The sequence below is a fragment of the Sinohyriopsis cumingii genome, chromosome 14 (assembly GCF_028554795.1).
Source record: "Sinohyriopsis cumingii isolate HCF-2022 chromosome 14, ASM2855479v2, whole genome shotgun sequence".
In the NCBI taxonomy this organism is placed as follows: Eukaryota; Metazoa; Mollusca; class Bivalvia; order Unionida; family Unionidae; genus Sinohyriopsis; species Sinohyriopsis cumingii.
Genome location: NC_142974.1, coordinates 125,781,274 through 125,853,362, shown reverse-complemented (window position 1 = coordinate 125,853,362; position 72,089 = coordinate 125,781,274). Strand labels below are relative to the sequence as shown.

Here is a 72,089-nt window from a genome sequence, read left to right as displayed (position 1 = left end):
TTGCGCGGGAAACTCCGCATTAAATTGGAATCTCTTGGTTCAGATTGGCTACGGCCTGGTCTTTTTGAAAACTGCCCTAGAATAATTTCTCACTTACCTGTCGCTCTGAATTCCGGGTTGGGACATCGCTGGCTGAGTGCAAAGCAAACAAAGGCGCCTCGACTGGAACGTAGAATTCCTTTTAAACATAGCTGCTAACAGGCCGTTGCGTAACGGTTACACAACAGAGAGGCAATTTCTTTGTCCAGAACCGGGTCTCTAGTCGAAAAATTACGCAATACGAATTAACATATACAGGTCCTCTCACTACGAACCAGCACATTTTCCCCATAATATGACAATCACTGATACAGCGTACATACTATACATACATTTTAATTGATGTTCGTCCATCGGTGTCGATGAGGACCATTTAATGTCATCGATTCACTGGGGGTGGGTCCGGAGGTGGCTCATCATTCCGATCTGGGCCCGGAAGAGTCTGTTGCAGTAGGGACATGGATGTACAGGTTGCTGATCGGGAGTTGCGGAACTGATGTTCCTGGATTATTTCAAATAACGTTTTCAGCTGTGTCCACCAGTCTTTTCTGCTCAAAGGTTGCCGCACCAGCATTGACTTGACTGCACCAAGCAGATCGGTTAGCAGCGACACTCTCCCAACTGTCAGGATTAATGCCTAGTTTCTTCAGCGAAGCCTTGAGGGTGTCCTTGTACCTCTATTTTTGACCACCGTGAGATCTCTTGCCTTGGTGTAGCTCTCCATAGAAGACCTTCTTAGGTATGCGTTCTACCGCCATGCGGGAAGCATGGCCAGCTCATTGGATTTGTGCCTTGCAAAGCAAGGTGTGAATATTTGTCATGCCGGCCTTAGTGAGCACTTCTGTGTTCGGTACCTTGTCCTGCCATCTGATTTTCAGTAGTTTTCTCAGGGAGCTCATATGGAAGTGGTTCAGTATTTTAACATGGTGGCTATACACAGTCCATTTCTCGCAAGCATAGAGGAGGATGGGGAGAACAACCGCTGAGTAGACTTTGCTTTTGGTGGCAATCTTGATTCCTCTCTTATCCCAGACATTTGAGTGGAGTCTGCCAAATGATATACTGGCTTTGGCAATCCTGGTGTTGACCTCATCGTCTATATAGACTGCTTATGAGAGGGTGCTGCCGAGGTATATGAACCTGTCTACATGTTTGAGCTTTTGGCCATTGACAGTGATGGATGGTTCCAGGTAATCTTTTCCAGGAGCTGGCTGATGCAGAACCTCGGTCTTGCTGGTAGAAATAGTGAGTTCGAAGCTGGTGCACGCTGTGGAAAAAGTCCATGCTCTTTTGCATGCCTGCCTCCGTGCTGGAGTTGAAGGTACATTCATCTGCAAACGAATGTTCTCAACTTGGACTTTGGTTTTGGCTTGAAGCCTCCTCAGGTTGAACAACTCCCCATTTACACAATATTGGAGGCATGCATGAGGCTTAAGATAGTGCGGGATAAGACGTATCCTTGTTTCACACCATTCGTAACTGCAAAGGGTTTGAAATAGTTACCCTGGTCCTGGACTCTGGCAAGCATGCCATCATGAAACTGTCTCACCATTCCAATGAAGACTTCTGGACATCCAAATTTGGCCATGATCTTCCAAAGGCCTTCCCGGCTGACAGCGTCGAATGCCTTCGTCAGGTCCACGAAGGTGGTGTATAGCTGGATATTTTGTTCAAGACACTTTTGTTGCATCTGCCTGGCAGCAAAGATCATGTCGATGGTGCCTCTTTCCTTTCTGAAGCTACACTGACTTTCTGGCAGTAGGCATGATCAAGGTGTTATGTGGGTCTGTTCTGCAGTAGCCTGGTGAGGACCTTGCCAGCGATGCAGAGTAGAGAGATTCCTCTATGGTTGTCGCAGGATTGGCGATTGCCTTTGCGTTTGTAAATGTAGATGATGGATGCATCTTTGAATTCCTGGGGTATGCGTTTCATCTTCCACATCCCACAGAACATCTATGTTAGTCTTCCCACTAGTTTAGGCCCACCAGACTTGTAGATCTCAGCTGTGATGGAGTCTGCTCCTTGAGCTTTCCCACTAGACAGGAGCTCAATGGCCTTATGAGTTTTCAGCACTGTTGGAAGGTCAGACAATCTATTTTTGATCTCCGCCTGAGGTAGACGGTTGATCGCTTCATCGTTGACGGAAGAGGGTCTGTTGAGGATACCGTCAAAGTGTTCCGCCTAGCGAACCATTACATTCTCCTTCTCGGTTATGAGAGTTCTGCCATCGGAGTTCTAGAGTGGAGCTGTGCCTGATGTTACTGGGCCATAAACATCACAAAGAGCACTATATAAATTCTTCATGTCGTGTCTGTCGGCAAAGGACTGGATATCATCAGCCTTTCGCAGTTTCTTATGCACAGCTTGGCAGACTCTGTTGAAGGCATCTTTCTTTGCAGCGGTCTTGGGGTTGATGTTGTATGTAGGATGGAGAATATGCTTCTCCCCTAGCAAGGACTTTATTTCTTCGTCGAACCAGTCTTGAATGCCTTCGCGCAGTGATGCCAAGGGTTTCAGATGCAGTAGAGTACCATGTTTGAAGGCCGTCCAGCATTTCTCTAGGTCCTTGGTATCAGAGCCTGTGGTTTCTAGCATGATTGTCAGAGCTTCAGACAGAGCTTGCTCAGTGTTGCAGGCTTTCATCCTGGAGATGTTGAGTCGTTTTCGGACTTTAATTCCCTGTGGACGTCTGGGAGGTTGAATTCTTAGTATCATCTTGGAAATCAGTAGCCTGTGGTCTGTCCAGCATTCAGCACCACACATGGCCTTGGTCACACGGACATCCTGCTTGTCATTCCTATGGACTAAGATGTAGTCGATCTGATGCTAATGTTTAGACCGTCTGTGCATCCAAGTTGTTTTACTACGGTTAGGCAGACGGAAGATGGTGTTGTGATCAGGATATCATAGGTTGCGCACAATCTCAAGAGCAGATGTCCATTGCTATTGCAATTGTCAATTGCATGTCTACCAATAACACCCTTCCACGAGATGTGGTCCGCGCCAACTCTGGTGTTAAAATCACCAAGAATGATCAGCTTGTCCGACTTTGGTACCGAAGCAATCAGAGCTTCCAGATCCTGGTAGAACTTGTCTTTGGCTTCCTCCGAGTAGGTCATGGTTTGTGCATAAGCAATAATGAGTGTGGTTTGCTTTGTTCCATTTAATGGTAGCTTCAGCATTATAAGCCCGTCATTTATTCCCTTTGATAAGATGGAGAGGTTATTTCCCAAACTCGACTTGACAGCTAATCCAACTCCAGACTCACGACGTTCATCGTCCACGTTTCACTCAGGGCTGCTATCGCTATCTTGTAGCGAGCAAGTTCTCTTGCAATCAGGAAAGTTCTTCTCTCTGGTCTGTCAGCCTATGCTCGATCCAATAGAGTGTGTATGTTCCACGCACCAAGAGTGAGTGGAACCTTTCGGGTTTTCATTGTGTTTCGATCGCAAGAATGATATTCCCTCCAGCCGTGGTAAGGTGGTCGGGGTAGATGAAGTAGGATTTTTTTAGGGCACCTTTTCTAGCGCCTTTCTCAGGCTATGGAGGAAAGCAGCCCTATCTCTACGTAGTCGCTCAGAAGGCTGCCGACATTCATTTCTGCTTCAGATCAACGGGAGACGGCCATATGGCCTGAGCCGCCTTCGTGCAGGTGCGCCACTATGGCTGCCAGTGCAAACACACCTGCCGCGTCGCAGCGCACCCATCTCCGCAGGACTTGGGCACGGGTGATGACATAAATGACTTGCGCGTGAGTTGGAATAAAGTGAGGAAGAGTTGCGCAGCGTCAGCCTTATTCTCTCGTCCAGGCTCCACTTTGTCCAGTTGCAAGACCTGCTCTTAGCGCTCCACGTCGCTTTGCTGATTCCGCCTTCCAGCCCGTTGACCAGCTGGTGGTTTCTCCGCGCAGTCCGCCGGATCCAGTCTTCACATGCAATGGGTGACAATACCTGACTCTTCCGGGGTTTGAGACCCGTCGGTTACCCTCAACCTGGTTTGGTCGGCCAGTCGAAGCTGTTGCCCGTGGTGTGGCCGCAGCGCATGCTACAGCTTCTTGGATCCACATGTGAGAGCTGAGCGCCAAGTGGAGGCCAAAAGTGTACTAGCTACCCCCAAGGGAATACGACTGCTACCCCCACCAGAGGTACTACTCCTCCATGAGCACCCCTTACATTACAACATGTTTTTTATATCACGTACAAATACACTTAGTTACTCTTTGAATGGAGTTCAGATTGAATACAGACAATTGTGTATTGACCGAGTAAACGAAATCACATTCCTGGCGAGTGTGTCCGCTACAGAATGTGGTTCTGTGCCTTTTGGGGCTATTCACAATCACCTTTGCATAGTGATAAGCTTATTGTTTTCGTCTTCGAGTTTCTAGTTTTGTTCACACTTATTAAACGAATGTAAGTCACACTTATGTTTTAAACATGAAAGAATGTTTTAATGAAGAAAGTAGAGCACTACAAACACATGGCTAGCTGCTTGAACACTGAACGCTCTGCCATTCACGTAGCGGCGCATATAAAATTAGTATGGAATAAAAACTAAGCGAAATGACGAAACAAGAGGGAATTAAAATCGTTTATTGTATATACCGTTCATCTAAGTCATTATTCTGCCTTAATTAACATTACTACCGACCATAACATTCTCTCTCTCTCTCTCTCTCTCTCTCTCTCTCTCTCTGGTCGGTTTGACATCTCTAACCATCTTTAATAAGGTCAAGACACATCGTCGTATGACACATTTGAATGTCGTCTATGCTCGTCTTTTCATGGATTTTCGCTCGTATCTTGCTACAATAGGAGAGAGAGAGAGAGAGAGAGAGAGAGAGAGAGAGAGAGAGAAGGGGGCATTGAATATACTTTCACATTTCATTAATAATAATCAAATGTTAAAACATTATTCATAATATGTTTAAGAAGCAACAACAACAAATCATTAAAATTACAGCATATGTGCCTCGCAACCAGAAATGTACTTTATAGTGTCCACCGGTTAATGGTACTTTGTTTCATTGGTTATACATGTATAGTGTGTGTGATTTGGATTAGCCAGTTTATTGTGACGTCATGCCGCAGACATGAAGCATGATGTCCCACCCAGTCACATTATCCTGACACCAGGCCGACCAGTCCTAACACTACGCTCTTAATGCTGAGCGCCACGCGAAGCAGCTGTTAATACCGCTGTTATAAGTCTTTGGTATAACTCGGCCGGATATCGAACACATGACCTACCCCATCCCACTGTACATAAATCCCACGGAAAGTGTACATATACCATTACGACGAATCACATTCTTGTAGGTTAGTTGGTGTAAGTTGTTTTTCAAGGTTTTCATCCAGCCCAGATTATTTTCTTTCACTCCAGATTTATATGTATTTTGTCCCTTATGCATGAGAGGGGATGGGAAAATGGAAAACAGAAAAGATTGCAATAAAAATGTGTACCATGTTACATTCATTGTTTAGAAGATGGTGATTATTAATACCTTTTATCGTTATTTTCATATGTCACTAGTGATCAAAGAGTAGAAAATCATACTTGTTCTATAGGTTTAGAATCGACAGCACACAGTTGCGAGAAGGTTTATATATGTGTATTATTGCACCATGGGCGGATCACAATCCAGTAGTATTGGTATATCAAATTGTTTTATACCAAAACAGTGGTCCCCTCTTATATGGCCACCCATCCTGCACCGTGAAAGTTTCCTGATAAGTCGGGTGGCTTTTCCAGAAGGGGGGGAGGGTGCTTTATTTGCGAGATGTGTATGTATATATGTATATAGTAGTAAATCTGCATATAGCTTAAAGCAGTTAATATCTTCATTTAAAAGTAGCATCAATTATTAAAATGTTCTTCTTGTCTTAAGAACAGAGTTATTTCAGGGTAACATAAATTAATAAACATAACAAGAACGCCGTGTGACGGCCAAAGCTCTATTAAAACATTGCTGACCCCATTTCCTGCAAACGTCGGCGTTAATGTTATAATAACCTTAGTAGTACATGTACTTTAACCAACACTTCTTTCAGTAATGAAAACAGTCATCGGGAAAGATAATTGGATTACTTACCTTACTGTAAATAACTCTACACCCCAGGTACGCTTTTCAACGCCTTTACCTTTCCCCCATGTCTACGCATAACTACGCTTTTATCTTTGACCTCCCCACATCTACGCATTGCACAGTATCTACTATGAATATGTTGCACCTTCCAGTTAGATGTTGATTCGCCGCGAGATGACCAATTGCTGGTCAAAACTAATAACTCATTTTTACTAACATTCAAATTTAATGACGTATTTCCTAATATTCGAACATATAAATCTAAATTTAACTGACCAATGATATGTGGGGTGTCCACAGCCTCATCCAAAATTGCGTCGTTAGCCGATTGTAATACCTCAGTTCGATGTAAATAGTATGGCCCTTTCAACACACGTAAGTTATTTATAATTGTAATTTTTTCCAAATATGATGCTGAAGTTTACATTAATAGTATAAAATTATTATGTCATCATGTTCTTTATGTGAAAAATCACATTCTTAGAATGCGCGGCAAATTACGACATACAGTGTAGTGTATAATGTAGCTTTAAAGTGTTTAAAGTACGCAATTGGCCATAATTGCGAGGCATATGAAATAAATTAACAAAATTATTAATGTTGGAATATTAGTTTCTTCCATTCATTTTAATATGCAACGTTTCAATCAAATCGTATAACAGACGATACCGGAAGTGAAATTTTGTATTTTCCAAGGGAATTCCCTGATTTTGTCGTGGCGATGTCGTCCTTGTCTGTTCATTACAATGATTTGTCTGGAAGTAAAAACGATTTTTTCTGGATTCAGTTCCGACGAAATACCAGATTTTATAAACAATGATGCCTTTAATGACGAATGATATGAAATTCCGTCGTCAAATATCGACATTGAAAAGGCATCAGACTCGAGTGATACTGATGATCATCAGCCAAATTGGTTTGCAGACGTGCAAGATACTCACAGTTAAACATAACTCAAATGACAAGTTTCTATCCGATGAAGGAATAACAAATTTAATGCCATGCAGAAGGTTTGAAAAACTCCTCCAGTACCTACTCCTCAATGATGACAACACATATTTTCCTGCAGATCACCATGGCAAACTTCACAGAATGCGTCCAGTACTAGATGAAGCTCTGGCCAAGATAGAGAAGACATTCAAGCCTCGCCAACATTAAACCATTGATGAAGGCTTTTATACATTTCTACATTCATTGCAAATAATGTATTTCGTTCCAACAGTAAATTGCACATCAGACACTCTCACATATAGAGATCATAAATGAAATACACATACATGCATGCATGCATACATATTTTATTTTCTTTTATCTTTACATTAATGCGATAATTCTAAAAAGAAAAAGAAAAAAAAGCAAGCCCATAATATATTCATGATTTAAATTGTATGTCTAATAGGAACCACTCATGTGTGCATATCATATACACAAACAACATACATTAGATATACACTACCACGCAGCTCTAATCTATCACATCTCCATACATACATATAAATATTAGACTCATGAATATTTGAAATTTATTGCATACCTTTTCATAATAATAAAAAAAATAATAACTTTCATTCCCTGATCCTATTTTAAGTTTTAATTATAATTTCATACAATACTACATTAAATGATCTATCAAGAAGATAATGCACTTCACAGGTATGATTGCATTCAAGGGATGGCACAAGGCCAAGCAGCATATTCCTTCAAAGCCAATCAAGTGGGCCTAAAAGTATGGATGCGCTGTGATAGATTGTCTGGTTTCTGTCACCAGTTTGAGTTTTACCAGGGGAAGGAAGGTACAGATGAAGTGAATGAGAGCATGAAGGATCTTGGCTATCGATTGTCCAAAAGCTTACTATGCCTTTGTGAGGAAAATTGTATCATGTATATTTTGATAACTTTTATACATCCATTCGACTGGTACAAAGTTTATTGAGACATGGTACATATGCCTGTGGCACAATGAGGAAAAGCCATAAAGGCTTTCCAGAGGAATTTAAATATCCACCATATATAGAGCAAGGAGACCATTCAATCAGATAGGATGGAAACCTGACAGCCACAATGTGGAAGGACAAGAAACCAATGACATTCCTATCCACAGCAGCAGATCCAGCCATCATTGATATTGCTAACCTTAAATAGAAAGATGGGACAGTGCGACTGGTCAACCGTCCAAGGACAGTCACAAATTACCAACAGTACTACCGAGGAGTTGACATATGTGACCAACTGAGGGCCAAATATCCGGTTGGACGATCATCAAACAAATGGTGGCGATATATGTTTCATTTCATTATAAATATATGCATACTCAGTGGTTTTATAACAATGGTGGAGAGTCATCCTGAGAGTCAGGAAATAAGAAAAACAATTCAGACAGTTAGATTTTCGAATTAATTTGGTGAAGCAGCTCATAGGAAGTTTCAAGTGTAGCAAGGCTGCCATGCATCGAAAATATGTAACCCCAGTGACACAGGACAATATTGAGACACACAAACTGTAGACACTTAAAGGAAAAAATCCACCTGCAAATACTGTACAAAGCATGGAGAAAAAAGGACATAAAGAAACCATATTTGGCTGTGTTATTTGCATCGTCCATCTATGCTGCATAGAATGTCACAGCTTGTTTCATCAAAGCATGTTCATTGTAGAGGAGTAGCTGTGGTGTGCTTCAATACAATTATAGATAGTTTTGTATTGTCATGTTTGTTCTGTTCTTCAACAAGAAAGTCTGAGAACAAGTGATTTGCTAAGTAGTTGATATTTATATTCGAGATCAGCTCTTCAATGAAATGAAACCATTAGGTAAGATCATTTGTTCTCTCTTATACACACATGTATAGGCCTACTAGACAGATTTACATATCCTTAAGCATATCCCTAATGACAAATAACAAGAAATCACTATGAAATATTTTTAATAACCTTTAATAAGCCCATGCATGGAAAGCAAGCCAAGCAAAGTGAATGAATAACTTGATAAAATATGTTTTTGTGAAGGTGACTGATTTGCGCTTGAAAAATCTAGAATATTAGTAATACGTAAAGCACGAATAATTTCAAGCTCCAAAGATATATTAACCTCAAAACTTTGATGATTAATCTCATTGTTGCCAATGAAACAGTACCTGAGTTTTTCATCGACGAAGAAATGAATCATTCAAGTCCATCCTTGCATGAAATAGAGTCATATTTCCAACTGAATCTCACAAGAGTAAAATGGCGCCACGCATGCCATGTGGGTGCATCTATTTTTAAAAACAGGGATTTTCTTAATATGATCACACACGTTTTAATTATGTTTACACAATATTGATAATTATAGGTTTAATAATTAGTATGTACTGATAATATTGTTTTCTACTTGTTGGTTATGATTTACTTGGCTATGTTATGTCATTATCACAGAATAAGTGACATAACAAATCAACCATGATCTTATAACCACTGATTTATCCAACATCGCACTGTGTAATATATTTATATCATTTATGCAAATAGCTGTATATTTAATCATAGAATGTTTATGTCGTGTTTCTTATATATTTTATATACTCCTTAATGTATGTGCGAAACGAATTACAATTACGGCCTGTCTAATGAACAGATACTGTCCGCTGATGTCCGCTATTATTACGTTTCTGCCTCTTGTCAGGTTCACTTGTGACTTCTAACTGACATTACGAAGAATATAACACGAACACGGCAGTGAAAAGTTTTAGTTAAATATTTTCAAAAATAATGTCACCCAGTATGCTGATTAAATACATACTGGTATTCACATAATGATGTTTAATGTTTCGAAGAACAAATTGCTGTGTTTAAAACAAAGCAACTTGTGCATCGTTAGTTGATTGTTTCATGAAATGATGACAAATAATAACTTACGGTAATCCGGCATTTATAACTAGTGCTAAGTTGCGGTATAAAAGATTAGGTTATTTTGAAGCTATTCCAGTAAAGCGATAATATAATTTTTTGAAGATGACGTTGCCTTACAGTTTATGTGGGTTTTTATGGAACGCAAGAGTATGACGTTGTGAACATCATATGGGAGGCACAGGTAAGAATGTTCTATTTTTATATAGAAGCAAAGGGTTACATATTGGTTCTGGACACATATTAATTATAAAATTTGGTCGCTTGTGAGGGGTAAATTTTACATTTGTACACTAATATGTTGGCCGCTTGTTGCGTTAGAGGGATGGCCTTTTTTGAGGGGTACTTTTGAACACAAACTCGTCAGTGCCAAGGGATTCTGGCCGCAAAGAGTGGGTGATCGCTGGTCAGGGTGTCTGTTCATGAGGGGGACCACTGTACTTGAATTTTGCATTACAATATTTTCAGCATGGCTTGTGATATTTTAATTCTTCAAATTCTGAACTAACCGTCATTCAGATTTCTGTCTGACAGGATTTTCGTGAACATTCAAAATCATTAACCCAAATGAACCACGTTACACACGAATCACTAAATAATTGATCTTTCTTACACGAAGCAAGGATTACCAGTAATATACTTTTCAACCTGCAATAAAGTATCAATCCGAATATATAGCACTAACAAGTAATACATATTTAGAAAGATAATTTTATTGGCTTTTATTTCATATATACTTTACAGCAAGAGGGGTTCTAATGTATCCCTACACTATGCAGTGCTCAAAAGATCCGATAGCCTGATGCCCGGGCCCCTCTAATTTCAGACAGGGCCAGTTCTGTATTATAAAAGAGGAGCCCATTGGGTTTGCTAAAAGAAAAACCAAATTTGCCAGAGAAAACATTGATTGCACTGATAAAATGAAGAAATATATTTTCAAGATTTTCACATACCTGCCAGAACACAGCACAGTCTGATTAACATCTGATCACCACTGTCCTACTTGATGTGAGGTCTGATATTAATCAAACTGTAACACGGTATGTTATGCTAAATACATGATTTTGTACTCTAGAACCCCTTGACATGGTTGTACTTCAAGAAAACAATTTTCAATAATCTTCGAAAATAGAAAACAAAAACACCACTATCAATGTGTGCCTCTTACATGTAACATATATAAACAAATAAACAGCCATGACTGGAGCTGAAGTAAAGTTATATGGAGAACTCGCCCCATGGAAAACTCACCGTGGGGGAAGTCGCCTCATGGAACACTCGCCCCAACGTATCTGGATAACTCGCCTTAGAGTGGTTGGAGAAGTCGCCCAAAATGGTTGGAAAATTCACCCCAAAACTTGTCACCCAGAAAACATATTTAATATTTAGCTTTGAAATAAATAAGTTATTTAAAAGATAGAAATGTGTACCTTAGAACAATGCTGTTAGCAACAAAGATGTTGCCGCGTTGTGGTAACCACATTATTTGAGCGAATTTCGAATTGTTCAATTACCGAATTGAGATTATAATTCATCGTGATTAACGTTCGCACTGAAAGTCAAATATACCACCCCACACATGTCGTTTTCCATTGCAAGTGTTTACTTAAGCCCTGTATATGTCGGACTAGTATTACCGATCACTGCATAATCGCTGTTTTCTGTCGTTGATGCTGTTCAGTACTGTCACCATTGTCAGGCGTTATAGCAGACTTGTTTCTCTAAAAGTTACCAAACACTAGATCACATAGTCATCTATGTGGTGTCCAAGATGGTAAGTAATTCATGCAGCCCCGATTGTTACATCATATAACAGATTAATTTATAGTTTCCTAATTTCCATCAAAAGTTTTGTCTTCATCCATCAAAGAGCAGACCGTTCATTGTAACTGTTTATTTAACTATTTTCAATGGAATTTAATCTTGGCCTCTTATTTAAGTAATATCTAAATTATATCAGCGAGTACCCTTTATAATAGAAGAAAAAAAACCTGATTTAGAATAATTAAAATACGTCTTGATTATCTGATGGCTTCACTCGGTCTGTTCACGTGCATCAGCACCCCGCCCAATGAGTTATGTCAAATACTTATTCAGGTGTAAAACTTGGAGAAAGTTCTATTTAATTTTTGTTCAGAATTGCGCCCGTTAAATTATATTACATTTAATTTTTTTATGTAACTGCATCGGATGAATATGCATTTTTCTTCCACTCTTACATTCACAACTGTTTTCCACTCGTATATTAAACTCTTCTTTCCCATTCCGCAATCATCTTTTTTGTGTAATGTCGATAATATAAAAATTAATCACTTATAATTGAAAGTCTGTGTGTTCATAAAAACTCATTAGATTTCTTATAACAACACATACCGAAACACCATGAGAGTTTTTTTAAAACAAATGTTACTGTTAACTTTCTTGATTTATATATCTTTTATACTAACATTATTCATTAATGGGACCGCTCCAGTGGCCTAGTGGTTAGAGCGTCCGCCCCGGAAGCGGGAGGTTGTGGGTTCGAATTCCTACAGAGTCATATAAAAGACTTATAAAAATGGTACTAACAGCTGACTTGCTAGGGGCTCAGCATTAAGAGGTTAATGTTAGGACTTGTCAGCCTGGTGTCAGGATAATGTGACTGGGTGCAGCATGATGCCCATTGCTAGACATCACTTTAAACAGCCACACTGCAGACATCGTAGCGATATGACTGAAATTTTTTTAAAGCTACGTTAAAAATCTAAATCACACATTATTCATTAATGTGGCAATTACTCTCAAACTCGGACCAGGCTGATTCGGTACAAATTATTGACTGATTCGGCCCAGAATTCTTGCTGATTCGTCTCAACTTCCATGCTGATCGGACCATGTGAAATATTATTGAGGTTTTTTTTCAGGATTTAAATGTGACATTTAAAGCTATTTTTAAATTTGTTGTTAATGCAACGACGTAATCCTGTTTATTTTGCACTGACAATTTTGTAGTGAAATATTTTTTAAACTTCTCGTTCAACTTTAAATAGTTTGTTTTATTCAGAAATAATAAAATTATGAACACTGACAAAAAAGAAGTAATAAAATAAATGATGGGCGTAGTGCAAGTGAGCTTTCAGAAACCAACCGAATTCTGCGTATTAGCCATGACGTTGAACTCAGTAGTGACAGCTTTTCCTGAGTAGGCATCAGTTATGCTTTTTATCGAGTTCAAGTAACATTCATCAAAGATTAGCAAATCTCAATGCAAAATCAGATTAAATTGTTCAGTTAGAGAGATGATACTATAACTCTTTTGCTTACTGACGGTCAGCATCAATTCAGTCCATTTCAGATTATAGAGATCCATGCCATAAAATCATCTCAGGATGACTTTGGTTATTAGGTTGAAACCTTTCATATTAAAAACTGCAAAAGTCACATCATGCTTACACCCGCTCTATTTTTCCAAATAAAATGTACCTAATGATTTGAAGATCAGAGCAAAAAGGGACAGAGAACATTTCTTTTTCGTTAAATACAGAAGCAGAGTTGATCAAATGGAAAAGTTGCAAAATTGAAAGTTTTATAGATTTAATAAGTTAGTAAGCTGAAGAAAAACAACAATAAATAAGGCGTAACAACCATGTGGCGGCATCTCAGAATTAGTATCTATGATCCTTAGGGGTGCGCGATAACACCGAATATCGGTATAGTGTGGTATTAAACCGACGACACAATAATCGCGATATAACTTTCTTATATCGATTTAGTGCGATATTGACGTATATTTTGATAACAAGTAGCAAACGAACTCTGGTATTATTATAAATTAATATTAGCCATATTTCACTACTTATAATAGTTACTGATTGACAATGACCTATTTAATTCCATACCTTTACCTCCGGTAATCAGCTTCAGTAACATTTAAATTTCGTTTCCTGAGCAGTTGCAGCATGGGTAATTGGAAGTTACACGTCTGTGAATCTTAATCCGTTTGAAGCTTTAACTTCTCTTTGTCAACAAATAGGCACCTTGCTGACATTGATGACTAAATAACATTGACCTTAAGCTACATTTCAAGCATGGCTGAAATGGTTCAAAATTAAAAAACGCGGTCTGCCATATTGATTCATTTTGCATTAGGTGGCGCTCTAGAGTTTCGTATTTTGCATAGGTTAGGATTCTAAAGAAAAAGAATTTCCCCGGCTTTCCTCACTGATTATACTGGCTATTTAAAAAAGACCTTGTATATCTTAGGTATAATTCAAAGAACCTTTAATTCCCTTTATTTTGGTGTATGATTGATGGGTTTACTATGGGTTATAGAGTATACAGCTTGGCCTTACTTCAAATGTGCACCTTTCAAAAAAGAGCCGATAACTTTTTTTACATTTTATATATTTGGTAATTCATTCATTGTACTTTCAGAAGCTGGTCTTGTCTAGTCTGGCAAAATTCATTTTCCCTATTTAAATAGCTGCTTTGTAAAGTGTACTTTAGACTAATTCAGTCTGATTTTGGGAGCAGTCATTTTAGTTAGCAGTGTGCTCAAATCATGTAAAATTTCCAAAAGTACAATATCCAAAGAAATATCATCCACATTACATTACTGTAGCATATAGGTATGCCAACATTCTCTCCACTGTGCATGTTTTAAATGCGAACTACTTCACCTTACATACATCACTCTCTCTAAAGTACATATTAATTGGTGAGCGCCGCCTTAAGAAAGAGTAAAAGGGAAAGGAAAATTGATGAGGCAATTGATGCCGACTATGTGACGCGCATGTTAAGTTTTCTGGCGGAACCACTAATCTAGCGTACCACATTAACAAGCACCATCCCGGGAAATGTGGTAATTACAAGATGACAGACAAAAGATCACCGATTCCTGCTAATGTGAGTTTGTCATGCGAAGATACTTCCGATCTTAAGCTAAAACGACGCAGCCAATCCAGAGAACATTGTCAGGGCTCATTTGTGTGAAATACCCTCGCATTCTTCTCGTGCTTTACATATAACTGACAAGGTGTGCAAATTTATAATAAAGAACATGCGTCCATACCGAATAATGGATTCGCCAAAGTTTAAAGACCCTTTATATACACTTGACCCCCGATATAGTGTTCCATGTAGAAAGCAGTTTGCAGCAGTGATCATTCCTCAAAAATATGCTCAAGTCAAGGCACTAGTAACAGAAGGCCTACAAAATGCTGAGAAAGTTGCATTGACAACAGATAGTTGGACGTCGAGGTCAACTGAATCATATCTGACAGTCACTTCAACTCACATTGATAAAAACTGGAAGCTGATAATCTATGTTCTTCAAACTCGGCCCATGTATGAAGGGCACACAGGTGAGAATATAGCTGCTGTAATTCATGAGGCCCTCAAAGAATGGGAAATACAGTCTATCCCCATACCACCTATTGTATCAGATAATGCAAACATGGACAAGGCAGGGTCTCTTTTAGGATGCAACTTTCACATCAAGTGTTATGCACATGCAATTAATTTAGCTGCACAACAGTGTCTCAGGATGAGACGCACTGAAATTCTCCTCAGCTGGATTCATCGAATAGTTGGGTTCTTCCACCAAAGTACAACTGCAGCAGCTAAACTGAGAAGCCAGGCTGAATTGCTGGATCTACTGTATCATAGGCTTATAGCTGATGTACCCACTAAAAGGAACATTACTTATGACATGATTTTAAGGTTTCTTAAAGTGCATTGTGCAGTAATTTCCGTCTTGAGATCCCAAGATCTAGCTAAAATAAAAGAGAAAGATTTGAACACATTGTCAGATGATGACATTTGCCTGGCAGATGAGGTAATGGTTTGTCTGAAACCTATTAAAGTAGTGACAACAACTCTTTGTACTGAGTCAATTCCAACCATTTCTGTTATCATGTCTCTTCATTGCAAACTTATTGACAGCATTTTCCAACACATCAATGATGACTCTCTAGTAATAGCTCAGACGAAAAGGACTGTGGCTGATGATCTTCAGGAAAGATAAACTCATCAAGAAGAAACTATCACCATTGCTGCTGCCTTGGATCCACACTTTAAAGCCTTACCTTTCCTTAGCGATAATGAAGGAATGAAATCTTTACCAAACTGTTTGCAGAATGCATTAGAAATCATTGTTAGAGTTAAGGCTGAACATGACAATGATCACTCACCTATGGGTGATAGTGAGCAGTCAGAACTGCCACCTTTACCACAGCTAACCGAACAGTTATGTGTGTCTGCCAATTCTGCTGCTAATGATGCTCAACCAGTTTGCAAGAAGCTCAAGTCAGCCTTTGGTCAGAGTGATATGATAGATAAAGGTACATGTTGTTCTGGCATGCAAGAACTTCTTGGTCATGTCTACATAACTGTGGTTGAGACTTCAAAAACAAAAATGGAAGAACCAGAAGAAGAGCTTAAGAACTATAGAGTGTTTCCGTCGATTCCCTTGGAGTCAAATCCTCTTCAATGGTGGAAAATTCAAGAGCAGAGATTTCCTAGATTAGCCAAGCTTGCTAAATCATTTATTATGCATCCCAGCAAAAAGCGTCCCTTCTGAGAGGGAGCTCTCCACTGCTGGAGATATATTAACTGCACAACATTCAGTCCTAAAACCAAATCATGTTGATGCGCTCATCTTCTTTATAAAAAAATACGAAGTACCATCATGTGATTTTCAAGGCCGTTCAGTTTGAACTACATGGGGTAAAGTGACAACAAAGAGACCAATCTGCAATTTCACATAAAAAAGTAGACCACAAACTGTGAACTGTTCAAACAAAAGACTTAAATTGTAACTCTTTATTTCTGTGTTACATTGCAACTACTGTACTGCATTTTATTCATTTTCTCTACTGTATTTTAATTATGTAATTAAATAATTTGAAGTAATTTTTTGCAGTTTGCATTCATTTTATTTCAATAAATTAAAATTAATCTGTAATACTTTATTAAATCAATGTTGCAATAATATTGCAATATATCACTTAATATTGCAATATGACTTTTAATTCAATACCCACCCATATTGATCCTTGGGGCGACTTATCTGACCACCATGGGGCGACTTCTCTGACAACCATGGGACAATTTCACCTGACACCTGGGATGAGTTTTCCCATAATTTGAAGTCAAGCTATCCGTTGGGCAATTTAAACTGCTGTGATTAAAAGGAAAGAGATCAGGTACAAACCACCAATTTATATATTATTTAACTGGCTGACAATAGCTAGTGAGATGTGTTTGAATACTGCCGTTGGCGAGCCCATTGTGCTAATTTACACAGGTTCGCTCAGGGGATTGAACAAACCAATAGGTAAATCAAAGAGATGCTAGATGCATGGCATGTAGGAGAACATACGCATCACTGCTTTGAATGAAAATATTTAAGCCATATGTATCATAGGTTTTTGACAAGTTTGTGAATATTAGCCAATTTAGGAAGCAATTAGCTATCAATAGTATCAACAAATCCCAACAAACATAAATTCAGAACTGATCAACAGAATTTTACTTTGTGAAACGCGCCAGCAAAATAAAAATAATAATCATAATAACAATAATACTATAGTGGGGGAGGCAATTAATTATTCGCACATACTGCAAACAAAGTGCTGATGTATGTCAACTTCGTTCTGACCAAGACTGGCTCAGAGAATCCAGCAGAGATGTTTGAACACTAGGACAATCCAGTTTCAAATAAGTGATGAACACAAATGCAAATAACACTTGTATTATCTTCAAAACCCTACTCAATTTATAATTGCAATGTTGTTTGACAATAATAAAGGGGACATTTAGGGCATATGGAAATTATGGAATATCAGTCAGAGCTGGGACAGTGTCTAAAAACAAGTTTTCTTTGAGCACTGATATGCTTCTTCAAATCTCTACTATCCCTATACACTACAAGCTTCAAATCAATAATATCCCTAAACAATTTTTTATTGCCAAACCACCAAGATCCTGAAACACCATGCATCTTCCAATCAATACTATCCCATAACATTATACAGCTTCAAATCAATACTATCCCTTAACAAATCTGTATTGCCAAACCACCAAGATCCCCAAACACCATGCATCTTCAAATCACTACTATCCCTAAACAATAAATAACAAATATCCTATTTAAGTGGGACAAGTCAAGTTTGCGTCATGCTGTTCTTCATATGATTACTCTGCCTAAACACAATCTTCATATTTGTATGGTTTCACATCTGAATATGCTTTGCCATGTGCATTTTAAACCTATTTCTCTGAACAAATGCTTTATCACAAACCGCACATTTGTATGGTTTATCTCCAGTATGTGCCATCATGTGTGTCCTCAAAGAACTCCTCTGTCCAAACATTTTAGCACAAACTTCACATTGAAATGGTTTATCTCCTGTATGTATTCTCATGTGCTCCATCAAATCACTACTTCGCCTAAACATTTTTTCACAAACTTCACATTTAAATGGTTTATTTCCAGAATGTATCAGCATGTGTGACTTCAAATGACTACTGGACGTAAATATTTTATCACAAGATTCACATTTGAATAGTTTATTTCTGGTATGCATGGCCATGTGCATATTCAAATTGCCCTGATACATATACATTTTATTACAAACGTCGCATTTGAATGGTTTATCTCCAGTATGTATCATCATGTGTATCTTCAACTGGCTACCAGACTTCAACATTTTATCACAAACATCACATTTGAATGGTTCGTCTCCATTATGCATCTTGCTGTGCCTCCTCAAAGAACTGCTCTGCCTGAACACTGTATCACACACTTCACATTGGAAAGGTTTCTCTCCAGTATGTATCATCATGTGACTCCTCAAATTATTACTATTGCTAAAGACTGCTTCACAAACTCCACATTTGAATGATTTATCTCCATTATGAAGCACCATGTGCCTCTTCAAATCACTACTTTGCCTAAACGTTTTTCTACAAGCTTCACATTTGAACGGTTTCTCTTCAGTGTGGGTTCTCACGTGAATCTTCAAATGTGACATGTACCTAAACGTTTTATGACAATGTTCACATTTAAATGGTTTATCTCCCGTATGGATTCTCACGTGAATATTCAAATGTGATGTATACCTAAAAGTTTTATCACAATATTCACATTTGAATGGTTTATCTCCAGTATCATCTCCAGTGTGTTCTATCACGTGTCTTTTCAAACGACCGCTATCCCTAAACATTTCATTACAAAAATCACATTTAAGCAATTTCTCTTCTGTGTGCACCTTCAGGTGCCTTTTCAAATGAGTACTGGACCTAAACATTTTCTCACAAATTTTACATTTGAATGGTTTATCTCCAGTATGTATTCTCACGTGAATCTCCAATTGAGACAGCCGTCTAAACATTTTATGGCAGTCTTCACATTTGTACAGTTTATCTTCATAATTCCTGCATATCATGAACTCACTATTTTGCCCAAACATTGTATTAATTGCTTACACGAAACTACGTGGAGGAAATAAGTAACGTACCAACGGTAAGATTACTATCTTTGCAATGGATGTCGGGAAATTGCGGGTTAATGATGAGGACAAATGTGACAGGTCACTAGATTAACCGGAATAAATGTATTTACCTGATTAAATACCGGAATAAATTTTAAAGTATGAAGAAAAGAAGAAGAAAAAAATAAGAAAAAAGAGAGAAAAAACACAGTTTGAATTCTTAACCTCACTTGAATATTTTACTGTGCTGCATACTTCAAGCCTGCCGTGGACAAGGACTGCAATATAAATAGTTCATTCTCTAAATAAGTGGTACAGCAGTCCATGTAAAGACCGGAAAATGCCGGAAATCGGAGAGCCTGACGTATGTAAAGTGAAGCTGTTTGCATTTGAACTATGCACAGCGAAGAGAATGTTGGAATACCTCTATGCTACTTTGATGTAATGTGACTGATATTTCTTTGAAAAGTGTACTTGCCAAGCTGCTTACTCTATATCCCATATTACACCGAAATAAAGGAATTAAAGGTTCTTGGAACTATACCTAAGGTATAAAAGGTCTTCTTTTTACAACCAGCGAAGAAACACGGAAAAATCCTTTTCTTTAAAGTTCTTACCCTATGCAAAATACGAATCTGTATGCAACAACTGTTCTTAGTTTCATATCATTGTGTATGATGTTCTGAACAAAATAGTACATTATAATTCAATTTATCCGTGAAAATAAGTTAATTATGCTTATTTTGCTCTTGTTTGCATAGAATGCTTTGAGGCAGTATTGTATGAATAGTGACCTTAATTATGGGGATATCAGAAGTCTTTGAATATAGAAATGAAGTCAACATAAAATTGAAACTGGTACTTCAAGGAAAAAGAAATATATAGTGAAAATGTTTCTTTTCATTTATTTGCAACGAAATAAAAACAATAAACGATGGCCACGCAAATTCGCTTTCTTGCATATTAAACAATAATCAAATGTTTTAAACTTTGACCTTTGACCTTGATAAACCAAATCTGTTCCATCCTTTTCCAACCGTAAAATGTAATGGTGACATCTCCGGAATAATTCTGGCAAAGGTTCACGTTCCTGTCTTTCAGCATAACACTGGTTACTACATTGACAAAATGCATTGTACATTTTGAAAATACCTCACTTTTCACCAGAAGGGGGTGGATGGGCTGGGCTTGTGTGAGACTTTGACACTAATAAATATTGTTCCGTGGGCTGAAATACATGAGAAATATTCAAAGAACTGTTTTGATGCTTGCGACTTAAATTTTTAAACCACACACTCAATATTAAATCTTACAATAATAATACCTATGCGCTCCTTAAGGGGGCGGTCACCTATATACTGTACATTTGAGAGTGTGACGTTTGTAAGGTGAAGTTTGTTTACAAATGAAACATGCACAGTGGAGATAATGATCTAAGCACACTGTAAACTAAATTGACTAGTTCCTTGTGCTACAAAGATTCAGCCCGAATTAATCTAATGTACACTATCGTTAGCACCAATTAAAATAGGGAAAATGAATTTTGCCCAACCAGACAATACCAACTTCTGAATGTTCAATGGATAAATTACAAAATATCTAAAATGTAAAATTTAATTGGCTCTCTTTGTTATAATTTACCTCTGAAAGCAAGGAAGGAAAAATGACCAAGTGGAGATAGCAGTTTTTTGAAAGGTGCACATCTGGAGTCAGACCAAGCTGTATAATCTTTAACCCATATTACACCCATCAATCACAAACCAAAATAAAGGAATTAAAGGTTCTTTGAACAATACCTAAGGTTTCAATCCCTATGCAAAATACGAAACAGCAGAGCATCACCAAAATTTGCCGGAAAACTACTTAAACGCGCCGGAAAACGCTCAAAAAGCGCCGAAAACGGGGTAAAAACGTTCTAAAATAAACAGTATTGCTATTTTATGACCTTATTTTATTCATGATTTTGTAAATATTTCTTGTTTCTAGGACTATTGATTTTAACTTGATTTGCGTAACGTTGTAATACATTTTGGAGAAATACGGCCGAAAACGCTACCTATTTATAAAAAAGAGTTTATGAGTTTTAATTAGAGTTATTGTTTTAAAAATATAGAGCAAGCATCAGAGAGGCTGGACAGACCTTTTGCTGAAACGTCATTTTTGAAAACTAAAGCTTCCTACGAAAATGAAAATAACGCTAAACCAAAGCATCTAACTTTACCGAGTTTGTCTAATTGGGTTAGCTTTTTTTTGTCCCTTTATTTTTTTCGTTAGTGTTTTTCTAAATTTGTATGCTCGTTTCGTTTTCCCACCGGACGTCTCATTGAGGCCCCACCCTCTCGGCTGCTATAATTAGATCATTATTATGCAATATGGCAAATTTATTTGCCATCACTGAAAATAATTCAGCATGCACCTTTTTAGTGTCAGCATTCCTAATGAAGTTCATCAAGTTATTTTATTTTTACCACATGATACTATTAAAATTGGAAGACGACACTTAACATACAAATACTCGTTCACTGTCGTTGACGTTGCAAGTAGATATAAGGAAGCGCAACCATTATCAAATAAAACAGCAACTTAAGTTTTTTTCTGCTTTTGAACGAATTTATCAACGAAGACCCTAACAATGGCCACAACTATTACATGCTGATCATCGTAAAGAATATATTGGTGCAGTATCTTCGTTAATGAAAAATCATAACGTCAAAATCAGACGAGGACATACTGTAATTCATCCTGAACAGACAACTGTTGAACGATTTAATCGAACACTTGCTGAGCGGTTATTTGGATATCAGTATGCAAAAGAAATAATTCAGAAAGACACGAGATCTCGCGAACGGGTTGCAAGATTACCAAGTGTGACAGCTGAGTTAAATAATGAAATTACTCGATAAAACTGCCCTGAAACACGTTAATGCGATTACAACCTAACATATACCAATACAACAATAAGACTTTTCAAAACAACCAGTATTTCATAAAGTGACTGTAAGATATGTATATGAACCCGCTGAACTTGTAGGAGGTAAAAAAGAGCGACTGATCCTATTTTGGAGTATGACGACACATACAATTTCTAGCGTGGTAAGATCCACGGGTAGACATGCAATCTATAGATTAGATTCAACTGGTCCTCAACGTGGATTCGTACGCGAGTAATTACAAGTAATTCCTGAAGACACACAATTACCACGCGTTCACTTTTGTAAATTAGCACCTCGACGTCGATTACATTCAAGACAGATCAGCTTAACTTTTTCTCGTATATAACCAAACTTACTATTAATTCTGTCTCCGGTAAATTGTCTTAGGTTATTAAGAATATTGTTCCACAACATTACTGTGTTACAGCTCGCACAATGATTATTTTGCTGTTTTTTCAATGTCATGATAAATTCAGCATCGAGATCAAATTCGTGTTTATTTTTTGGGTCAAACTGTTATAAATAACTAATTTCTTTCTACCATATCATTGTCAATAACATCGCCAACAACAATGTTGTTGTTGTCGCCAGTGGTTTCTGTAAAGACTATGACAATTCTCAGCAGATGAGATATTCTTCTGACTCGAGACACTGCGAGATAAATTATGTTTGGCCATTCGATACGATCATCGACGATCCAAACATTTGTATCAGAGATGGTTAATCCTTGTGATGAATGAATTGTCATTGATTATCCTAGCGTTCATGGACTTTTGTTCCTGACTCGGTCAGGAGTTAACGCGCTCTCAACAACACTGACAGGAACTAAGACAATATCATTTTATACAAGGTTTTGTTTCTCTGATGATCCTGGTATATCAACGTCGATATTTTGCCGTCGCTTATCAACCGGTCGATAACACAATGATATGTTTAGATTTGAATTTTTTTCTTTATGTCACTGAAATAACCGCCGTTGAAGTGTATAACGAATTATCCTTCTACTTGCAACTATCAAATCATTTGGTCTCCACACTTGCAGAAAATCGTGCATAGAAGTTTCTGAAATTATCTTACGCGATATTTCACATTGAATTTTATTTGTTGTAGTCTGATTAATTAATTAAACTTTCTTAATTCTGGATCAAGCGCTCTGTGATCATTATTTATTTCTTCATAATAATCTACAAAATTCTTCAGCCATTCATGTGGAGACAACCCAAGAAAGGGCGGTGGTTGACCATGATCGCCACACATTACTACAGCAGTATTCTTCAATAACAGCCAATCAAGAAATATTTTTAACATTTCTAATGAAACGGTGCATATTTCATCACAAACGATAATCTTTAGAATATATTTCTTGCCCATTCGCTCAGAACTCCATTTATCTCCCTTCCATCGAAAGAATTTATGATAATTGCATGATTTAATATTTCTTTCTCTCAGTTCTCTTGCGAGTCTGTATGAAGGTGTTAATATAACTATTTCTGAACAACTGTTCTAAATAATTCAATCACACGAGTTGTTTTACCACAACCTGCAGGACCATTGAGGTAAACTGTTTTATGTGTAGCTTTGATATTTGAATGTTTTGGCAATATATACCCTTAATTTCAGCGTCGGCGGAATCAGAATAATTAAGTATATTTTCTTGTTTTATTCTCCATTCACCCCATGATGTATAAGTGCAGATATGTAGTTGTTCTAGTAATCCTGTATTATTGCTGCCATAAAACGAATCCGTAGCGACTCTGACAGCAAACTCAGGACTTCTATTTATCATTGATACTAGATTTATCGAATCGTACACGAGCATTGAAGATCTTAGATGAGTAAACTGCGGTGACTCACTATCAATATAACTCAAAATTGTACACAATTTAGATCCGTCTGATAAATTAACATTACTTCGACTTATAAACGTGTTTCTATTCGTTGTATCACCAGTTATCAAATCTAACTCGGCATCGTCTATAATTAATTTTGTACAATGTCGTTTATGATCATATCATCCTCCCTGAGTAAATTTACCGATTACTTTTCTGCCAAGATCTTTTGTGATTTTATTTTCAAAATCAGTTATATCAGGATTTTCATCATCAGAATATTTCTTTTGTTGTGGTAACCAAAACCCCTTCCGCGTACGATATGAGATAATTGCTTCTCTTACTGTTAACAATAATGGTACTTTTACATCCAGCATATAGCGTCGTAAAACTATTGGTGCCCACATTTATTCTGAAAAATGTTTGCCAAAATAGACATAGAAAATCAGATGAAGACCTTTAGCAAACTTGAATGACTCGATACAGGCGAATCCAGTCAAATCAAAATCGCGTAATGATCCATTTACCGATACTCTGGTCATCTCGTGTGTGGGATGACCAAATCACTCAAAATACTTAGAACACTCTCCAATTCCAACAAAACTTCCGGGATAACATGCAGCCATATCAACCAAGATAGCATCTTTATGATCGTATTTACAATCCCATAATCCACCGTGTCCGAATTCTGAGCAGCTTAGCTGCACATCTACAAAAAATTCAGCGCGTCTTGGTTTCCACAAATTTCTATCTCTAGCAAAATCAGCAGCAACTGACGGAGCAGTAAAACAATTAATTGTTCATCCTTGATATCGCCAAGGTCAAGGGTATATTTCGATCAAGATGTTTCATTTCTTAATGGAGACATTCTGTGCCGTAAATAACGTCATAAGGCCGTTCAAACTGATCATAATTCCATTATATGAACATTGAAATAACCAGATTGATACAGGATCGATTTTCCTTATTTCATTAATAAAATCGAATACATCTCCTTGGTAAAATTTATCAGATTGATTTCATGGAAATATTGTTACTGCATCAGTACACACATGTGCATTATGATCAATAATTTCAATCGAAGCTCCTTTTGATTTGTATTTTGTTTCGTACAAAATCTCTCCGGTTATCGTTTTTATTGTTATTGGAACTTTCAGTTTCTTTCCTAGCTCAAAAACGTCTTTGAAAAACGCTCCATTCTCTTTAACTAGTTCACCCCATTTGTTTATTATTTTCTGTCTTTTATCCGTTAAACTGTTTTCAAACTTCGCGTTTGTAAAATGTTCCGTTACTCGATCGGCTACACAAGTTACTTTTGGAACTTTCATCGGTTTTAGATTAGTAACGCTGGGTTTATCATGTATCGGATATAACGCGTAGATAACCGTGGTGACAGGATACGCAACGTTCATAATATTTTTTGTCAATACCAGTCAGCATTCCTGGTTTGGAATTATTACTCAGTATGGTAATTTGTTCATTATGAAGGACAGGGTCATATTTGTCACGGACAATCCAGGTATTATTGTCGTCTGCTAATGCAATACATTTTACTTTAAAAAGATATTCGATTGCCGAGATAATTAATGATCGTGACCGCTCGTTGGTCGTTCATCGTAGCACCGACACTTTTGGAGTTGCGTGTGATCTTAAACGTTGACCATACACGAGATGCGCCATCTCTCCGAAATTATGTCTTGTCGTAATGAATACTATTAATCAAAGTTTTATTCGTCGGATCAACCTTAGCTCGTATCGGTAAATCAAGGGATATTCTGTCAATATTAATGTATCTTTAGAAGGCTTAATCTTATATAATCTTTCAATTCATCCATAAAGACAAGCCATGTTCCAATCTTTGCTCCTGTAAAAGATACGGAAGTTAAAATTATTCATATCCCTCTCAAAAATAGATCAGAATTAGCTCACGAATACGAAACGAAAACAATTATTAACATGCGCGTGAGGTAGTTAAAAAAGTTTACGTCAGATCGTGAAAGCGAAAGTGCTCTTACTAGGGAAAGTGAATATTATGATGATAAAAAAAAGGATTTTGAAAGTATTGACAACGTCACTGATGAAAATGAAAGTTACGGCAATTAATTATCCTCTGACTTTTATTCTACCTGATAAATACAAAATTCTTTTATAATATATTTATTTTGTTTTTTTGTCAAAGTCAAGGATGCAATTATTATTATGTAATTCTTTATTTTCTTCTGTTTTTGTTGAGATTTTCACTATTTTATTACTATTACTAATCTGATTTAATTTGGGTAAAATTAATTTCATGAAATCAGATTTTCTATTCAAAATCAGACAAAATGTTTTAAAACTGATCAAATGTAATATAGGAATGTATATAACTCATAATTTGATCTCTATCACATGTGATCATAATAATATGTTCTCGCCACCGTTCATTTAATTGTTCCTGCTTCATCAAAAAGTCTTTGTTGCCGTGTTCATCAATAAATATATTAACGCCAAATTGTCTTATATTTACTGGGGTCTGTGTCATTATTGTTCTGATGGCGTTTTCAAATACCTCCTCTTTGTCATGTATGAAAATTCTCATGTGTTGGTACATTATATAATAATACCTCTTGATTAAATAATTAATTGTAAAACACTCTACAAAAATATCTCCTTAAGATTTTACGTAAAGATTAATATTTAAAAACTCTTCACGTTAGTCAATTAAACATCCGGATTGGTCTGTGAGTTTGAAATGCATTCTTGATAATAAATTATTATGACATCGTAGATAAACAGGATCTATAGCTTCTTGTACACTCAAATATCCAGGAGGAATTTGAGGTCTGGGGTCCCGAGTGGCCGAGTGGTCTAAAGCGCTCTCCGTTACGGATCACTGCCATCTTACCTCTGTCTGCGTGGGTTCGAGTCTAGGATTCGGCTAACGTGGGTATGTGAGAAAGCTTGCCAGTAGCTTCTCGTGGGTGGGTGGTTCTCCCCGGGGTTTTCCCGGGTTCTTCCTCCACCATTAATACTGGCCGCCATGCATAGCCTATCGTGTGCTGAAATATATGGCGTTAAAGGCCACAACAAAACAAACAACAATTTGAGGTGTAAATGTATATAAAATATATCCTTGTTGAACCTGAGTAGAGTTTTCAAGATCTTTTTGCCGTCATTTGCATCACATAGAGGTTGACTGCGATTGTTGATGTGATATTTACAATTCCTGGTGATATATGTCTGTCGCCACCGTATGGATCATTGTTATGTCTAAGAAGAGATGCTGGTGGGGCTGTTTTTCTCCATGACTCAACAATTTTTGGAAAGTTTTCATTAATAATTTTTTTTAGTTCCTCTTTATTAAATTTTGGTACTACAAATGTAAAATCACCTGGTCCTTTATACTCTTCTTCTGTTATTTTATAATGATTGATAAATAAAGAAGTAGAAAAGAAATAACATGTTTCAATACTTCTTCAATAAAAGTTTTATTGACATAATCATAATCTGATTCTACTTGAGTTAGATGTTGTATTGACTCAATGATCTATTGTTTTATATTATCATTATAGTATCGTGATAACGATGAAAACATATTTCGTATTTTGTTGATTGATTGATCTCGGAATTAATGGGATCGGAATACATTTTATAAACGTTCATGCATCTTATCTGATCACAAAAAGCATAAATGTTATATACACCATCAGTTCCAATCCACGGGAAAATATTTCGATATTTTGGAGTTATATATTTTTTTATAATATGTTAGGAATTCCTCTGACTTTGGTTCTAGTGGTCCGTGATACCCTGGTGCTATTTCAGGCCAACCTAATCAGATCGAATTGATGATTGATAAATATATACAACGTAATCTGGAAAATATATCTCAACTGTAGCTGATAAAGTTGGTTCGTGAACTTTTATAGCTATTCTCCGCTGGAATTCATCGTTGATTTGTTCGATTTCATATCTCCCCGTTGGAATAGCGACAACATTCCAGTCTGGTGTTCCATCATCCTGATTTTGATTTGAAAATAGAAGCGAATTCTTCGCCTGCAATCCACCGAATGATGTTGATCTGATATTTGGCCAACTGTAATATCCTCGTTATTTAGCTAGCGCTATTTCTTTCGCTTGAATTGTAGTTGGAAAATTAACATTAATTTGAGGAATAGTTGAGCTCACTGATATCATCGTAGTTTTTGATCGAGTTGTGTTCCTTTTCAAAGTGTTGAAGTAGCTCGCCTGACGACGTCAGTGGAATTGACATTCTTGTTTAAATCGTGAATTTCCAAATCAATTACAGTCATTGCTTCTCATAAATTTTAAATATATCCATGAACTCACAATTTGATATTGTTCCATCACTAAGGCTTGGTGATAATAACGATGATAATTTGGAGTATGCTACAGTCGATGCGTGTAATTTTGTTATATAAACATGCAATTTTGCATTTGTGCGCGTAGATATTGTTTTGAATGATATTAAGAATACCGGCATTCGTTGTTGCCACTGAAACACAAATTGTTACAACTGCTGGTGCCATCACTAGCAATGGTGTTATTGTTGGTATTAATACGCCGATTCTAACAATAACATCAGACGCTAAATAAACACTTATGTCAAAGATAACTATACGTCTGCGATACGTTTTTTACTTTTACTGTATACCCGTCAACGATAATTATTAATTTTGTTTGCCATTCACGTACATGATTATGTCTATAATGTTGAACGTTGATCGGAATACTTATTATATTTTAATTAGGTGAGAATCTAGCTATTAATTCAAGGCACCAAAATAAATCAAACCGAGGTTTTTTTCTTCGGGTTCCACAATAAAGGTTTCCTCGTCGTTTTAATCAAACATAACTAACATGGATCCAGGAGACTGACTTGACGGACTCAGTGGATAACGTGTTGAAATCGTGGTGGATATTATAAATGTTACAACACTGAGTATGAGAGCCTGTATATACCGGTAACCTCAACGAGATGTTTAATGGTTTTATTGAGTGGTGACCATAATGCTTGGTCAGACGCTACTGTGTATACTATATTTTTAAATTGCTTGTGGGGAATTTTAATCAGATCAATTCTTTTAACGATGTCAGGAATTCTACTTATAAAATCTTCTAGTCTTTTTCTAATATCATCGAAATTACTCTGCGCTATCGTGATCAACTCTGAAAATGATTTAGGATCTCTGATAACACCTAATTGTTTGTTCATCATTTCAATATTTGACATAGCTGTTTTAATATCGCCGAGTTTTGTGTTAACATCAACGAGTTTTACGTCAACAGTCAACGGATTTCCAAAGATTTCCTCTGCGCTGTCATTAATTTTTCTAAAATTTCTACGAGAATTTGTAAACATATTTACGTGAACGTCGTACTCATCTCGCAGCTTGGTTAATTTAGTATCTATTGCGTCTACATTTTTGTTGTTGCAGCATCTTCATTAAATGTTGGATCTCTTAAAACAACTATTTTATTTCCATTCATGCTGATTTCTCCTGTCATTATATCACCGGTAGCTCGCAAAAGAAAAACAACGCTTTTTTTGCAATTTCATTTCTAATAATTGCGATTGATATACTTGAGTCTCAAATTATACCGCCATTGGTAAATATTGGAATATTATCCGTAGTAGCACCGAGTACTCTACGAAATATGTCATTCCATTTGATATTACTCGTCTTTAAAACACCGTGTCTAACCTGAAGAAAAAACACAGCTTCATCTTTGTCAACTCCAGTGGGGTTCATAATATCAACGAGTTCATCTTTAGTCGCGTAATTTGACAAACCAATATCATCTTTTTTTCTTGCCTCCAGTGATAGCACTGGTAGAAGATCTCTCATTCGTCCACCAACACCTTGAAGCAACATTGATTTTTGTCGCTAAGTATAACTGCAATTACTCTATAACTAACACCAGTGCCTGGATTTACACGAGCTCGAAAATTAATATCAACAACAGATGGTCTAGATAAATCAAGATGTTCCAGTGAAAAGTAAAAATTGGATACAGAGTTTTAAAATCTAACTGTGATATTTGTAAATTGGTATCTATATGATCACGTACCAAAAATGTCATTCAACGATTATATGCACGTGCTATGTAATTGTTTTCAAAATTTAAAGTTATATCTTCGGATGGTTCTTGATGTCCATTTATCCGTAAAGAAACTTCACTAACTTCAAAGTTGTCAAATATCGTATGACTACGTTCTTGACCATCTGATCCAGCACCATTTTGTAAAGCGATAAATATATGCCTTGGCGCAGAAAGTCCTTGTTGTGATGCAATATGCCATGTAAGTAACCCAGCAATATTACTCTGAATACTATCTGGGGTCATTGTTAACCATAATAACAACGATTTACCACTTGAATCCATAAAAAAGTACATTTTTTTCTTCAGCAATTGATGGAGTCATTGCTGGAATCCACAGTGAAAGTTTAAATAATATTACTTAACAGCAACAACGTCTGGTCACCAAATATTATTATCGTTACCCTTTCTTACTAGTAAAACTATATGTTTAGCTCCAAATATAACCTTTCTGGCATTTCTACAAAATCCAAAGATGTGTGATAATGGAATAGTGCATGAAAACTTCTACGACCATCTTTCTACATTGATTTACGTATAGCAAATGCTACGATATAATTTTGTCTGGTATTAATAATCATGTTTTCAGTATCAATGTAAGCAGAGCCTGCATTTTTTCTTGGTCATCTCATATCATACTGGTTGCTTTCAGGATAGTGTGTACTTCTCCTTGTGGGTTTCGGTATTAGTAGCCGTAACATTTAGGACCGACTCTAGCAAATCTTAGAATCTTGTGGTCAGCGTGCTTGTCCGTCCAGGCTCTTAAACGGTCTCCTTCGATGTCAGGGTGGTGTTGACCCAAGCGATCGATGTCCACATCAAAGAGCAGGACGCGATCTCCTAACAGTTCTTAAACTTCGTACAATTTTAAGCGAACATGGGCTGTCACATAAACCGCAATGATAACATTTACAAATTCTTCAGCTTTTATAAAGTCCAGTTGTTCTTAATTGACTAAGATCAATCCCTCACAAAGGACATCCACGTGTCATGAAACGTTTTTGTTTTGTCGTGAATCTTCTGGAAGTAGCTGGAAGGTTCTGTCAAATACTCCGTCTTGGGTAAACACGGTCGTTGTGCCATTTAGCCCCACAAGCAATTTAACATCACTTTGGCAAACAGTCGCCTTCCTTCGTTTTCTCCACGTGGCCTAGAGTGACGCCTTCTTGCTTCCAGTATTTCTCTTTGAATTTCTTTTGGTCTTCAAGAGTGTGGCACTAGGAAGGATAGCCAGTCGTTTCTTGTTTCAAAACTGTATCCTTGCTGTTTTAACTTCAAGCATCACTGACAAGTGGCCTAGTACAAGTCTTCCATGGTCCGCTGTAAAAACTGATTTTTAGTGTCTAGTTGAGGGTAGCAGAGGGGACATCTGTGAAATAAGCACCTGTTGAACTCGTACACCAAAACGATTTGCTTCTTGCCTAATTTTTTAAAAGTCAATTTTATAGTTAAGGTATGATAGATTGATGTTCATTAATCTAGGCATATGTGTTGCATGTGTTATATATGTCTCTGCCTATACCTTTCTCGTATTATTCTCTCACTAGTGTAGCGGATATTCAGGAAAAATCCTTGCTAAATTGTTACCAAATTTTCAGTACCGTGACGTCACCTCACCTGTTCCATTCCTATTATAACTATACTTCCCCACTTTTCCTTGACACTATACATGCCCAATATTCCCCGTATTCAATTCCCCTTGACGCTTTATCGTCCCAGGGTGATCTGAAAAGTCTTGACGCTATATCGTCCGGGTGGTGGTCTGTAATGTATTTTCCATAGAAGCTATATTGTCCCCATTCACTACTATTGATTGTCATTATATATTTTCTTATGTTTGATTTGTAGGTGTTTCATATACCATGTGTACCTAAGATATTGTATTCCCACTACTTAATGCATTGCCTGTGCAGGAGCAGGAAAAGCTTTTCCAGCTGACGTGTGACTTGTCTTATGCTGATAAGCATTACCAATCCTATGCGAGTGATCTTTTTCTGGTCTCATATTCGCCATTCTAACACTCTAGCCCTTCTCGCAGGGCCTTCCATGATTGCATTCATTGACAAAGTAAGTAATACAAGGCTTGGGATTAGTCTGAGGTGGAATCAATTGAAATAATAATGAAATTTGACTTAATGAATAAAGATAGATATTTAAACAATATTATGTTATATTTACCTATATTTTTTAATAAATTCTTCATTATTATACGTCAAGTGCATGTTGATATTTTTGCATAACTGAATGATATCTGGAAAAAGCCATGGGGAATTTAGCAGTTTTTGATTTCTTTGAAGTTCTATTCTCAGCTTTTGGTAATTTGGACAACGAATGAAAATATTTCCTAGGTCTTCTATGGATGGACAATGTGGACATTTAAAGTCTTTTGTTATATACTTTCCAAAGCTACTTGTTAACAAAGTTTTTCTAGTTTTGATTCGGCTAATTATTTTTTGGTATACATTATTAGTCAGCTTGGGTGTTTTAATATTCCTAGTTACTTTATTTTATAAGTTGAATAGTAAGATACCTTTATTGCTTAGTTCCCAATTAGTTTGCCATTTATTGTTAATTACTTTCCTAATCATACTGTATAGTCCCTGTTCGCAATATTTTACTTCAGTTTGTGTATCATTATCTAGCAATTCCTTAGCTTTTCTATCCGCTCTATTGTTCCCAAATAAGTTAATATGAGATGGAACCCACATCAGTTTAACAGTATTTCCTTTGTCCTCTATGTTTCAGATTAGCTGTAGAGCTTCCTGAAGAAAATTATCTCTGCCCCTAGAGTTGTTTGTTTTAAGTGTGTTGAGGACGCTTAGTGAGTTTTTATTATGAGATTGTTTGAGGGTGTGTTGTTAATCCATTTTAGTGCTTCAAGGATAGCCCAAAATTAAGCTGTGTAGAACGATCTTCCATCAGGAAGTCTATTTTCTAATTAGATGTTGTTGCTAGGTACTATTATTGCAACGGCTGTTCTGTTAGTTTCTGTTGATTTTGATCCATCAGTATAAAGTTTGTTAAATTTTTGGTACTTCTCTTCTATTATCGTATTGATTCCTTTTAGTATTCCTATAGAATTTTTCTGTTTCTGTCCTAATTTTAGAGCCTTTAAAGTGATCTTGGGTGGTTGATTTCTCCAGGGGGTCCAATCTAGGTATTTAATTGGGTCTGCCTGTAAAATGTTGATACCATAACCTTTTCATTTTTCATGTACGATTTTACCTGTCGGTGGGTTGGGAATTAGTTTTTTTGCTAAATGCTTTGTTACAATTTAGTAATGTTTCTGTCCCTGGCTGATTGTTTTGATGTGCCAATATCCATGATGCATACTTTAATAATTGTTCCTCTATTCTTAGTTGCAGAGAAATCGCACCTGTCAATATTTGTAGTTCTTGTAATGAGATGTTTTTCAGAGTTCATGTGGGATCCTTAGGTCTTGATAGTGGATGTTATCGAGTTTATTTAGCATGGTTGGTTTAGCCGAGTTGTATACTTGGCATCCATAATCCAATGTTGATCTTATTAGTGATTTATATCGCATCAGTAGAGTTTCTTGATCTGCTCTCCAGGTGCTGCCATAGATCTTTTTAACGAGATTTGCATCTTCTGATTAAGTCTTTATTGTGTGATTTCCAACTCAGTATTTCGTCTAATAAAATTCCTAAGAAGCTGGGTTCTTTAACAGATTCTATGGGTGTATTTTGAAGAACGAGGATTGGGTATTTTGAGGTTTTCTTCACGAAAGTCGAAAATAACATTCCAACAGTTTTCTTCGTCACAATTTTAAATCCCCATTTGTCTGCCCACTTCCCAATTTCATCTAGATTGGTTTGTATGTTGCTTGTGATGTAATGGTTTTCTAGATTGCCGGGTCTCCAGATTCCACTATCATCTGCAAAATAGGATAAGTCTAGTTCATTCTGATTCAACGTTTTGCCCAAATCATTTATGGTAATGTATGTTTCTAAGTATATATTTCCTATTCTTGTTTTGCTTTGTCTCCCTGTAAGAAAATTTTCTATCCACTGATGCAATTGACCTGCTATTCCGTACTGATTTAGTTTTGCAATTAATCCTTTTGTCCAGACTAGGTCAAATGCTTTTTCCAAGTCAAGACATATTGCATTTAGATAGATGCCTGTCTCTTTTACGTCTGGCGTTAAAGTCTAGTTTGATGCTGGAGTCTAGGTGGAGTAGTTGGTCAATGGTTCATCTGTTGTTTTAGAATCCACATTGGTTTGGCATGATAAAACTGTTCGTTTTCAGATGGTGCTCGAGTCTTCTCTTTATCATTATTTCTAGATTTTACTGGTCATAGAGTAAGTTCCTGAGTGAAGAGAACTTAGACATTCGGGAAAATTGGATTTCGATTATGTGTTTCTCGTGTTGTTCTCATAATGAATCGAGATTTGACTATGACAGTGCACTGCAATGTCTCAAGACAGTGAGTAAATGACAAAACTTAGGTAACTATCTTAAAGGGTTAAAATTTATAACAGCAATATATACATATATATATATATATATATATATATATATATATATATATATATATATATATATATATATATATAAAGACATTGGTTTGGTAGTCATTCAAACCTAACTGTCACGTTTACCCCGACCCAGAGTAGCCCCAGTTTGAAACATGCATAATCAAGGTAATTCTGACAAGCCATTGTTTGATGTTAAACATTGCCGCAGGCTAGCACTAATCCCTCACGTAAGATTGCCGTGGCTAGAAGTGGAGAGCCAGACCTAGGAGCTGCGAGGCCGCCAGATATTCAATTATCACCTAGATGTGGAAACGTTTGTCCAGATCAAAATAAGTTGAACGAAGAAGTGGGAGTGTCTTAATTTCTTTTCCCTGCAGACAGACAGCCAAGTTGAACTGGCCGCTAAGACGACTGGACAGGGTCACAGCGCCACCCAATCAGAATCGAGATAGGGGAGAGACCCTGATTTGGCTAGAATGATATCTCCATGTCTTCCGGCAAGAATTAGTTCACTAGAGAGGTTGCCCAGAGGACTAAAGCGTAACTCCGAACAGCCATTCGTTATTGGCGGGAATATCTTAGAACAGGAAATTATAAGTACAGACAGCTTCAAATAAGGTCAGTGAGCTAGTTGTTCGGTCTTTGCGGAATGCGACTGCATTTTTAATTGTAGGTCGTATGTATACTTTATTATTACTAGAATCGTAGTACGAAGAATTACTTTGTGGTGTTAATATGTTTGTATATTTTGAAGAAATGAGTTGATATTTGTAAAGAATTATATAGCTTGCTAGCCATTGTTAAGAGCTAATATTGTAATTCGCTATGTGGGTATTTTATAGTAGACTAGCACATGTGTTGATAGATTATGCCATTGTTGAATATTTGTGTACGCTTGTGGGAGTGTAATGTATAGACATGCGTCTGATTGTTGTCAGATTGTAGTACAATGAGATTAAATATATGTGTATATACTGATGTGACGCAATGTATTGATGTCTGTATGACAATTCACTGATTCCGTGTTATTACGCCATTGTTTACCCTGCAAGAAGTGTGTGGGAATTTCGATGTGTACGCATGCGTGCCAGAAACCGTAATAGCCTTATCTGATGATTAATTGTTGATCTAGTGTGAGGTGAGATTCGATAAAGCATATGTTAATGCCTTGTGTTTTTTCACAGGAAGCTTTGAGGGACAGACCAGTTACAGTTTGGTCCCGTAGTCTCAGATAGAGAGATGGAGGAAAGGAGAAGAAAGGAGAGAAGTCAGGAGAAGTTGAAGTCTAGGAGGAAAAGGGGAGAGAAGGGAGGAAGAGGAAATTGGGAGCGAAATTGGAGGAGGAGATAGTCGAGAGGAAAACGGAGTCAAAGGAGGTGTTGGAGGAACAGAAGGAAGGAAAGAATTAGCGGGAAAGGAGGAGATGAGTAGATACAAGGACAGGCAGAAAATCGAACTCACACTGTAAATCACGGGATGAATTAGGCTGTCACTTGGTTCAGGGAAAGATGGGTGATTGAGAGTTTATCGTTTTAAATTATCGAATTTATTAAATTGTTGTTAATTGAATTTCATCTTTGTGTTCTCTATAATTTAGCCATTGGCATTGCTGACTGGGGGCTCAGAGCTGTAAATCTACCTCGTCACTAATTTAACTTTCTAACCCCATGAGGCCGGGTGGAACTTTCATCATAATTTAATTAATATATACTGGAAAAACCCCACCCCAATGCGTGCAACCATCACACTAACACTATCTGGATGTATTGTATTTTTCCTTTACAATAGATGTTAACACTCATAAATATTCCTGACCAAGACACAACGATAATATGAAGATTTATTACCTTATAAAGCACAAGACTAAAGATACAAGGCTTAAAGCATCACGATTTGTAACAATTCTATTAATCTGACATATACCAATAATGAAGTAATGGTTAACCTTTACTTCAACAGAAACATTTGTTTCTTCATAAAATGTTCCATAACAAATTAACAATACAAAATAAGTGTTAAGATGGCATATATGTCCATATTGTCAATGCATCTGGCTCAAAAGTATATCAAAGGAAAACTTTACTTTTAATACTTCAATGAACTCAAATCTGTCGCTAACTTCTTGACACCATCATTCTACTGTTGGGTTCAGTGTAGGTTTATTGTTTTAGTTGCCACATAGCTACCAATTTTAAAGTCTCCATTAGCAAAAGTGTCGTCCTTAAGAATGAAAAAGGTGACAGACATAGAACAGAACACAGTGATTAAAACATATATGCATCTTAATGACAGATATTTACAACTCTATGTGTCCTCCATTTATAGGAATAGTAATTTTACTTATAGAATATTATTCCGTTTATAGTCTGCAATATCAAAGACCTAGCAAAATTTATTGCTGCTCTTAACAGAAAACTGTTGTTCAAGCCCATGCCATCTATTCCTGTGAATCAACATACAGACTTCCCCAGTGTTGATTCCATCAATGTGAATATCATTGACTATACATGTATATGTACGATGTATCTTGTAATCCCATCACAAACACAGGTGATGGGAATTGCTTGTTTAATGCTATTTTTGTACTACTGATCAGCAATAAAGCCCTTGCAACTCAAATGTATATCCAACATGTATACATTTAGTGAAAAACATGAATACATATATAAATCATCCAATTAGAAAAAAATTATACTTAGTATCCTGTGACATCGATAAAGCATGTTTGTTTTAACACTGGTGTAAGTGAAGATTTTTTAAAAGTGTTGTCATTATGTGCCCAATAAGAAGCAGAGGTCTTGCTCGGATTTTAAAACTAGGAGTCCAGGACTCCCATTTTGGTAAAAATAGAAGTCCCACCATCAAAAGATGTCATCATGCGCCCAATAACAAGCATACATCTGAATGTTAATGATGGTACCCAAACATACCTCTACAAAACATTCAGATGGTAACAATTATGATGAAGATGCAAAGCCATGCAATTAACTACAATTAAAAGTTAACAAACTATCGTGCAATGGATTGAATGATGTAGACGGTACACCATACTAATTGTTATAATGCTGATGCCAGAGATGCTGATGTCAAAGAATATGGTGATATAGAAGAGAATAATTACAGAGATACAATAGACGATGATATTTCTCAAGATAATTCTCTTATGGAGAAAGAAAATGATGAAGATGGTAATGAAATGGAAAATAATAATTGTGAAAATACTGAATTTTACAATTTTACATGAAACGATCAAAGCAAAAAGACAGATTTGAAAGCAATAAAGACATTTCATCTAATTCTCACTAACACAAATTGCTCAACTTCTATACAAATAAGATGAAATACAATGTTTATGTCACACTAAACATAGCTGGCAATCACCATAATGGACAAAATTAATTACTGATGATTGTGGTGTATTGTCGTGTATGGGACACATATGAGGGAACTATATTTAACCAGAATGTTGCGCTTACAATGTAAAGCATAAACCAACTGCTAATGAAGCCCTGAAAAATCACATGTAAAAATATTTATAATGTCATGCATGTTATTTTTATCATCTCTACTGATATGCATAGCACTGATTGTCCATTATTTACTTAACAATGAGTCCGTTTTCACTTGCAATGTATTGGTCCATTTTGCCTTGATAACCAGCAATGGTGATGAATCCAGTAAGATTTGTCGCCTTGTTTCATTTCCATCTGATGTAAATACTAAATGCAGCATAATTTTCTTGTGGTTTTCCATGCGTTTTGTTTGATTTACATTATGATTCTAGTGGAGCCCTGTTGAATGGTGTATTTCTGGTATGTTTGGCTCTGTGCACCTTCAATGTACCACTATGCCTAAACATTTTATCACAAACTTCACATCTGAATGGTTTATCTCCTGTATGTATCCTCATGTGTACCTTTAAATCACTACTTTGCCGAAACATTTTATCGCAAACTTCACACTTGAACGATCTTTCTTCAATATGAATCTGCATATGCCGTTTCAAACAACTATTGGATATAAACATTTTATAACAAACGTCACATTTGAACAGTTTATCTCCTGTATGTATTCTCATATGCACCTTGAGATCACGTCCATGCATAAACATTTCATCACATATTTCACATTTGAATGATTTGTTTTTGGTATGCACTTTCATGTGGCTATTGAAACGACTTCTGTCTATTAATATTTTATCACAAATTTTGCATTTAAACTTATTATGGCCACTGTTCGTCATCATGTGCTGCTTCAAATGACTACTGCTGTTAAACACTTTATAACAAACTTCACATTTGAATTGTTTAGTTCCAGTATGTATAGCCATGTGCACCTTCAAAGTACCACTATGCCTAAACATTTTATTACAAACTTCACATTTGAATGGTTTAACTCCTGTATGAATCCTCATGTGCACTTTTAACTCATTACTTTGCCTAAATAATTTATCACATACTTCACATTTGAATGTTTTATCTTCTGTATGTATCAGCATGTGGTGCTTCAAACTACCACTGGAAGTAAACATTTTACTACAAACTTCACATTTGAATAGTTTATCTCCTGTATGTATCCTCATATGTATCTTTAGATCACCAGTGTGCATAAAGACTTTATCACAAATTTCACATTTAAATGGTTTATTTCTGGTATGCACCATCATGTGGCTATTGAAACGTCTTCTGTCCATTAATGTTTTATCACAAATGTCACATTTGAATGGATTATGTCCATTGTTCATCAGAATGTGCTGCTTCAAATGCCTACTGCAGGTAAACATTTTATAACAAATTTCACATTTGAACGGTCTATTTCCGGTATGTATGGCCATGTGCATCTTCATATTACCATTATGAGCAAACATTTTATCACAAATCTCACATTTGAATGGCTTGTCACCAGCATGTATCCTCATGTGTACCTTTAACTCATAACTACGCAAAAACATCTTATCACAAACTCCACATCTGAACGGTTTATCTTCGGTATGTATCAGCATATGCCGCTTCAAAGAACTATTGGACATTAACATTTTATAACAAACTTCACATTTGAATGGCTTATCTCCTGTATGTGTCATCGTGTGACCCTTCAAATTACTGCTGGACCTAAACATTTTGCCACAGGCGTCACATTGGAATGGTCTCTCTCCAGTATGTATCATTATGTGTTTCTTCAAAGAACTACTATCCACGAACACTGCATCACAAAAATCACATTTAAATGGTTTATCCCCAATATGCATCTTCCTGTGCCTTCTCAATGCACTACTCTGCCTAAATATTTTACCACACGCCTCACATTGGAATGGTTTTTCTGCAGTATGTATCATTATATGTTTCTTCAAACAACTGCTTTCTATGAACGCTGCTTCGCAAACTTCACATTTGAATGGCTTATTTCCGGTATGTACCATCATGTGCCTCTTCAGCTGACTACTAGACCATAATATTTTACTACAATGTTCACATTTAAATGATTTATCTACATTATGTGTCATCATGTGCATTTTGAAATCACTACTTTGTTTAAACAGCTTTTGACAAGCTTCACATTTGAATGGTTTCTCTCCAGTATGGATTCTCTCGTGAATCTTCAAATGCGATATATGCCTAAATGTTTTATGGCAGTCATCACATTTGTACGGTTTATCTTCATTAGGTCTACATATCATTAAATCACTAGTCTCCTCAGACATTGTATTAATTGCTTACAAGAATCTCAGTGGCGGGCCAACAAGTAACGTCCCAACGGCAAGATTACAATCTTCCTAGGCCTAATGCAGGATGGGAAGTGGGCTGCCGATGATGATGACCAATGGAAGCAAACGTTGTGTCCTCAAGGCTCAAATGTAGGACGTCTACTCAGACGTTTAAGACATTTTTGTTTGTCTTATTGCTAAATTAAATAACGGCGTTCTGTAGCGTGTACCAACGTCAACCGACAGGGTAACGGAGGCCAAATTTTTAGAAATATTTATAAAAAAAAAAAAAAAAAATTGGCAGACCATATTGACCCTTGGCCACAATATAAAGTAATATTACTGAAGTCAGGCTTTATTTACTTTGAGATTTGTTTCTCTAATAAATTAACATTTTGACAAGCAAATAGACGTATTTTCAAGTTCCGTTGGTCTACATTTCAGTTGGCTGGAATGCGACGGAAGCCGGAATATCGGTGTAATATTAAATTTTGACCTTCGTTGAATTCTGACCCGGTCGGGTCTTTTTTCAACGGACGTGATAACAAATTTCACGTTAAATTCTGGCCCTTTTTAAATATCCTGTTAAATAAAGACACAGGTGTAGTATTTCATTTTGACCCTCTTTGAATTCTAACCCGGAAGGGCCATTTTCAATGGCTTCGATCGCATCAAAATCAGTACTGAGGAAGAAAGTGACTGCGAAATTCTGCCCCTTCACAAGGACCTTTGATATTACGATGCTCTCATTCTCAAGTCGGCATCGTTTAGTATAAAACAGACTATTTAGAGGGGTGTTTATTGTGTCAGAACACCCAATGGATAGTTCCGATATCAAACTTATCTCCGCCCACTTAGTTCCTGTTGCTGCTGTTCACAAGCTATCGTGCAAATGGCGGATTCAGTAGCATCAGCTACAGATTCAATGGGCAATATTCTCGACAATATTTCTGATACTTTCCATCTTGATTGCAAGATTCTTTCAGATCATGCGTGAAAGAAAGGCTTGAACTACTACACACATGTGTATATTAATGAAATTATGATTTTCGATGGCGAAAGTCGGGTGAAAGTGGCAGCACCTTGCTTGCGATCTATGAGGAAGAACGATCATCATGACAAACTTGAAGACATTTTGCTAGAAGAGGACCAAACAGCAAAATCTTTCTGTTCTTGCAAAGTTATGCATACGTATTAGTTATCAAACTTTTTAGTATGGTTTCATTTTTTTTAAAAAATTAAAAATAAATAAAGCTTTAGTTATGTGCTTGAACCAGATAAATTTATATCGTACACGTATAATTATCTTATAAGAATAAAACAAGTACGTTTTAAATCTAGAATTAATAATTTAATTATGTTTAGGAAAACAAGTATTAAAATTACAATAAATAAATAAACGACTTGTATAAAGTTGTCTGAGTGATTGAAGGAAATATTGTACGTTTTTTACTTCGCGTGAACGTGTATCATCAGTTTGACGGATCAAACATTTTCTAAGGAAAGCATTGATAAACCGGTAAATTGAAATTGTATCAGATCCCTGTGAAACGATTATTTTTGTTAGCCCCTTAAAAAAGAAGGAAATAATAATGACACATCGAAATAAGCCACTACAGGCACGTTGACGGGGGATATGTTTGCATCTGCTTTTACCTTCGTTCCCAAATTAGCGTGACTGGTTTCATCCATCGATGTCATCACATTTTGCAGGTGTTATAAAATCAGTAGTTTGCAAAAGATCAGTTTTACTCCCGTCAGCACGATAAACATTTAAATAAATGTATGGACATAATTTATAAGTAGTGAATGGGGTGAGATTAGCGACAATGGGAATTAGCATTAAAAACACCCCTGGGTAAGATTAGCGACAATGGAAATTTAACATTAACCACCCTGGGTCACTCTAGGGACAAGGGAAATTTAACATGGGCAAAAAACCCTGGGCCACTTTAGCCTCAAGGGAATTAAACATTGGAGAAAGGAAACATCCATGCTAGGGACAAAGGCATTCGAACAATGTAAATTTAACATTACGGAAACCCCTGGGGGATATAGCCTCAAGGGAATTTAACATATGGAAATTGAACATGGTGAGTCTGTATAGCGTCAAGGGGAATTGAACATGGTGGGACTGTCTAGGGACAATGATGGTAGAGGGTCAAACACAACAGAGACAGAGACATACATACACTAGTACAAGCGTGAGATTTATATATAAAGCATTACCAAGACCTGAAATCTTGCTGGGGTGTTCAAAAATTTGCATATTTGTAATGATGCTATAAAAAGCTATAATCAAGGAAATGTTCAACGACAAAATGGATGTGACTAAAAGTAACGCTAAAATGACGAAATTGTCCCAGAATTTAAAGGAAAATAAACATATCCCCGAAAATTAAGTTACAATGGTTTAGACTAAAATCGATAAAATTAGTAATTACTTACAGTATCAACTTGTGTGACGATCGTGGATAAACACCCATGTATCTATTTATAGCTATAATCAGCTAAAATTCATATGAAATCCCACTATTTATTTATACTACAACTTGTGGGTTATTCCTTTGGAAAATCCCACTATCTTTTTATAGCCTCAGCTTGAGTGACGTTCCTGTTTATGAACTCTAGCACATATGTATAGCTACAACCTATGGAAATCCCCAAGTCCATATTTATAGTCCCGAAATTTCCAGCGTCAGTGACGTCACTGTACTGAACACTAGGGGATAAATGTCAACAGTGTTGCAAGTGGCTGACCTGAATACACGCTACAGCAGGTAGGTAGGGTAGAGAGTATCTGATAGGGATAAAGTGAGTTTTTATAGGGACAGAGACCAATACACACACACCCACACACACAACGTACGCACGCAGACATACGCACACACACACACACACACACACACACACACACACACAGAGGGAAGAGGAAAAACAAACCCCAAATATACTATCAACACAGAAGGGAGATAATACAAACCCCAAATAAACTATCCACACAAACGTACGCGAACGCATACAAACCCCAAATATACTATCAAAACAGAAGGGAAATAATACAAACCCCAAATAAACTATCCACACAAACGTACGCGAACGCATACAAACCCCAAATAAACTATCCACACAAACGTACGCGAACGCATACAAACCCCAAATATACTATCAACACAGAGTGAAGAAGAAAAAGTTTTTTGAAAGCACCTAAGCCCTCACCTGCAATGACCAACTCTGCCAAACACCTACACCCCACCCCCCACTCCCAACACTACAAAACCCATTTAACCCGTTATTTTATGGCATCAGTGTGTGATTTAGGAAACATCAAGACACAAAATGATGGATGAATAGACTGACTATTGTTTACCGACTTGCATGCCTAAAGAGCGTGCGTGAAGGAAAACATCCTTCCATTTCAATTCTAACTAAAACATGATCCAGAGGGATAGAGAGAGGTGAAAGAGCACAATTTCATAAAGTGTGAGTAAAAACAAAACACGCCATCCTTATTATACAATGTCAAGACCAAGAGACACTTACGTTTTCTTTCTGGTCTATTCTCTTTTAGAAGGTAGTATGAAATTTCACATCAGGGCCAACGCATCGGCTCACATTGTCAATTTTTCCATTTCCATGTCTTTACTGGCACAAGTTCTTCATCATCTTCAATTTCTTCTTCTTCTGAATCCCTCTTCTCTATTTCGTCTTGTTTTTGCTTTTTCTCTTTTCTCGTAGGGCACTCTGAATTCCAGTGTCCTTTCTCCTGACAACGATATTAGGTATCTTGACTTTTGTCTCTCTTTCTTAGACGAAGCAGGTATTCTGGAGACAAATACCCATTTACCTTTGCAGATATAGCAAACTTCATTAGCACTTACACACTTTCGTATGACTCTCATCAAATCAACGACCAAAAGAGTAAGTTTTGTTGCCACTTTCGCATGTGAATTATGCTTTCGTATGACTTTTAGCAAATATTTGACCAGCAGGTCGATCTGTGCTGACTCTTCCATCTTCTTGATCGTTTGAGAGCGGAATGAATACTCTGACGCTAAGACACTCTCCTTATATACAGGGACCTGCTGCGTATGAAACCTAGTCAAATGTAATTTTGCAATAAGATGAAACGATTTCATTGAGGAAGTAAAAAGCAATGATGTACCGTATCGCCTCACACAAAACCTGAAGTGTTAGTTCAAATCCGTGTCAGCGATTTCGAAGACGACATAACTGAGCTTTAATCAATGCTCTCCAATATGCCACAAAACCACGAGTCCTGATTCACGCCAAAAGAAATTTCGTTCGGTCCATAAAAAATAGTATCACATCTGAGAAACGCAAAAACGAACTTTCAGAAAACTGAGAACGACGGCTTACACCTACAACGTAAATGTATGAGTTCAAGTAGTGCGTAAAACTTAGTCAAATTAAATTTTTATAGTCAAGACGAAACGATCTCTTTTCGAACAAGAAAGCAGACACCAAGCGACAATGGCGATCCGTGTCACACAACACTTTTCAAAATGTATATTATCAGAGGTTTGTTCTAGCGCTCTGCACGATTAAATTAAATGTTGATGTATTTTGCAATAAGACGGACACAATTTCCATGGGATCGCCCATGGTACGATTGTTCGTGCATTAGTTTAATTTTTAAAAATATTTTTTTTTATATAAATCGCCTATAGGATAGACCCAGTAAAGCATGGCCATTCTCGTCACTGTCTGAATAGCTACTCAAGTCAATTCGAAGCGAACGCGGTAAGAAAATAAGTATAGCCAATGAAATGGCTTACAACGGGTGATGCATTTTACGGTTTCTGCGTTTGACAATGCCTTTGATGTCGTACACGTCGTCTTTTTTGGTGATACGACTTGATTTGACAAAAGTACGGGCTAGCGTTTTGTTGAGTACTTAACACCCATGGCTGTCTTTTTGAGCACCTTTTTCCTCCTTTACCACGCTCGGACAGAAAAAATGAGTGTGTGGTGAGACAATTCCCACTCATGTTTAAAGCCTTTCAGTCAGGTTGTTAAGGACTAGTTAGTCCTACACCTGAGTGGCTAAATTTAAAAGTAGTCTGTGAGTACATAAAAGCCTGGGGGGATGAGGCTCTCTTTCCTTCCCCAGGAGTAATTAAAAATCACGCGGTGCGTTATTAAACCAGTGATACATGCTCCATTAGAGCGAAAATCACTTTAATTCAAGTAAGCAAGCAAGCAAGTTCGGGTACCGTCTCTAGCACTCTTGATGACACCAACTGTCTGGGTTATTTTCTTTCTTGCAAGCCCCTATGTTCCACTTCTGTTTGTGATAATAACTTGTGATACTTCACATTTTCTAAAGTGGAAATCTTTACAAGCCGTACAAAATACAAAACTTATATGACTTTGGCTTTTGACACTTGCACAGACTCTTCACTTTATAAGTGTCACGAGAAAATTGTATATCCCATTTTTACCATTTTCAAAACGACGCACACACTTGCAGCTTGACCAGAAATATGTACATCTTGTTTTGTGGATAAGTCACAGACAAGTCCAAGCATATATAGGTGGTTATGAACGTTAGGAATATCCCCTCCTTTTTTCAGAAATATCAAAGCTTGTATGTGCATTTTCGCTTTTCCACTCTATATTAGTGCTTAGATTTGTTCCAAAAAAAAAGAAAAAAGAAACGAAACAATTTTGAAGAAAAAGAAACAACTGAATTTTGAATTCAGGTTTCTCTCTGTTTATAATTTTTTTCAAGTTGATGGTGCATGACAGAGTACATTCGCCTACCTTTCCAAAGTGAGAGGCATTTCTTCACGTGTCATTGTCTTTGTTAAATTCGGTTTCATTGGTTAGTAATCGTTAATCTTTAATTTTTCATGCATTTCTTTTTGACAGAAGATTTAAGGCTTTCTATTGTTGTAACGGTATTTATGTTGTTTAGTCTGTTGATGAAATTATCTATAGCAAAGTGCTTAAGATTTTTCAGTTTATTTTATTATTTCAAGCCCTACAAAAGGAGACCAAGTTTGTCTTCAAAGACGATTGAAACTCTAAATTACACGGGCGTGAAGGAAAACATCGTTGTGTTTAATCTAATCATGCTTGCCGTATCTCTTTGTGTTTTAGAGGTCATATTTCTTCTTAAGTAAATACACGCATCAATAGACAGACAGATTGGGTCATCATCCTTGAGTTTCACTGTACTTTCGGTTCTTTACTTCATACAAGCCCCAAATTTATTAGTTTGAAGAAAAAAAAAGATAACATGCCCCTCAATACTGTAACACGTCTGTTCTGACTCTACCGATGTGAGTGTGAGTGTTTATGTCGAAATGTTTAAGTGAGATATAAAAAACTGGTCAGCTTGAAAACGCGAACCAATACTGTGACACTCAGTATTTTGATGTGGAAAGAGGAAATGGTACAACACACACAAAGAGGGCTTGTAAGTTCACATTTCAGTCTGTCTGCACTGTAATGGTAACAACGCAAGAACATAGGGATTATTATGCCACTCAGTCCTAGAACAAAACAAAGCATCACCCGTTGTAAGCCGTTTCATTGGCTATACTTATTTTCTTACCGCGTTCGCTTCGAATTGACTTGAGTAGCTATTCAGACAGTGACGAGAATGGCCATGCTTTACTGGGTCTATCCTATAGGCGATTTATATAAAAAAATATTTTTAAAAATTAAACTAATGCACGAACAATCGTACCATGGGCGATCCCATGGAAATTGTGTTCGTCTTATTGCAAAATACATCAACATTTAATTTAATCGTGCAGATCGCTAGAACAAACCTCTGGTAATTTATATTTTGAAAAGTGTTGTGTGACACGGATCGCCATTGTCGCTTGGTGTCTGCTTTCTTGTTCGAAAAGAGATCGTTTCGTCTTGACTATAAAAATTTAATTTGACTAAGTTTTACGCACTACTTGAACTCATACATTTACGTTGTAGGTGTAAGCCGTCGTTCTCAGTTTTCTGAAAGTTCGTTTTTGCGTTTCTCAGATGTGATACTATTTTTTATGGACCGAACGAAATTTCTTTTGGCGTGAATCAGGACTCGTGGTTTTGTGGCATATTGGAGAGCATTGATTAAAGCTCAGTTATGTCGTCTTCGAAATCGCTGACACGGATTTGAACTAACACTTCAGGTTTTGTGTGAGGCGATACGGTACATCATTGCTTTTTACTTCCTCAATGAAATCGTTTCATCTTATTGCAAAATTACATTTGACTAGGTTTCATACGCAGCAGGTCCCTGTATATAAGGAGAGTGTCTTAGCGTCAGAGTATTCATTCCGCTCTCAAACGATCAAGAAGATGGAAGAGTCAGCACAGATCGACCTGCTGGTCAAATATTTGCTAAAAGTCATACGAAAGCATAATTCACATGCGAAAGTGGCAACAAAACTTACTCTTTTGGTCGTTGATTTGATGAGAGTCATACGAAAGTGTGTAAGTGCTAATGAAGTTTGCTATATCTGCAAAGGTAAATGGGTATTTGTCTCCAGAATACCTGCTTCGTCTAAGAAAGAGAGACAAAAGTCAAGATACCTAATATCGTTGTCAGGAGAAAGGACACTGGAATTCAGAGTGCCCTACGAGAAAAGAGAAAAAGCAAAAACAAGACGAAATAGAGAAGAGGGATTCAGAAGAAGAAGAAATTGAAGATGATGAAGAACTTGTGCCAGTAAAGACATGGAAATGGAAAAATTGACAATGTGAGCCGATGCGTTGGCCCTGATGTGAAATTTCATACTACCTTCTAAAAGAGAATAGACCAGAAAGAAAACGTAAGTGTCTCTTGGTCTTGACATTGTATAATAAGGATGGCGTGTTTTGTTTTTACTCACACTTTATGAAATTGTGCTCTTTCACCTCTCTCTATCCCTCTGGATCATGTTTTAGTTAGAATTGAAATGGAAGGATGTTTTCCTTCACGCACGCTCTTTAGGCATGCAAGTCGGTAAACAATAGTCAGTCTATTCATCCATCATTTTGTGTCTTGATGTTTCCTAAATCACACACTGATGCCATAAAATAACGGGTTAAATGGGTTTTGTAGTGTTGGGAGTGGGGGGTGGGGTGTAGGTGTTTGGCAGAGTTGGTCATTGCAGGTGAGGGCTTAGGTGCTTTCAAAAAACTGTTGATAGTATATTTGGGGTTTGTATGCATTCGCGTACGTTTGTGTGGATAGTTTATTTGGGGTTTGTATGCGTTCGCGTACGTTTGTGTGGATAGTTTATTTGGGGTTTGTATTATCTCCCTTCTCTGTTTATAGTATATTTGGGGTTTGTATGCGTTCGCGTACGTTTGTGTAGATATCTTATTTGGGGTTTGTATTATCTCCCTTCTGTGTTGATAGTATATTTGGGGTTTGTATGCGTTCGCGTACGTTTGTGTGGATAGTTTATTTGGGGTTTGTATTATCTCCCTTCTGTGTTGATAGTATATTTGGAGTTTGTTTTTTCCTCTTCCCTCTGTGTGTGCATGTGTGTGTGTGTGTGTGTGTGTTCGCGTACGTTGTGTAGATCGTATATTTGGTTGTTTTTTTCTTCTTCCTCCCGAGTGTGGATAGCATATTTGGGGTTTGTATGTGTTAGCGACGTTCTGTGAATAGTATATTTGGGGTTTGTATGCGTTCGCGTACTTTTGTGTGGATAGTTTATTTGGGGTTTGTATTATCTCCCTTCTGTGTTGATAGTATATTTGAGGTTTGTTTTTCCTCTTCCCTTTGTGTGTGTGTGTGTGTGTGTGTGCGCGCGCGCGCGCGCGCATATGTCAGCGCGCCTACGTTGTGTGTGTGTGGGTGTGTGTGTATTGGTCTCTGTTTGTCCCTATAAAAACTTACTTTATCCCGATCAGATACACCCTACCTACCTACCTGCAGTAGCTTGTATTCAGGTCAGCCACTTGCAACACTGTTGACATTTATCCCCTAGTGTTCAGTACAGTGACGTCACTGACGCTGGAAATTTCGAGACTATAAATATGGACTTGGGGATTTCCATAGGTTGTAGCTATACATATGTGCTAGAGTTCATAAACAGGAACGTCACTCAAGCTGAGGCTATAAAAAGATTTCATATGAATTTTAGCTGATTATAGCTATAAATAGATACATGGGTGTTTATCCACGATCATCACACAAGTTGATATTGTAAGTAGTTACTAATTTTATCCATTTTAGTCTAAACCATTGTAACTTAATTTTCGGGGATATGTTTATTTTCCTTTAAATTCTGGGACAATTTCGTCATTTTAGCGTTACTTTTAGTCACATCCATTTTGTCGTTGAACATTTCCTTGATTATAGCTATTTATAGCATCATTACAAATATGCAAATTTTTGAACACCCCAGCAAGATTTCAGGTCTTGGTAATGCTTTATATATAAATCTCACGCTTGTACTAGTGTATGTATGTCTCTGTCTCTGTTGTGTTTGACCCTCTACCATCATTGTCCCTAGACAGTCCCACCATGTTCAATTCCCCTTGACGCTATACAGACTCACCATGTTCAATTTCCATATGTTAAATTCCCTTGAGGCTATATCCCCCAGGGGTTTCCGTAATGTTAAATTTCCATTGTTCGAATGCTTTTGTCCCTAGAATGTCCCTAGCATCGATATTTCCTTTCTCCAATGTTAAATTCCCTTGAGGCTAAAAAGTGGCCCAGGGTTTTTTGCCCATGTTAAATTTCCCTTGTCCCTAGAGTGACTCAGGGTGGTTAATGTTAAATTTCCATTGTCGCTAATCTTACCCAGGGGTGTTTTTAATGCTAATTCCCATTGTCGCTAATCTCACCCCATTCACTACTTTTATAGTCTCAAACCTAATAAAGACATAAGAAATATTTTATTACAGTTTCACGTCTTCATAAAGTTAAAATATTTGTTAAAAAAACCTTCCATTATAAAAATTGTATTCAAAATAGTTAAATTTAACGTTTTAAATAATTCATGTAAAAAGACACTTTTTAAAGTATAGAGTGGTGTTTTGTCAAGTTGACATCAGTCGTAATGCTCAATTTTGAAAATTTTAATAAAATCAGCATTGTAGAAGCATGATGTAGGATTCCAGTATTTCAATATAATTTTTTTAAAACCAAGGTGACAAAACACAAAAATTAACAACACGTATACACATATTTTCTATACTGCATGTAAATTTTTGTTCAAATATGATGCATAATTCGAACATAAGCTTACAATTAGCATAAAATTGTATTGAACATTTTCAAAAGCACAACAAATAATATAATTATTTAAAAACAGTTGTGTGTATTTATATACAAAATATGATTATAAATAATGTATCACTTCCAACGCAGACATATTTCCATGCTGATGTTTAGTTTGGGAACATTTTAAAAAAATAATTACCGTTTGAATTCGTTCATGATCACAACAACATGCATCGCATATGCCCGAAGCACAACGGTAAACCGTTTTTCGGATAAATTATCAGTGATTTTCTGCTTAATCTGTCAAAGTCCTCTGCAATGTAATAAGAAAGGAACCGAACATGATCTATGTTTGTGAGCAAATGTTGCGGATAGCAACGCGTAACAACGCAGTGAAATGCCTATTTTTGATTGGTCAATGTTTCCAGTTTGATTGACACGTCGGAACTATCCATTGTAATGTTTGGGTTTTGTAAATGAAAGAGGAAAATATCTGACTCTACAGACACATGTTTATTCCACAGCATGCATACTATAACTGACAATTTGTGAGACCTGCATCTAGCACACTATATATCAGTCTTAATTCTGATCTCTAAGTTGCCAATTCAGCAGTGGGCAAAGTCTATATTACCATATAACACTGCTTCTAGAACAGTACAGCCCTCCTTTTCTTTCAGATTTAAAATTTATGTGTTTAAATTGAAAATCAGTTTACTTTGTTTCGAATTAATCATAATGATAATAATACATTCTAACAACATAAATTCAGATAGCAGAAATTCACGAATATAATCAAATTGCGTCTTAATTTTCTGATACTGTACAAAATGGTCAACGTAGAACTGGGATATGAGTTGCATAGTTCTCACAGTCACGTCCTAATAATGGTCTGGGTTTTTGCTGATAGTTGAGTTCAACTTCAGCTTGTTCAACTAAATTGCCATTTGATGAGATACACGTGTTATTGCTATTAACTCTCTAGATCTACAGAACAGATTACAGCTACAACATACTACACATTTGGAAGTAAAACATTATACGCTTCACAACGCACGTGGTAAAGTTTCTAAAAGTTTTGCATCATTTTGCGCATACATACTCCTTCAGGTAGTCTGGTGGTTTTCTGACTCGTGATCATCTTCTTAATGTTAAGTCTGATGTTGAATATGTGTCACGTGCATCTCCACCCTTCTTTAGATTTATTGTATCAAATGTGTGGTCGTCCATTGGTGGAATATGGGGAAAATTCTTTACTGTCTTCATGAATGAATCATTTCTAGTGATCTGATGCGTCTTCTCTTCTCGCTGTTATCATTGATCATGTTTTGTTGATGATTTCGTATGGTTTGGGGTTGAATGGAGTTGACAACTTGTCTCGCTTTTCTTGTTTTGCTAGAACACTGTCTGCAAAAATTGAAATCTGACTTCGCTTTTCGAGTCTGATCTGCATCCTTTCCTTTGTGTCAGTATCTGTTTTCCTTGTTTAGTTGTTGTCTGATTGGATTTGTATACTTTGGAGTTTAGTTCTCACTTTTCGTCCCAGTAGCATATCGGCGGAAGATTTGTTGGTTGTTGCAATAAGGTGTGGCTCTGTATTGGCGTAAGAAGTTATACATTTTTGTTTCCAAATTTCATGTTCTGCATTAGTTGCGTTAATCGCTTTTCCAATTGTCCTCATAAACCTTTCTGCTTTACTATTGCCTTGAGGGTTTTAATAATGGTAGCATAAAATAAACAAACAACATAAATATTTTACAGCAACAATATAACCTGGAAAACAATATTCAGTTCTTAAGGACGACACAGATCTCATTCACCCCAGGCATTGCAGATTAGCTCCAAGGAAACACTATATAATCACTGCTGCTACAAAGCTCTTTCAAGGGAGTTCTCATTAGGACATTATCGGGGTTTTGTGGTTTTTCACAAAAGATAAGCAATATATACTGTTGAATTATTCCTTATGTAAATCTAAGAAAGCAGTGGGGAATTCCAGGATTACCATGGCTTTTATTGACATGTACTTCAGTCTGGTTTGTAGTCTGTGGCATGCGAAGGTTACATGTAACAACTATTGATTTTATGAAACAGTGGCCAGACACAACTATTTTTTATAGCACAAATACTCTCATAACTGGTTGTAGCTTCATAGGATTAAAATTCATTAGTATTTATCTCATCTTCTATGATGCAGTCATGCATAGCAGTATTGTTTTAGACTAATATGCACTTTGTCTGCAGACACTTGTAAGTGGTCATAGTTAGAATGTATTAAATAAACAGTGTTTATTTGTTTTTGAGAAAACATTCATAGCTAATCCATTTCATGCCAGAAAATTATGGTCACTGGTCACGTTCTGCATGTAGTAACTGATAAAAGTGTATTTGTATAAAAAATTGATTAGTGCATGATAGTGTTTTGTAATAAATGATAGTTGGTCCCTCACTTCAGAGTCCATTCAAAAACAGGATTTACTGTGTAATAGTTAAATAACATTTGTGAGTATATACACTTATATCAAAGAAAAATATTTGTTATAACGCTTGATAAAAACATTTAGCATATGTATGTAGGAACTGAATTTGTACACATCTGTCGTAAGGCAACCTGTAATATGTTGTTATGTCTATCCATTAGTATGTTGCTAATTTTGTTTCTGCAAACTAGTGCCAGTTTTCCATTATGTACGGTTCACAAACGTTTTGGATGGCTTTTATTAGGGCTGTGAATGTGGAGTCAAATGAACAAGGTAAGTTTGTCTGAAAGGAGAAACATGGTTTGTGCATAACAACTTGAGTTCGCCATCATCAACAGGATGGCTTGCATTTAGGATAAGAAAGAACAATATTTATTTCGGGGTCAAAAGGTCAGTGGTCAAGGCTCATTGTACAATAACAGTAGTTCTACATTAAAAGAAAAACATCCAAACTTTGTACATAGGTTGCTGTTCTGTACGAAATAATTCTACTGAGTTAAGTCCAAAGAAATAGGTTAATGTGACTAGAAGAAGAAAAAAAAATAATTTCCACACATAAACATTAGTATTGCATCAAATTAGTACATACTGATAACTATCAAAGCGTGTGTGTATACTTGTCATTTACAGTACTCACTAAAATTAAATATGCCAATGTTACCCATGTAAATTCAGCTGATGTAGACGATAATTAATAACATTTACCTTCAACAGAGCATAAGTATTGAACATTGTTGACCGTAGAAGCTATTCAAATGTTTGCATCATCTACATTACCATGACTAGTAATTTTTGATGGCTGTTGGATCAGTAAGTGAACTGAAAGTAACTGACTTTGATGAGGACTTTCTTGAGGGTCATTATGGATCTCAACAGACCTGAAGAATGATTAAAGAAGATTTTGTAAGAAAATAACTTACACGTTTTATTTGACTTGGAGAAAACATGGAAATGCGGCTTATTGAATAAGCAATTAAACTTTGGTGGAAAGTGCTGCCTTTTGAATTTGATGTCCAACGTTTGAAAGAAAAATATTTCAGAGTTAAGCAACACGCTTTCTATCATCAAATGATGGATGCAGATTAAGGGAGCATTTTGTCAGCCACCCTATTCAACATCAAAATTAATAGTATTGTGGTATGCCCTAATTCAGGAACTGATTGTTCACCATGTTATATGTTGACAAGTTTTTGGCAAGTTATTCTACAGTGAGTATGCATCTTATTGAAGGTCAACTGCAGGATAAGCTTAACAGACAGAAGAAAACAGGTTAATATTTTCAAAATCAAAACCATGTACTTGTGCTGATTACGCTAAATTCCTCATCTCACGATATATATCTTTATGGTTGTTTCAGGGCTTATTGCTGAAAGTAAACAAAGTTTCCTTACACAGATTGAACATACTTTACAATTTTGAGACCCTTTGCCCTACTATATTTGGACAAAAATATAAGCTTAAACAGAGCTCAGAAATGTGCAGAAGAAAATGGGTTCATATTTTAAAACTCTAAACTGTGCACTTCACTGATTCCTCATGAACCAAAAGTTCAATGGTTATGTTAGTTTTTATTAAGACTTAAGTAAGTTTTATTTTGTAGATTGAAAATCTGCATAATTGTGAGACCCGGTGCCCGACAATTTTGAGCAAAAAATATATATTGGAAGCTTGCAAATATATTCCTTGAATTGTATTTTGAATTTCAGTTAAGAAATCTGCAGTAGCTCCATTGGTAGAAAACTGGCGTCATAATCCAAGGATAATGGGTTCAATACTCACCAAGGCCATCGTGGGTCATTTGCCTCGGTGTGTTCTTGCTAAATGCACTTAGCTACCATTTCTGTTTTATTGCGTAGAAAATATGTTGTAAGTGCTGTTAAAACCCAAAACAAAAACGTACATTTCAGTGTAACGAATATTAAGTTTTTTTTAAGCTTTGTGATTGTAGTTATACTGTACATTGTATCATTACATATTCAACATTCCTGGCTTGGGGTTCAAGTATTTTAGACAGAAAATGAAACTATTAGCCCAGATGAAAGCCCAAAATGATGTACTTTTCTAAAATCAGTCTTGTTTTGTTACAAATATCCATCTAAAATTCTTTGGTCAAATTTGCTAAAGTTAAATTTATCCATGCTAAAATAACCCTGTATGAATGATATGTGAGTTTTCAGATTTGAACAATAGTCTAGAGGTATATTTCAATAAGAGACAATAGATTTATGTATTATAGACTAAATGTATTTTTATATAATAGGTTATAAGTATATATGTATGACAGAAAATAGTTATATTTTGTATAATTGACTATAGTTGTATAATAGAATGCATGTATATTTGTATAATAGACTACATGTATATTTGTATAATGTTAAAGGGGTATCTGTTTATTATGTTACACAGTAGGTATTGTGAGGTAATCTGAATTTATGTACACAAAATGGAAAAAAGTCTTGCAGGAAATGATAAAGTAGTTTTGAATGAATGTTTCTTCATAATGTATTCATTGTTTTACCACTCAATTGGTTTAATTAGTATAATTCTTATTATTGTTGTAGTTCACCTGGCCGTAAGACAAAAATAGCTTATGATATGGTCCTGTGCCTGTTGTGTTTCATTCATCGCGTGTCCATCCATCAACAATTGTTTCCTAACACTCGAGAGTCCAAATATCTGATCTGATTTCAATCACTAATGGAATTTGGGTTATATCATCTAAATCTGTAACTTATGGGCAAGATGTATGCATATTAATAAGGTGGTCTTTCGTGTAACTGGTTGACATTCTTATCAATATAGGGGCCATATTTCTGATCTCTGTTGGTCAGAATAGCATGCACGTTTCATTCTAAACCGAGGATGTTTGATGATACTTTGCAATTTTTGCAACAGCTTATAATTTCTTTGACAATTTTTAGTCATCACACATGATGCTATGGATCTAAAGAGGATCATATTTTTTTTCGAGTCTTGTATCTAGTTTATTATATTTGTAATGCAAAACAGGAAAGCCACGAAGACTAGCATACCCCATGTTAGAGCGGTGACCATCTTTGAGGGGTTCATTGGATTATGCTGTATAAAATGTGTGGCCCCTGGTCAGGAGAGCCATTCAAGAAGGATAAAAATGTATGTCATCAAGTGAGTGAAATCTTAGTATTTTCTTGAGTAACAAAACGATGATTGATAATACTTTCGTTTTCACCCATGAGATGAAATGTTTCCATTATTCACTTCGAACAAGCAAATGTGTACTTTATGCTCAAAGTTATCCGCTAGCAATGTATGTAACTTGACTGAATTAACACAGTTCTTACTGTATCCCACGTGAAAGAGTGGTGTTAATTCTTATATCTTCTGCTGTGTTTCTTGTATATTTGCACAGAATATTTCAGTAGTAACATAATTTTCCTTATAGCACCACATAAACGTGATATAAGATATGATTTATCCATGAAAAATAGTTGATGATCAAAGGGTAATTATATAATACAAGGTAGTGCGTCTGACGGTTTTGGATAATAACACTCAAGAAAACTAGGTTGCATACAATAAATGTTAATCTACTTCACAGCGCCTTAATGATCTGAACATTGTGGTAATGATCACCTATTGGTTAGAGATAGAAAAAATCTATCAGGAAGTGTTTTGACAGTGCCTGAAGGGTTTATTGCAACAAATGCACTAAGGTGGAAAGACAACATTAAATTGTTAATCTCCAAATAACAAACAAACTTTTCATTGATCATTTGTTCTATTATTTTATAGACACAGTTCATCAAAGTATGGTGACAGTACTTGATAAGATATTTACTAGCTATAGCTGGTTTGGAAACAGGTATTCCTGTGGCCTCTTTCCAAGTATTTGATACAGTATCAGTCTTTCAAAAACTGGTTATGGGTCTCATCTGGCCCAGTGGATGTATCATGGGCCTTATTTAAAGCCTCACCGAATTCCAAATATGAAAACAGTTGATCATAGCGTACTGAATTATGTACGTGAATATTAAGCTTTCGAAAATCTGCTGCATTAGTAGATAATGATTAATATTTTTAAGAAAACTGTTAGCAAGTACATCTGCTGTCACATAATTGGAAATGAAATGTGGGAAAGTTGTTGTCCTTCCCATTTGTTTTGCAGTACATGTCTCATGATGTCTTTATGGAGGAGCGAGAGTTTAAGGTAGAAACATTTTTTCCTCTCATGATTTTCTCTTAAAACTTGTACCACATTGGGTAGTGTTTGTGCATTGATGGCAAGAATTATCGTGTTGGTGTCCTGCATATATTTACCTTGTTTGATTCTGATCAGATTGATGAAAGCAACACCTTGTTTCTAAATGCCTTAATGCTTTCGTTGCTGCTGACTCCTTCCAAGTCGCAACATCGAATCAAATCTTTTGATGAATTCAGTGAAAACTGAGCACAAGAAGCTACTGGAATTTAATTGTTTTTTTTAAGTGTATTTTATGTCTGAAGCTTGCAAATTAATTAATGATATTTAGCTAATTTGATGAATCTGGTAAAGATATTTTTTTAGCCGATTTCTTATTATTTTACATTATATATTTCTTGTGTATTCATTAACTCTGATCACTCATCCACCACGAAGCCTAGCGAGGAAATGCTCCCTCAAGTTCCAGGGGTACACGTGTTGGATAATCAGCAGGTATAGATACCTCTCAATTGACCATTCAAGCTTGGAAATATTCTGTAAAGAAAGAAGCAAATAAATGGGAAAATGAGGAAACTTAGGGCCACTGGTAGTATCAAGAGAGAAATGGGGCAAAAATTAAAAAGAAAGTTAGAAAGTAGTTAAGAAAACCTCCTAGGACATGGCATGACAAGTCACTATCCCAAACCCATCTCTACCACCAGTCTAGAAAGAAGTGGAGGTCAATGTTGTGTGTTGCATGGGGTATCCACTCATTGGCCTCCTCATTACTCACTTAACTAGGATCCTTTACTCCCCAGATACAGGTCACAACCCATACAAAACAGGTTGCATCCACATAGTCATGCAGCAATGATGCATTTGGCCTATTCTACCAACTCAGACTAGCAGTGTGTGTTGTTGAGTAATACTTTTATTTTTTAGATGCAATAAAATTGGGTCATGGTTCACTTTTCGTAACACAAGGGAGAAAAGGGACTTCAAAAATCATATTCGTTTCATCCAATCCAATTTCTTTCTTAAGCATGAAACTGGAAAGAATAATATTTTTAAGGTTAAATAGACAGTGTGTTAACTAAGTGCTCCAAACGTTTCATTCCATCCCCCTGTTTCAATACAAATATGAACTGGCTTTCACAAGCTTACATTTGTCAGTTACCAGGTGAGCAATATCAAGTCCAATTGGGTCTCTTGATCCAGGATTATTTTGATTATTTTGTATGATTACATTTATCTCATGCTTGTTATTCCTGTTTGATTGTAATCATTCTTAATTATGTATAATTGCCTTTATTGTAATTTGTAATTTGTTTTGAAAAGACAGCTATGACTGTAAATCTTGCTTCCTAGATATATCATACAAGTTTAGCACTTAATTCAACAGTTGTCTTCCAAGGTGTAAAGATGTATCATACACTTGTAGCAATTAGGGATATAGTGGTGTCTTGTAGCAATTAGGGATATAGTGGTGTCTTGTAGCAGCGAAACATTTGTATTGAGCACACACAGTTGCAAAGGCTTTCCAATGATCTCCCACAGAAGTAGGAATAGGTGATGGAAAACCAACAACACATAATGTGTACCCTCACTGATGACCGACAAAAGAATGCTAGAAAATAGAGCTAATAGTGTAGTACGGTATAACTACATGCTTACGAATAATGCCCTATTTTTATATTCCAGTTTGAATGGAGGATCAGGAAGCATGGAAATGAAGCCATGCCACATAGTTAACCATCTGATTCAGATAAAAGTTTTTCAACTTATTTTCATTATTTTCCATTAGGTGTTTGTTGTATAGTCAATAACTGTGGTCACCTACCCATCAAGAAGCATAATAATGGGACACTTACTTGTCTCCTCTTTAATCAACTACCAAGATCCTTGACGCCCTCAACACGGGTCTCAGTCCACAGCAAACAGGTTTTTATTGGTCATTCTTAATCATATAGTCAAATATATTGTGACCTGTTTAGAAAAGACAACTGTGAGTGCAAATTTTGCATCCTAATGAACAAACCTATCATGCACAGACCTCCAATCCTACTGTACAAACCTCTCTCGCATAGACCTCCAATGCAATTCAAATATTTAATTATATACTGTTCTTTTCACATTGAACATTAAATAATGAGATAACTGCCTTATTATATGAGATAACACCCTGTACATCAAGTAATGCATCTTTGATTTTGAAAATGCAAAGATGTATCATACAATTATAACTTTAATAATATAGTGGTCCTCTAAGGTGTAAAGGTGTATCATATAATTTTAGCTTTAATGACAGAGGTCTTCATTGGTGTAAACATGTATCATACACTTTTTGCTTTAGTAACAGTGGTCTTCAATTGGGTAAGTCCAATGCGGGAGTGGCAGTCCCTGCTGCACTTGCTGCACTTGAAGGTTGGGTCAGATGTTGGTTGAAGCTGCTTCTTCTTCCTCTGCGATCGTCTTTCATCAGCTAGCAAGCGTTGCTTGTCCTCTCCGGCTTTCAGACCAGTGATCAGAGCATGTCGCCAGCCTGATCTGTCTAGAGCGAGCTCTTCCCAGGTGTTGACATCAATATCAAGGGCTTTCATGTCATGCTTACAGACATCCTTGAAGCGGAGATGTGGCCGTCCGATCGACCTTTTGCCAGAGGCGAGTTCCGAATAAAGAATGTCTTTGGGGATCCGTCCGTCAACCATCCGACGTACATGGCCCAGCCATCTGATGCGGCGTTGGCGGAGGAGTGTGATCATGCTTTAAATCTTGGCACGCTCGAGCACCTCGTTGTTTGTTACTCGATCGCTCCCAGGTGATGCGTCGGATGCATCGAATGTGAAAAGCACTCAGTCTTTTCTCTTGTGAAGCGTACAGAGTCCAGGTTTCACTGGCATAGATGTGAGTGCTTAGCAAGCATGCACGGTACACGGTGATCTTAGTGTTCATGGTCAGCATGCTGTTGTTCCACACTCTCTGCGACAACCTAGAGAGAGTTGTTGATGCCTTTCCGATCCGCTTGTTGAGCTCGGCATCGAGCGAGAGGTTGTTGGTGATGGTAGAGCCGAGATACATGAACTGACTCACCACCTCAAGTTCGTAGTTGTTGATGATGATGCTTGGGGGGTCCGCATCCTGAACCATTAGGTTTGTTTTCTTTAGGCTTATGGTTAACCCAAACTCATCACATGCTTTAGCAAAGCGGGCCATCAGGCGCTGAAGCGCAAAGCAGGCGAACTGTGGCGGGACAGCACCTTATTGGCTGGGGGCTGCCCAGTTTGAGGCGGGCGGTAGCTGAAACATGTTGGTCTCTCCCACCGTCAGAAGCAACCCCAGGCGTCTGGCTCTACTCCAATCGAGCTGTGACTTATAACCGGTAAACTGCTGCTTCTCGTGTTGTGTCGACGCTATGGAACGAAGCTGGAGTGTCCTCTCCAGGGCGCAAGCCTGGGCAGGGTGATATGGAGAATCAACTGTTGCCCATGTAGATGATCCCCCCTCTCCACGCAGTTGATGGATCCAAGGGAAAGAACAAGCCGATACGTCAAGGCACCAGCTGCGTCGCCTTAGGGACTCCGACTCCGGATTTTCTGTTGGGGTTTACTCCCTTAACCTTTCCCCTGAGAGGGTATAGACGCAAGGCAGCGAAGGTTTGAAATCGGAGTTTACCTTCTCCTAGATGGGCGACCACCCAAGGTTAACGAGCCCCATCTGGCCCGAAGCATCTGGTTTTGAGGCGCCAGAAGCTCGCCTGTCATCCCTTCTCCAGTCAGTTTAAACAGGTTCCGCCACTCGTGAAGGCCTGGAGCTGGATTTGGTTGTCAGAGGCTCTATCAGACGCAAGCCATTGGGAGATTTCCAAGGGAAGTGGGTGCTTATCTCCCACAACCGCCCCCGGCGATAACAACCCTTGAAACCCATCCCAATGACGACAATAATAATAATAATAATACTAATACTAATAATAATAATAATAAATTAATTAATTAATTAATAATTATTATTATTACCATTATTATCATTATATCAAGAAAACAATAAGTTTTTCTTATTTTTTAACATTATTGTTAGTGATGGTGTTGTAATTTATGCTTTGTTGAAGATTATTCATTTGCCTATCATAGTAACACATGTATGCACAGGAAACAAAACTTTTGAAAGTAATGCTGATTTTCAATTCAGCCAACATCATCATCATATTTTTCTGGTTAAGCTGTTATTGCTGTTGCTTTTGTTGTTGTTAATGATTGGCTCTTTGTATATTATAATAAAATACACATACAAAATGATTTTTTCATTTTTACATACTGTGATCATTATCAACATGCATTTAGTCATTATAGGAATGGTATGGGATTATTATTGCCGTTATTATTCAAAAGATATACATAAGATGTTTGGTGATAAGATGTTCTGACATGTTGTTGACATTAATCATTATCCAGAACACTGGCTGCATTGGCTGGATAGATTCATATTATGGAATTTTGCAAGGGCTACAGTGCAGTGGGTAACAAGAAGTCCGCCTGTCAGTAGCATAGAGACTACTTCACATCACATTGTTCTTTCTGCAAAACACTCTTTGCATTGACTAGATCAATTATTATCATGGACTCTTCCAGTGGACATAGTGCAGGGGGTTATAAGTCGATCTGTAAGTAGTATGGGGTTATTTACATTACTCTTTATACAAAGTGTGCCCTGCATTGGTTGGATACATTTTTTATTATGGATTTTTCCTTGGCCTATGAGGCTGTTCACTTAGTATGTACACACAGAGGGGGAAGATGGTTGACGTTTGCATATATGTGTATGTGGCAAATGGTTGGAGTAAACCAAGTAGTATATATAACAATATATATGAACTCAAATTGCATTTTGGATACTACGAGTAAAAAATGTGTACCGTTGCCAACAACACACAACATATAGTATTTGCACACCTTCCAGTTGTTTTCCCCCTACCCATTAAAAAACAAAAAGCATCGAGGATTTTAAAGAATGCATAAAATTAGTCATTTCATTCATCACTTTATCATTTCTAACCAAATAGAAGCTCTCGATGTAAACAATCATAGTGTTTGAAAAAGTGCCGATGAAATCATCGTTTGACCTGCACTGTCCATCAATTTCAAACTATGAGATTAAGAAATGAACTTGCACAGTATGTGAAATTTATCATGCTTCCCATACCAGCTTCAAGCACCATATGAAGAGCACACATTATAAACATGGTTTGTCTGCCGAGGACATTACTGCTGAGTGTGCTGTTAAAATTGTGACAAAAAATGGGGGATAGCAAAATTGTATGAACGCACATATAAGGTAGTATAATAAAGTACTTGATTCGGGGGGGGGGGGGGGGCAAAAATGGCTGATTTATTTGCATATGTACTACATTGATGGCTCCAATAGTTCCATGGGTAACAGGTACAGGTCTCAGGCGTATAGACGTATACATCATATGACATCACTCTTCATGCAATGGCTGGAAAGATTCTTGTTATGGACTCTAGAAGCATATATGTTGCAGTTGGTAACAGGTCCAACTGTCGGTAGTATAGAGGACTATTGTGGGAAATCTAATGAGGATCTGTTACACTCAATTATACAAAGTGTAGGATGTAAAATAAAATTCTTCAAAAAGAAATAAAACCCCCATAAACAAAACTAAGAAATCTCTTATTATCCTTTAACCATTTTAACCCTGGAAAGTCAACATGGAGTATTAGGGAATGCAAAGAGTACGATAGGTGTTACCTTATTCTTGTCAAGTACATTAGTCCTTGAAAAATATCAGCCAACATGTAATATACTGCATCATGTATCTTGTATGATAATACATGCATTATGTTTTACACATTAAAAGTTGTAACTGAATGACAATAAAAAATGATAGATCATTTATACTTTGTAAACCTTATTCTATTTGACTGAATTTCTCCCAATCAATATTTCTTAGCTGTAAAATTTCCTAATTTGTACCGATATGCTATTTCTTTCATAGTTTCCAAGTTTGGTAGTTTATTGTGAATATGTAATCCAAATATGTAATTCTTTCCTTAACTGTAACATCATATTAAAACGTTTACTGAAGGATAGTGTTGTTTGATTATTCGTAATATTGTGTTTGGTTCTGTGAAGTCTAAATGTACATGGTATATGCATTTATCTTTCAACCACCTGAACCATTTTACCAAAATTGTAAGTTATAGCATGATTACAGAGTAAATGAAACACTAGTCCATCAATTTGATACATACATACATACATACATACATATATACATGCATGCGTACATACGTACGTACGTATGTACGTACTTGCATGCATGCATGCATACACATGTACATACATACATGTATGGATGCATACATACATACATACCCATGGATATATACATAACCTGCATATATATATATATATATATATATATATATATATATATATATATATATATATATATATAACTACATACATGCACACATATATACATACATGCATGCGTACGTACGTACTTGCATGCATGCATGCATACACATGTACATACATACATGTATGGATGCATAAATTACTTACATACCCATGGACATATACATAGCTGCATATATATATATATATATATATATATATATAAAACTACATACATACAAATATGCATACATGCATGCGTAAGTACGTACTTGCATGCATGCATGCATACACATGTACATACATACATGTATGGATGCATAAATTACTTACATACCCATGGATATATACATAACCTGCATATATATATATATATATATATATATATATATATATATATATATATATATATATATATATATATAACTACATACATGCACACATATATACATCCAAATATACATACATACATAAATACATACATTACAAAATGAAGGGAGGACGATATGTAAGTGTCATTATAATACACAACAAGGACAAAAGACAGAAAACGACAAAAACATATGGAACTTGACAAGAATGATTAGTATTCTGTTTCTTGAACGTATTGAACAGCTAGTTTGATTAGTATTTTAACTAAAATCCAGGTCATCTATATATTGCAACTATGCCGACTAAATTTCATTTGTCTCTCTCAAATAAGTTTATCAAAGTCTTCTTTATGTCCAAAAACTCCAAATCCCAAAAGTTTACAAATGTGTAAGGATTAAATAGTACCAAATGAGGACCTCAGAGTCTAATTATGTTATTTCAACATAATGTAAATATGCTTAAACTTTAAATGATTTAACCTTGCTTAAAAAGCTTTTGTAGAAATGTCTGTGACACAAAAAAAAAAGAATAAAAGGTACATAAACAATTAAAAATCAGAAGCAAGCGTGGTCTTGGAACACAGACAAGGTTTAAAAACATTCAGCCTGGTCTTGTCGGACCTCAACTGTTTTAGGTAGCCTGCTTACAAATTATATTTTGACTGCCAAAATGATGGATTAACATTACAAAACCAGTATGTATCTCTGCTTGGGTGGAGACGTACATATGAGTGCAATATATGCAATGGTTAGGTACATATTATAATCAAACATAAATAGCTCAGCCCTCCAATTTGCTGTATTAGTAACAGTCATATATTGCTTCTGCTAAGTAGGAGACATAAATGCATGATTTATTCAGTGAATTAATTATGAGAAGAGAATGGTGTCAGCTTACCGCCATTTTTAAGCACAACATAGGCTATACATGGTGGCCAGTGTATCTGATGGAGAAGAACTCTCCTGATGTATTCTTCTTACCGACAAGAATAATTCTTTATTCATGTGTAAATTAATTTGTATTGTCTAATTAAGTTATTAAAGAAGATTTAGTATCTTTTATCTTCTTTCATAGTCCAAATGGTCTCCACAAGCGTTAACATGAATTGTTCTAATAAAACCACCGTAGCACTAAGCTATTTCAAGTGAGCCCTTTTTTCTCCAGAAAGTACATATTCAATATCTCAAAGTCAATGTATGAAAATACAAACAAAGAGCTATCTCCCTACAATCAAAATATTCTTTACAAGCATCTGACACGTTTCCTTGAGTGGGAGAGAGGATTATAAATTATAGTATGTTAAATGACCTTATTAGCTTGGATTGGTGGATGTATGAAATGAATTATATCCAATAGTCCAAGAAGAAAACATGTAACGCGTATGAAAGAAGCAAGCTAATATGTTTTGATTATAGTTGTCATTAAAATTGTATTTCGAATATGTTATATGAACAGTAATATATTTTGAGAGCAGTGTCGACATAGGTAGGGTAATTATTTTATAAAGTACTCTCTTTGCTAGAATTTGTGGAAATTTAGCACCATGCAGTACATAAAACAATGGCAGACTCAGATCCTAAACTTTCCTTCACAGCGAATGATACTAGTCCACCAAAAGATATATCGGTAACGAAAATAGGGTACACAATCGATAAGATGTTTTAAAACCATCTAAAATGATTCAGACCTCCAAATGCTAAAGGGAATTCATCATTCTGTTTATAAAAGAAATAATTAGAATTGTTCTTCGCTTAAAAACAATCTGATATAATGTACTTTGATTAATTTATATCTTATTAAAAGACATCTAAGGAATTTAAATTAAAAAAGTCAAGAATGGAGATACTAATATCATTCAATGTGTCACTGATGCATGCTTCTCTATAATTGTTTATCGTTCTGTTTGTGCAAAATGAACATAAAAAGGAATATAAATTCGTAACTTAATATTCATGTAACTGGGTTGAATCTATATTTGTAAACCAAAAGATAATAAGAAAGAAGGGATGAGCTGGAGTAATATTTCATGGAGATCCTGATTTCTTTTTCAGTGATTAGGGTTGACCCCTCCAGAACTCATGACGTTTTTCCATATGCAAATGCCCATACATCTGTGATTAATCCCTGTTGGTTCTGAAACACCACTGGTTGATAAAAGTCCGAGACTGTGATAGTCCACAGTTTCTCGAATTCAGTTAAGTTCATTGGTGTCCGATCGTGAACATGGGTTAATATTGTGGCTGCAGTGCTGTGAGGTAGAAAGTTGCATATACCAACATATAAATTTACTCCGACAATACATAAGGAATTAACTATCAGAGAATTGTGGTTTGCTATTTCAAAATGCTAGCAGAAGCCTCACAGTCTGACACATATAGTATTGTGAACGAATTCATCTCTGTAGCTAAAGCAAACGTTACATTACTAGGCCAAGGTTGTGTTTGTAACATCGAGGAAAAGATTAAATTGCCATTTAGAGTAAATGAGTCATATCGATTCATTAAATATTCGATATATTTTTTCAAATACTTATCTGGAGCCTCGCAATATATTTATATTGTTATATATCACCCCTGCGCGAGCATTAAGAAAACTTGACGAATATAGCAAAGGGATAGAAAAGTCATTCTATGATATTGTGCAAGGAAGCTTCACATTACTGACGTTAAATGAGTCGTTGTCCAGCGAAGACAGCAAAAATGCAAGGCGTAGACGGAGAACCAACCAGGGAAGAAGACCGTAAAAATCTTCAACACATACCATCAAGGGTAAATACATTAGATAAATGAATGTAATAATATTACTAAAGAACACCCATGATGATGATTTTTTTTGTCGTTTGAAAACCCTTCACAGTGGAAAATAATATTAAGAAGTGATATGCAGCACAGGAAAACAGCAGGAAAGATATAGTGAGTCTTATATTGGAAGCTATTCAAGTGCAATGACACAGAAACCAGAGCGTCAACATCCAAGCACTGAAATGTGTTTGAAATCATTGGTGGCAACGATCAATAGGTTGCCATTTACAAGCTGGTGTAAGACTTTTCAGTGGGAAAAGTGCAGTGATTTTGATTTGGCCAAATACCATCTTATGAAAATTCCATTAGAGTACAAAAAGGTATGTTATGTTGATCAAGAGTTTCTGCAAAAAGGTTATTTACGAGATGCTTCACTGGTTTTCAGAATTAATATTATGGGTGCAAAGCTTTTACCAGCTGGTGGAATAGTACGATTAAATATATTATCTGAAGGTACGGACATGATTGGTCTGAAGTTAAGCACACCATCGATTGAAAACATAGACAAATGTATCTATGACATTGTGATGCAATATATACAATGACATATACCTTTTGAAACACAGGGTGCTTGACCATGCCGTAAATATGTTATCTGGGTAAAGTCATGTAATCAGCTTTGTGGTCTATGCTGATCTGTCGAAGACTTGCCAACACTCTCATCACTGAAAATCCAACGATGTTATCAAGGAAAAAGCCAAGAATGTCATTATGAATAAATAATAAATAGAATTAAAGGAATTAAACAATACTTTATTATATAAGGCTATGCCAAGACCATATAATAACGATACAAAGAGGCACAGCAAAGGTAGGCATAATTGCATATTAGGACTTCCTCAGTATTAGTTGCATCCAGCTGTGAGGCAATTTTGTGTAGCAGCGCAGTTAAAAATCAACATTCATTCATGATCCAGGTGGGCCAAAATCACACTTGCGGATACTGAGGAGGAAAACTGTTGATGTGCCTCAAGTACTATTACAGCTGAATCTGTCTTGAATGATCCTCAAATATTTGAAGTCCCAGTGTTCAAGCTGCACAATCATTCTCATGACCTTTGAAATTACCCACAATCGCATTATTTTGCAAGTGCATGTCAGCATATGCCCACAAGTACAGCTACTCATGTGACATTTCTTGTCATCTTACGATTACAATGTGAACATAATGTGGATACTGATGAAGGCATAATCATGTACCAAGTCTAACTTCAATCAAAAGGAAAACTGCAAGACAACCTGCAAGATATGATGCACTAATAAGATTGTGTCATACAGTACTTTAATCTACAGGTAAAAAGACAGTAATTCCAATAACAGTAATAAGATTAAACTGATTAATCGACATGTACATCATCAGGTGATGACCATACAATTTACCATGTTTCTTGACAATCCATCAAAACTGAAGGACTTAATGAAGTGCTGGACAGAAGGATGACAAAATGACACAAGCACTACTTTATACCATTTATATGTAAAATAAATTGGGAAGCTGGGGTATGATGAATGTGGGTGGATATGATCAAGTATCACCTGGGCCAGTTATAATTAACAACATCATGTCAGAGTTATATATACACTGCACACTTACAGCTGGAGATCTGCCAGCAAGGCAACTTACATGCTAGGTAAAGCTATGCACAGCTATACTTAACAAAGGTAGTAAGTGTATGAAAAAGTAAATCACTGTTACCAACATTTGATTGGGTGGTTGAGAATGATGCAATTAACACCATGATATACATGCCATTTTATGAACATGCCAAGCTTACAAATAAATATCTGCCAGGAAGACTAAAATTTGACACTGCAATTAGCATTTAATTAAAAGGTCATACATGAAAAAATAGGCTGCAATAATTGTTTTCGCTTGAAGTGGTTAAAAATGACGCACGGAAGTTCTTGTAGCACAAGTTCTTTACAGCTGAAGCAAGACAAAATCTTGCCAGTAAGATGATTACTTTCACAATATGTCAAACAGTCAACAGATAGTTTAGAAATATAGGTCACTGTGACTACATTCATATGGGGACATTATGAATGATACAAGAAACACCCTGACAAAATATACCATGCCAACAACTGCAGATCTGCATAAAAAATATATGTATGTGGGTAACCTTGCTCAGAAAAAGTGTGTGTGTGTTTGGGATTTTTAACATTGCTTTAACAATTTTTAAGTCATCTAAGCACAATAAAGTAATTTGTACAAAAAATAGTTGGTTTCAGTGATCTAATTTTTACATTAGAATAATCAAATTGACATCTACAGATCTATCATGCATAAAGCTGGCTGCAGTGCCATTAAAACAGAACTTTATATAGATGCTAACTCCAGATGATGCTGCTCGGGGTATAGAATAAGCTTTCCATAATTTAAGCAAGTGACCTAAAAACAAAAAAAAAGACATTCAACACATGTAAATCAATAAGTAGACAAGATGAATACTCACCTGATGTGAATCAAAGATTTACATAGTATCTTTATTAAATTGTATACACTCTCTCAAAATATTTAAATTATATACAATCTCAGTGGAAAGCAAGTTCTTACCTGACTACTTATGAATATGATATAAGTACATATTTGTCTTAAACTTCATCTCTACAGCAATTATTGGATAACCAATTATGGTAAGATGGTTATCTACAATGCGTTGAAATTCTCTAACAGTGCCTCAAAGTGCAACCATACACATTTATATATGTAACAATGTAAAGAAAGGCATGTGAAATAAGCATTATGTACTTTATTTATAGGTGTAAATATGCCATGTACACTGCGATCTTGCAACAGTTTGTACACTACAAAAAGCATTTGTAATGTTTTCGGCAGTCATGAAAATTGTGCAACTTCCTAATACTATCCCACAGATGAGGAGTCACGTTTGTCAGGTAACCACCTTGCCAACTGTAGAGGGTCAATATGCTTCACTTTCTTTTTGATGATAAGCTCCCTATGACAATAAAGCAAGATGCCAAGTGCATCAGATAATATTAATTTGCCTACACAGCTACGTGTACTAACTTAACACTAAGTAGTGTGCATCAGATAACAACTGCAGTAAAAATGCTTCCATTGTGAACACTAAAAATAATACGGGAATCATGTATCACATATTATCCATGTAAATTTTAGAATAATCTAAGTTAAAAGTGTCTATAATCCATTTACTTTCACAGACTTGACATCAACTTTGTTTAAAAATATTTCATTTCCTTCCATCGATTTAAGGAAATTTGAAAATTCAATCTGATTCCCCTGCCTTCTTGGTTAAAATTGAATTGAAATTTGTTTAATTGTCAACAAAAACACTTTTTACATAATCTGTTGTTAACATGTACCTTGAACTATTTTGGGGACATTTAACTTGCAAAAACTAGAACAGAACAAGCAGCCAAGGTTTGGTCTGGAATTGCTCATCTTGCTAATGTATGCCCAACAAGCAAGCACAACAGCAGTTGGCCAAGTTATCTCTGGTCATGTGAGATTAAAAATAATAAGGTCTGCCAATCAGATTCCAGAACACCTCACTAAAATGTATTAATTTCACTGGTTAGCAAATGTGTCAAAAATTTTATAATATAAAGCTCATTACCAACATTCTGGGCAAAGCCTCCATATGTTGATGAAACTTGCAATATAGGTTTCTAGGTGATCTTAGCTGTGATTGGCTAACCATGGGTTAATTAGTGCAAGTTTCATCGAAGTAATTATCAACCTGGTGAGCTAGTAAGACAGGAAATTTATTTAATTCTAATTAATGCACCCACCACCTGACCTTTAGCAATGTAATTGAAACAAAGTTAACTCAAATGTTTTCAAATTAAAAGTAAACATGATCAAAAAACTATTACAGGTTTCTTAACTGTCTTCCTGTCATACATACATAGACTATGTTCTACTATTTTTTTTCATTTATCTCTTCAAACTCACCATAGCATATATATATATATATATATATATATATATATATATATATATATATATATATATATATATATAAACTTATCATCAACTAAATATATTTACATTTCTTGTAAGACATTTATCGCTACACAAAAATTATTTGTTTAACCATGTGCTTGAAACAAATAGATTCTAAGGAATTATATTCATTGCCTGCTTCCAGATGTTTTCACTTTAAAACTTTTCCCCCTTAAATGCAATGGTATGCAAGCATCCATGTCTTTTCACTTTAACTTTTTCCCCTGTACATGCATCAGAGGGAGAATTATTAGCTAATTAAATATGAAAATTCAGAATAAATCCAACAGTCTAAATAAAGTACCTGGTTTGAGACTTATGATCATACAGAACAGTTTAAACAGAAGACTTCACCAAGAGTTTAAAATAACCTTGACTTTGTATTAGGGTATGTTATGCATTTTTTATTTAATTTATATTTGATTTAATTTATTTGTTTTAAAGTTTCAAAATCTTTTTATTTTTAATTTCATTATATGTCAAAATAATGTAGTTTTGTTTACTAGGAACTTGATATTTTTTTCAGAAAATAGTTTGACCTTGACTCTTCAGTTGTAAACACCTCAAGCTGACATAGTTCCCGACCTTGATATAAAAAATCACTGAGACAAGTAAACAACTTTTTATTTTTATCTTATTCTTAGAGTAAAGTGATTGGTTTTTGTCAAAGTCATACTGGGACTACGTGCTTTAGACATAAATACTTCTCAAAGATTCTGGAAAGTTGACCCTCATCTGGGAATTTGTTTTGCGTTTCAAGTTACTATATAATCTTTGTTTATAGAGATATTTCTCAGTTTGGGCTTAAAACACTTGATGTCAAGATCTTCGTTTGTTTGTGATCAGTTTGGGAATTACATTTTAATGTTTATTCAAATTATTTGAATTCAAAGGATTAATTCTTTTTCCTGGATATATATATGTACTCATACAGAATTCATGGACAAAGACATTTCATTAACTTTTATTGGGAAATTCAAACACTTGATTATTGTTTGTGAATAACACAGAACTGTAGACACAACAGCACTATACTGACTACAGTATAGATCATCACCTTCCATTTCAGATTTTACATAGGGACTAAAACTTGAATTCATTAGAACATTTCTTTATTAGGACTTCTAAAAT

General features: G+C 36.2%; 3 protein-coding genes across 3 annotated transcripts; 1 reads left to right on the top strand and 2 right to left on the bottom strand.

Moving 5' to 3' along the window:
• The first annotated feature begins 15,062 nt into the window (after positions 1-15,062).
• On the top strand, positions 15,063-16,010 carry LOC149784787 (E3 SUMO-protein ligase ZBED1-like). Its single transcript, XM_089933054.1, has one exon. It carries the CDS (start codon positions 15,063-15,065, stop codon positions 16,008-16,010), a length of 948 nt encoding a protein of 315 aa, XP_089789180.1.
• Positions 16,011-16,792: 782 nt separating this feature from the next.
• Positions 16,793-19,654, bottom strand: LOC149784786 (uncharacterized). Its single transcript, XM_089932801.1, has one exon. It carries the CDS (start codon positions 19,456-19,458, stop codon positions 18,220-18,222), a length of 1,239 nt encoding a protein of 412 aa, XP_089788927.1. The 5' UTR covers positions 19,459-19,654; the 3' UTR covers positions 16,793-18,219.
• A 17,052-nt stretch (positions 19,655-36,706) lies between these two features.
• Positions 36,707-40,968, bottom strand: LOC149784785 (uncharacterized). The gene has a single exon (XM_089932800.1). It carries the CDS (start codon positions 40,541-40,543, stop codon positions 38,615-38,617), a length of 1,929 nt encoding a protein of 642 aa, XP_089788926.1. The 5' UTR covers positions 40,544-40,968; the 3' UTR covers positions 36,707-38,614.
• Positions 40,969-72,089: the final 31,121 nt, after the last annotated feature.

Coding starts and splice junctions, on each gene's coding strand:
- LOC149784787 (XM_089933054.1), top strand. CDS start 15,063: ATGGATTCGCCAAAGTTTAAAGACCCTTTATATACACTTGACCCCCGA.
- LOC149784786 (XM_089932801.1), bottom strand. CDS start 19,458: ATGTTTGGGCAAAATAGTGAGTTCATGATATGCAGGAATTATGAAGAT.
- LOC149784785 (XM_089932800.1), bottom strand. CDS start 40,543: ATGTCTGAGGAGACTAGTGATTTAATGATATGTAGACCTAATGAAGAT.